Here is a 72089-nt window from a genome sequence, read left to right as displayed (position 1 = left end):
TTAGTCCTACCCATAAAAAGTTACGCGCCTGAGAAAATTTGGCTGATTTTCGAAAAAAGGGGGAAAGACCGTCTAAAAGTTATTGAACCTTAATGAAAATAACACCATCATATTCAGCATATCAGAGAACCCTACTATAGAGGTTTCAAGCTCCTATCTACAAAAATTTGGAGTTTTGCATTTATTGCCAGAAGAAAGATCACGGATGCGTCTTTATTTTTTTTTTTTTCCCAGGGGTGATCGTATCGACCCAGTGGTCCTAGAATATTGTGGGAGGGCTCATTGGAATGGAAATTAAAAGTTTTAGTGCCCTTTTTAAGTGACAAAAAAAATGGAGGGCAACTAGGCCCCCTCCCACGCTCATTTTTTTCCCAAAGTCACCCGATCAAAATTTTGAGATAGCCATTTTGTTCAGCATGATCGGAAATATGATAAATATGTCTTTTAAGTTGACTTAATCCCCCGAAGTCCCCGGAGGGAGGGCTGAAGGTTATGAACTTTACCCAATGTTAACATATAGAACTGGTTATTGGGAAGTATACAGACGTTTTCAGGGGGATTTTTTCTGGTAGTGGGGGGATGGGGGTGGGTCGGGGGATATGTGGGAGGATCTTTCCATGAAGGAAGTTTTCATAGGGGAAGGGACATTGCTATGAAAGGGCGCCGGATTCCCAAGCATATTTAAAAAAAAGATCAGAAATTAAATGAAAAAAAACAAGTTTTTCAACTGAAAGTAAGGAGCAAGATCAAAACTTAAAACAAACAGAAATTATTACGTATATGATTGGGTTCAGCTCCTAGTCAATACCTCTCTCTTTAAGCCAAAGATTTTTTAATACTTTCATAAGAGCTATTTATTCTAATTAACGGCCTTTTTGATTAAGGGGTCATTTTTAAAGAATTGCACCAAAATTCGAACTTCAGCTTAAAGAGCGAGATATTGACTAGGGGGCGAACTCCCTAATATACGTATTAAAAATAAATGAATATAGAAGTTCGTTATGTAAGTTAATTCGTAAGTTACGTGTATTTATTACTAATAAAAACGTTCGGAAATAAAATTAAATAACTTTCGAGAAAGCCATTTAACCAAATAAAAGTAAAATTAATATCCAATTTTTTTTTAATTATTCATGTATGGTGAGCTAAAATCAAAACCTGCATTAATTCAAAAACGTTCAAAAATTAAATAAAAAAACAAGTTTTTTTATTGAAAGTAAGGAACGACGTTAAAACTTAAAACGAACAGAAATTTTTCCGTATATGAAAGGGAATGTCCCCTCCTCAACGCCTCGCTCCTTACGCTAAAGTTTGACTTTGTCACAACTCTATTTTATTCAAATGAAAAACTTTATCTTAAAGAGCAAGGTGTTGAGGAGAGGACAGCCCCTTTCATATACGGAATAATTTCTTTTCGTTTTAAGTTTCAACGTCGTTCCTTATTTTCAGTTTAAAAACTTGTTTTTTTTTTGTATCTCAAAGTTCATGTGTCACTTATATAAAAATAGTTACTAAGCTTGATAAGAGAATACTGGCATATTTGTAGTCCCGATTAGTTTTAAAGAATTTCGAGAAATTGTGACAAATTTAAAGGCGGGAATTCAATAAGCGTCGATGGGCTTCATCAACATTCTCACTAATTCAATTCATCTACAATCTACACCCACACTTCAATAAGTGCAGATCTGAGAATTCTTTATATTGAGATGCCTCATTTTCAGAATTAAGGTATCGCTTTTCCTTATTTTAAGGGTTGCCCAGCTTTTCAACTTGAATATGTGTGTGGAGAATGGCATGTTTCTATGCCCCTGCTATGTGTGGGGTATGTCCCTTCTCCTCACCTATGGTAAAGCTCAAAATCTCACTTCCAATCTTCTGTAAATTATGAAAATTTTGAACATGCTCTATCAATTTGCATGAGAAGTGCTTGCTAAGTCGTTTATTTATTCACTTATCAGTTTAAGCTGCATTCAGCTACAATTCAAGTGGCTTATAAGAAAACTTAGATGGGGATAAATTCTTCATTTCTTTTATTTAATTTTTAGGAAAAATATATTCTGAATGGCCACCACCACCATCTGATCTAGCAAATGCGAGACAAGCAATGAAAAACAACTCAAATAATTCTTTAGAAGCTACCGAAAAGTCATTGCCACAAATACCTCGCTGTTGTACTTTGCCTAGCCGACGAAAGAATATTCTTTTACACCCGGAGCTAGAACTGAAAACTTCTCAAGATTCTACATACGGGTCGTTCTGTGGCATGAAACTACCACCTGACTGTGAGATATACCATGTTGTATTGGAGAAAGACTCAGTTTATGAAGATTTTGGCTTTAGTGTTTCAGACGGACTATATGAGAAAGGTGTGTTCGTGAATAGGATACGAAAGGGTGGTCCCGCCGAAGCCTCTGGAATACTTAAGCCCTTTGACAGAATCTTACAGGTACAAAAATAAATTTATTAGTGTTAGGAACTTCGGTCATGCAAAGGAAAAATCACGTAGGTGGAGAGTCCTTTACAGTGGCGGATCTAGGGGGACCCCTAGCCTAGTCTAAAGTAGTGTAATTTACTTAATTAACTCAAGTTTGCGTTAATTAAACTTGCTCATAACGCAAGTTTATAGGATCAACCTATTTTGCGCCCCCCTAAATTTTTTTTCGGGTCAACCTATTTCGCCCCCCCCCTAAAAAAATCCTGGATCTGCCCCTGGTCCTTAATTGTGGCAAACGTAAATTTGTAGTATTGTACAATACAAATTTGAAATTTGTGGTTTGAAATAGACGTACAGAGGATTCCGCCACTCGCCAGTAAAAATATTTTCTCGCCTTCGAAAAAATATTATTTAATGTTTTAATGAAAGTGCCAGTTTTAACTATTTAAGAAGTTACATTATTACTACTGCTGTATTGTTCACCCCCCCCCCCCTTTTTCATAAAAGAGTATATAATTCTATGTGTAAATTCCTTATTTTAATAATTAAGAGTGCATAGTGCTTTCTTATATATATAGAGTACCCTTCTAGGTATACCTGACGACGACCCATGCTCCTCATCTATCCCACTCCATTCAGAGCTTCACTCTTCGATCCCTCCCATGAAGTTCGCAATTGTGATTTTTTTATAATGGGCTCTTCTTTTCCATTGGAAGAGAAACTTTTTTTTTTTTTTTTTTTTTTTTTTCTTTTTTTTTTAACCCTGGTGTTAGCCTTTCTTTCGCTATTCAGCTAAAAAGTTGGATCGGATAATTTTTTTTGCACAGCTTCTTCGATCTACGGTCACTCGAAAAAGTACCTAAAACTCCATAGATTTTTATTCTAGAAACGCTTGTGCTATTTTGCCAAATTTTGAGTGACGACCATAAGAAAATATTATTTGCCTTAGCTATTTTCAGTGGCGTCAATGAGAGGGGACAGGATAGAGGCCTCCACCTCCATTTAGATTTTTGTTGGCTACACCTTCCCTAGATTTTGAAAATACATTTTTGGGGGGTATTTTCATTAGAAAATACCTTTTTGGGTATTTTCATTGAAAAAATCGGAAAAAACGACAAATTTGCCCCTCCTAGATATTGCAAATGCGAAATGTTCCATACTCCTCATAAACTTTGATTAATTGACGCCACTGGCTATTTTACTTTTTACAACTTTGATGCACCTTTGATTTTTACTTTTACAACCCTCCATTGGTGGGACCAATGCACCAAACCATTGCAACTGAACCCCGTGCAACTGAAACCATCAAATTGACTCTCTTGCATATGAACCTCATGCAAATGAACCCTCGCGATAGTTGGACCATATTCCCCTTCCCCTCCCCTTTCTTTGAAGTAGATGGCTGAAGCTCGTCTTAAAATAACGGTCTGTCAACGTACCTGGGGAAAGTTTATATTCCCCTTGCTAACCTAACAATCTAAATATTACAAATAGAAAGTGAACAAAAAACACCTATATTCTATTTAGTATGTATTTATTTCGGCTATAACGATGCAGAAGATGTTATGTAATACTTTCGTGAAGCTAATAATTGAAACCAACCCTGCTAGACCCAACACGCTCAACCGATTAGCCCCATTTTATTGCACATACAGTAACATTTTCAGCTTTCATAAAGGCTAAAACTTTTATGTTTTTCCAAAATGTGGTATTCCACTTTTTCTGAGTTGGTGAAATTAGGAATTATGTATATTTTCTATTAGAAAATCATTTTTAAAAAACTTAAATATTTAAAGCAATAAGGGCCACAAAATCAAAGTATTTTTTTACCCTGAACACATCTTAGGTATGTTCATACCTGAATGCTATGATTTTTAGATATTTTTCTTTTGGCTATTAATTTTAGTTCGTAGGTTTTTATGTCAGTACTACATTTCTCTCAGTTTCTTTTTTACCTTGGCTCCCACCACTACCAAATAACTGCATAAGAGCATATGCATGTCTCTTTCATTAAGAGTCAAATTCCCGATTTTCCTTGGATTTTATGATATATACCGTTCCATCAGCCTCCAGTTACTCATTTCAAAGGATCAGATTCAATTTTAACTGTCCTTGGCACTTTAGCAAAATTATTTGTACAGCAATTAATCGCTAATAGTAGTACAAAATTCCGAGAAATATTTTTCATCTTTTTGATTTTCCTGCATAATCCTGGCCATGTAACATAATACTTTTTTAAATACGACAACATCTAGCAACCTTGTAATATTTCAGGTGAACAATACACGGACCCACGATTTTGATTGCTGTTTGACAGTTCCTTTGATTGCTTCAGCTGGTGAAAACCTGACACTAGTTGTAATGAGACATCCTAATTCAACCTTCGAAAAATTAAAAGTAAGTGTGTTATTTTTTTAACACAATTGTTTTGTGTTAAAACAATGTTGTTACAACAATGTTGTTTTAACAACAATGTTGTTACAACATTGTCTTGTTGTTAACACAATTGTTTAACAAAACAAGCGATTTACAAAATACACAAAGATAATGATTGCTTAAAAGCAGAATGTTGAAGTTAAATAGTTTAGAATGAAAAGAACACAGATCTTGTATTGGAAGGCTTGTTTGTGGGAGGAGGGGAGAAGAATATACCCAAAAATTAATACGAACGGAATCTACAACGTAATGGTTTTCACGAAGTATATATAAATTAATTTTATTTAAAGAAAATGACTAGAACTTGCTATAGATTTATTTCATGTGACCACATATAAGAAAGAAAGAAAATGAAATAAATGGGTATTCTATTTAATCTAAAAAGGTCAAGAAGAAAAAAAGTATGCTGGACAATTAGTAAAAATTAGTGTATGAACAAAAAAAAAGTATAAATTTGGGACTATTATTCATTTTCATGCTTAATATTATACATTTTTATGTTTAATTCTAACAAGCCCCTTCCCCCTATATAAATAAAAATCAAAATCTTAACAGATTTTTCTAATAATAGCTCTTTTACAATTTTTTGTATTTTTTTCTTATAAAAGGCAATATAAAATAAAGTTTTTAGGTTACCCTAACTGTACGCTCATCTTATGCAGTTTCCAGACTATCCTCATCAAAGGATCTTATTGTAGGGCTGGAGTGCTAGAAGCCTCAAAAAATCTATTTTTAGGCTAAAATTTTTCAAAATTTTGAGAGATCAAGGCAATACGGAGGGGGTATTTATCCTCTAACCAATACTCATCTGCAAGAATACATTTGGACTAAGCCCGCAATACAGATGCTTAGCCGTGGGAACTCCCATCAACGCCATAGATCAACGACATCTATGTTATATACAGAGTTATTGTAGCTGATTTTGCATCTTTGCCCTTAATGAGATAAAGCTTCTGCATTACTTTGAGGTTATTTCCATATTGATTTCTAAATTCTAATTATAGATTTTTAGTTGAGTAGTATTTGAGAGATCTTCTATAATTCATAGTGTATGTTTTTCTCTCTGGGTATTTTCACCAGCGCCATCTTTTTTTTGTATAGATTGGCTCGCCATCTATTGTGCTATGTTTATATAGCACTATCTTTGTTGCCACTTGTGCATATGTTTCTTCTGAATAAGTAAAATCCTGTTGACTGGACGGATCACTTGGGATCAAGCAGAAGAGAGGGGAGAATCTGCCAGAAGTGCCTTATTGGTACCTGCCGGTTAATTAGCCTTAAATTGCAGGGAACAGGTGAGCAGGTCTCGATGCTTCCCTTGCTCCCGGTGATCTCTTGCTCCTGATGTTTCCCTTGCTCCTGGTGTTTTTAGGGGGTTTGAATGCGTTCGACCAATAGGTCAAGGCGTTTTGTGATAGATCTTTCTATAAGCTCCACGATTTTGCACTGTTTTCAAAAATAAGGTGGCATTGGTGCATCAAAAGACCAAGACAGCCCCCCTCTTGGATCTGGCATGAATCTGGTGCATACCCAAACTCCCCTTCCTGTACATTACTGACCATGATTAACCTGACTCTTAATGGCAAAAGCAGCAACAGCAACGCCTACCCGAAAGAAAACAGGAGTCAGACTTAAGTTGCTTTGTGTGTCTTGCCACAAACATGTGCCCTCAAACTCCGTGGAATGTAGCAAATGTAAGGAATGAACTCACGCATTTTGTGCAGGAATTAGACTCACAAAGAGTTATATTCCGGATCCTAAATGGAGTTGTGTTGCGTGTTCCCCGAAAGGTGAACCAGAAGGAGTAACTCCTGCTATGAAGAAGGACGTGCGGAAAACCAGGAGTTTGAAGAAAGCAGCGACGCAACCTACATGCCAATCAATTATATCCACCGCTAATGATGTGGTAATGGACAATTTGAATTCTTAAAACCCGCTTCATCCCACATCCGGCGTAAAAACTCAAACTAAGGTAACTACTTTCTCAAATTGTTCAGCATTTGAAAATGGACGACAAAAGCAGTCCGAAAAATTTGGAACTAGCCCAGCAGTAACGAGGTGCTCTCTCTCCAAGGCGACGCTAGTACCATCTACTGAGCAAAATTGAATCACAGCGCTTGACCTTTACGGATTTGATAGACGGCAGCACACGAAATTAACAAAAGCAAATCAGACGATAAATGTCTTTCCTGTCAGTGATTCAAATTTTGATTCGAGTTTTTCCCGTTTCTGGGAGAAAGAAATACTACGGCCGTCGACCCCGTTCGTGGAAAGCGACAGAAGGGAAACTGAAAACGCTTACCTTGCCCACTCTAACACGTTTGAATGTCTAAGAGCCTCCCCTCTGGCAGCAAGTTCGATGTTGTGGGATGACGCAGGAACAACGCCCTACGAGGTTCTACAGGCCCGTTCTAGGAAACCGGCTTTAGCGGAAGAAAACCGTCTCTTATCGTCCGTCATTCACCACCCACCAAAGTTCGATACTCAACTTGTGGAACCGCCTTTCAAAAACGGTGTCCTGGTCATAGCAAGCTTCAACTGCTCTAGTCTTAATGTTGATACCTCCGTTCGTAACCCAGAAGACTCTCTGGAATTTGCAATGATTAACGCTCTTTCAGGAAGAATTGAGCAGCAGAATCAGACCATTCTCGATCAAAGGGCACTGATTGCGCAGCTTTCTGCTTCCAACACGGTATACAAGCAACAAATACTTGAAATGACGGAAATGCTTCTAAAGAACAATCAATCGCAACTTGAAAACCGATCATCGGTCCAGCCTGAAAAGAAGATTGCGAGTACGATGACTGATCCTCATGAGACTATTAGTGTCCGAAATGTCCTGCGATTAGTCAATCCGACTCCAGGAGCACCAGCAACAGAAGAACCCAGCAACTCAGGTCAAGTTCCACTCAGAAATCCTGACATTGAAGAAGGCACGAGGGGAGCAGAACAAGACAGATCAGTCATTGTACTCAGTCAACCTGTCAAAGCATTCCAAAATACGCAAACTGAGTGCATTTATTTTAAAAAAGGTCACTGCAGATGGGTCAACCAGTGTCGTTTCTCTCATCTCGTTGAGACTCCTCCAGTTTGTGAACATCACTCCGCTCAAGATGGTTGCCAAAACGCCAAGTCAGCAAAATGCAAAAAACTGCATCCTGAAAAATGTAAGAGATTTGCGGACGGGCGTTGCACCAAAGGACAACGATGCAACTTCTTTCACCCAATCAAACCAGCACTAAACCACCAGAAAACGAGAACGGACACGGAACAAACAAGTTAAAAAACCTATATGCACCCGAATCATCACCCATCGACAGTCAACAACTACAATCACTTCCGGACTCGCTTTTTCTACAACAGTGGATTCTCTGGCATAGCAAACACCAACCACCAACCAGAATCATCAAAACCATGGACCTGCTTAAGACCGTCAACCAGAAGAGAGGAGGACCAGGAGAGAGAAGAACGAGTGGTACGAAAAACACAAAACCCAATCACCACCATCCAAATCGTATTTACCAAGAGCAAAGGACTTCCAGAACAAATCAAACCCATACTTACCGACCTACCGTATCTCCCACCACTCTGCTAGAAACACTGGTGTAGAAACAGAAAAACACGCCCTGTTACAACGATTCATACTTAACCTTTACCACCTGAACCCACCACCTCCAAGTCTAACTTCAACTCTACCACAAACAGCAAACGCTCCTTCATACCTACCAAGTGATAATGAACATCAGTCCTGGATGACGTATTACAAGAAAGTCCCTCCGCCGGCACAGACAAGTAACTGTCACGCGGTAAGGACCCAAACCTCTGATCCTGTAAAAATGAAATCAAGATTAAACCGGAATTCAGAATTTCCCTCTATATTACTGTCGAACGTCCGGTCAATAACAAACAAAATCGAGGAACTGGAAATCTTAATGCGAGGTAAACAGATCGATGTGGCCTGTCTTACCGGAACTTGGCTTACAAATAGCAGTATACTCAGCCTCGATGGCAACAATGCATACATATTACCTCGGAAGTCAGCAGACGAAAAAAAAGAAGAAATCAGCCACGGTGGAGGAGTTGGTCTTATCTGCTGAAACGATACGCCCAGCCGAATACTCGATTCTCCAATACCCAAGTCCCCAGAACTCGAAGTGCTATGGGTCTGGGTAAGACTGCGTGTCCTACCAAGGGGATTGTCATCCCTCATCTTTGGAGTCGTGTACTACCCACCCAAAGTCCCATTCAGGAAGACTCTAGTCAACTACCTACAATACTCTGCCGACCACCTCCGGAGTAAATATCCCTTTGCCGGAATTGTGATATGCGGAGACTTCAATGATATTAAGCCTTCCTGGATAGAGTCCAGCCTATCACTGAAACAAGTGGTGAAGTCTCCAACCCGCGGCAGTAACCTACTTGACATGGTCTTCACTAACCTCGAACAGTACTACAAAGAGCCAGAAATCACAGCAACCATAGAAGTGATCACCTAACAGTGACCTGGAGACCGACGCATTCGTCACGGCGAAAGGTAATTAAATAAACAGTAACCTATCGACCGATCAGGGATGAACAAATCCCCGCCTTCAAGGGAAAGCTAACATTGCAGAACTGGACCCCTATTTACAGACTACCGTCTGCTGAAGACATGACAAATGCCTTCTGCGACCAACTTCAGAAAATGTTCGAAGAGAATTTTCCAGAAAAGAAACGGGTAGTAGGAAAGGAAACGAAACCCTGGATCACGCCAGATATAAAAGAGATTATCCTAAGGTGGGATAACTTGTACAACTCTAACAGAGCAGAGTCCAAAGAGTTGCGAAATATAGTGGTGAGAAAGATAAAGTATGCAAGGAAGCAGCACGGCCGCTTGACTGTACAGAAGCTTCTATCTTACGATTATAAAAATTCATAGCACGGTTCAGAACATTCTTGGCCGAAAGCAGAAAAAAGTTGAACTAAGAAACGAAAAAGGGGAGAAACTTACCGCTAACGCGATTAACGACCACTTTGCTACAATCTGTACAAAGTACCCTGGTCTTACATCACTTCCAGACCTTCCAAGCATTACTGAAATCCCTGTCATTGAAGCAGAAACCATCCAGACCGCTTTCTTAAAACTGGACGCATCGAAGGCCTCATTTCCTGGAGAACTGCCGATCAAACTGATCAAAGCATGCAGGAATGAGCTTGCGGTACCGTTTACTGCCGTATTAAACCAATGATTGAGTGAGGGCACCTTCCCGACACGATTCAAAACTGCTGTGGTCATTCCTATACCGAAAAAATCATCCGTCGAATCTGCAAATGACTTAAGAACCATCTCAAAGACATCGATTTTCTCAAAAGTCCTAGAAGAAATTGTCTTCAAATGGCTTTTCGAAGATATTAGTGAAAATCTTGATCCTCGGCAGTACGGCTTTCGTCCAGGTCATAGTACTGTGCATTACCTGATCCGCCTCATCAGAAACATCCTGGAGCATCTGGAGATTGACGGTGCTTATATTGACTGCATCATCGCGGACTTCGTGAAAGCGTTCGACTTACTCGACCACTCAGTTGTTATTGACGAGGCAACTTACCTTGGAGTAAGACAAATTGTCTAGCGAATGGTTGGCAGTTTCCTGACGAACCGCAAACAGAAAGTACAACTTCCCAATCGTGAAACGTCAAACATCAGGGAGCTGAGCTGTGGTGCTGCACAAGGGTCGAAGATAGGTCCTTTAGCCTTCTTTGTTAGGATCAACAAGCTTATGTGCAAAATTATGGAAAGCTAAAGATTCTCTGATGATCTCTCCACCCTCCTCCTCAGACTTCTCTCACAGAACATACAGCTAGACCCAATCCTAACAGTAATGCGAAAAATCGAGGATGAAGCAAACTAAGTGAAACTTACACTCAGTCAGGAAAAAACGGTCCTATTTAGGGTTAATTTCCTTAAATGGCCAGTTCCAGAACCGCCATGTGGTGGGCCGAAGGCTGTGAAAAGGGTGAAGATCCTTGGTGTCCACCTGGATGCTGATCTGAAATGCAATACCCAAGTATCGTCAATCGTCTCGAAGACTGCCTTTCTCCTATGATTTTTTGCCTGCCTTTGCCGCTTTTCGATGAAAACTGAGATCATGGTTGTATGCTACAAATGCTACATTAGACCGCTCACTGAATATTCCTGCCCAGTGTGGCACAGCGCACTGACCATAGATCAAAGCGACAAAATTGAAGGATTGCAGAAAAGGGCCTACGAAATAATACTGGGGGGTAGTTACGTTGACTATGAGATGAGCCTCAAAGTTCTGAAGTTGGAGTCCCTCAAAGAGAAGAGGCACACACTGGTCATGGACTTTGGTCGAAAAATCCTCGACTCACACCGCAATCTACTTCCGGATTTTGAGGCGCGCCAAACTCAGCATTCTACGAGGCTTAGAGAAATAACGAAAAACGCAGCAAAGCTGGAACGACCGCCGATCCACTCATCCGAGCGCTACCTGAAGTCATTTGGTCCATACTTCGTAAAACGCTACAATGGTGACCCAGAAAAATTGTAAATAAATCAAGTTTGAATAATTTAATTTTGTAAGTGTTTTTAAATTGTTTGACTCCCGCTGTTATTTTTGTTGTTAACAAGAATATTAAGAGAAAAATAAAGTGAATTTGAATTATTAAAAAAAATATTTTGAGTGGTGAATATCGTATGCTTGGATGCACAGAGGCAAAAGCACTGAGAGGAAACCTTTGGTGTCTTTGTTCATTTTTAAGAATTATTTTCTTGAGTAATGTCAAATTCGTTATCTATTTAAGAATGTTTCTCTTAAGCAAGAGATTAACTACATGAGACGGTCCCAACTTTGTTTCTATGTCCACAACTTTTTTCTACAAACATCTTTGTGTAACAAAAAGTGTCTTAACAACCAGACAGACTTGGTTTTTGCTAATTGTAATAGTCAATTTCCCTTTTAAGACAAGAATTGCTCAAAATTTGACATTTGCCTCTTTAAAATGGGAATTTGTGGGATTGTTGTGATCTCTTTTTCTATGTTTTTATGTTGAATTTAAAATAATATCATCGCTCTTTGTATCTTTTGAAGCTATTTAAATTTATATTTGTGGAGTGCTTCCCTCTCCCTCTGGAAAAATTTCGGGCTAACAATCCACTCTTTCGTATTTTTGTTTTTAATAATTGCAGTTGTCAATAAAGTAATATATTTACGAAATAAATTTGAGTCTGCTTGTATATTGGTTGTTATCATTACCCATTGATAGTTTCTGTTCCTTTGCTTGTATAATCTTTGGGTGACTTGAATTTCAATCCCATCTTCATTTTGGATTCATTCCTGACTGAAATTTACAGTAAAAGCTCATTTATGGATAAATAAACAACTATTTCTAGATATTCCAAAAGTTAGTCTACAGTAAGGTAAGGCTGTAGTAAGGTTTTGTTTCATCGAATGTTTCTTTTCTTTTTTTCCAAATTTCTCCTTACTGTAGCTGAATAACTTTTGTCTCCTCCCAGATTTGAACCAAGCAGTAGAAATATTGTGATTTGCTGAATATTGAAATTTTGAAGTTCGAAGAATATGAAATTTTGAGTTAGGTGTATTGTGCTTTCTAGCTTTGAACCTGCAAAATGGACGTAACTGTCCCGGGACATCTGAGCATCCATGACCTAAGGCCGACTTCAATGTTTTGTGTTCCATGCGACATTTCATCCAAGCTCTCTTTCTGGTTTAAAATAGGGATTTTATCAATATAATATTTAATCCTAGCGAGTCGAAAAAAAAATGTCAAATAGTGTGCAATATCACTAAACAGCATTTATCAGCCCAAATTCTACTCTCATATGTCTTTTTTTATTAAGTTTTTGATGATAGGCAATCTTAAGGAGGATTAAAGTGCAAGACAAACTTAAATTAAAGCCACTGTTCTTGATTCCTCGTGTTTGTTTTGATTAAATATTTATTTTACTTGGGTATTTTTTAGAAGTGTGCATAATTTCAGGAGACAAATTTTGAGTTACTAGCCGACACCTTACAGGATGAGTGGTGTTTATAAGGAGAACAGTGATAAAGGAAAGTTGGTACTTGTGTACATAATGGTACACACTCGAGAACTGAAGTTAGGCTAATCCTAATGAAATATACCAAAATATAATGAAAATATAATGCTTTAGAAAGAAACAAATTTGCACATTAGGGGGGGGGGGTAAACTATAGCGGATCGACATGCAAAATGTGTTAGCTACAATTATTTTGCATATTATGAAGTAAGAATTGTTTTCTGACTTCACGCTGTCCAAATACTTTACCCCCATCCCCCTACTAATGTGCAAATATATAGCCCAAATTATATAGAATTATATAGTTCCAATGTATTCTGGCACCCGTCACGTTTTTTCCACTGAGCGTGAGCGATTGTCTCTTAATACTGACAGATAAAACCGGTTTGTTTTCGAGTGTGTACCATTATATACACAAGTACTGGAAAGTTTATGTGATACACAAATTTTGGCCAGCTTTCTACAAGGGGCGCCAACATTAGTTAGGACAAGGGTCACAGCAAAGCATATCATTTCATCCAAATTTAGGAGGAAAGATGTTTAAACTTCCAACAATTTCATAAATTTTTCACAGTTAAGGGCGGGTATTAAAGCCAAGTATTTATTGAGTAATAGTCTTGACAAATACAGATTTCTTTTGCTCTATTCATTTTTTGAAATTTTATATTTTGTAGTTTCAATTTACACTTCTTGACGGAAATTAGAACGAAAAGAAAGCAACGCCACACTTCTTGCATTCATAATATTGGATACCTCGATCATGGTAGTGATGCTACCGAATGAGGATTTTCGGGGCTGATACCCCTTTACCTCCTGGAATATGGGAACTTCTATACAAATGCATACTTGTTTGGCTGTTCAACAGCTTAAAAAAAGGAAGTTTGGCACGGGTACAGCGGACCTCATTACTCATACAGGCATTTTTACTGGTGCTTGTATTTCAAGGCCTGTTTTCACCTTTCCTGTTTGTTACTAACACAATTATAATAATTGTTACTTGCGAATCTTGTTAAAACATAAATGTTGACAAGTGAAAAGTTAACACTACAATTCATGGAAATGATTTAGGCTACCCAAAACTTAAAATAGAACATGGTAATTAAAAGAAAAGATTTGATTTATCGTTTAAAGCTTCAGAACAAGCCACAAGATACACTACAAAACACTGTGAGCCACAAAAGTCATCCCCAATTATTTTTTAGGTCAATTTTGTCTTTTTTTTACATTTTGATTTCTTTTTATCCTGCCATCAATATCTATTGACAATATTCACCAACAACGTTTCGTTCGTTAGAGAAATATATTTTTACCAGCTGTTATATCGTTAATAAACGGAGCTTTTGCGCTAACCCAATTATTTATTTTTTTAGGATCGAACTGCTAGTCCAAGGTCACCCTGGATAGATGAAGAAGATTATAATACTGAGCTTCCTCCTTTCCCTCCTACAATTTCAACAACTCTCTAAACTCCTAAGGACAATCTTAGTTGTGAAAGTATTTTAAGCTCCTAACACTGTTTAACGATAACAGCGTCACTCTGGAAATATATCTGAAGTATGTGTGATTACGTAATGAGTTTTAGCTTGAGCCAATGATATTGTTTTGGAATCGTTTTCTGGATATTTTTTTGGAATGTGATTTTTAACATGGGTTAGAATTTGATGTCAGATGTTTTTTAAGTACCTTTTTTCATGTTTTCTTAATGGAAAAAAAAAAAAAATCAGACACCCATGATAATTTTGTTAACCCTCACAGTTATGGTAGTCCATTGTACATTTTTCACATTCTTCGTATAATATTGGTGCTGCTAATCCATGACTGCTAACTCGTGACTTCCCACTGCCTCATAAGAAGCTACGCAATAGAGCCTGCATAATTGGCCTTAATGCAAGCCGCAAAATTACGTATATTTATATAAATATCAAATATACGTATTCTGCTTTTTTGATTAAGAGATATTGAGCTTTTTGACAGAATGAGACAGAACGATTATGTATCAAGCTGGTCCTTTCCAATGGATGTACTTGCAAAGGCGTATTTGATAGGGGAGACCAGTCAAGCCTGAGAAAAAATATTTCCGTGCCTCAACATCAGAATAGTTCAGAGATATTTTCTCATTTAAATCGCTGAGAAATGCTTATCTTGAAAAGTTGTCCATGCTATTCCGTTAACTTTGAAAGACTGACAAAACATGTCGATACTGAGCGGTACGTGTAAACAGAAAATCCTACTGGGGGAGGGGGCTGATGCTGTTGAAGCCAGTTGTCATTAATGGTAATTAATTAATTTGAATTTATCTTCATCCCAAAATAGCTGATAGCGGCAAATTCTAACTTTTATATGCAAACAAAAAACGAAGGTAAAAATTAGTAACCCCCCCCCCGAAAGTCAAAAATTAGTACCCCCCCCCCCCCCAAAAAAAAAAATCCTGGATCCGCCCTTGTTTAATACCATTCCACCTGAAAAACGAATGATACAAAACTTTGGTAATCAATATTTTTTTTACTTATTTTTGTGCATATAATGCTAAAAATTAACCTATTCCCTGGTGTTTTAACAAAAATAAATAACTACAGATAAGTAATCATAAAAATGAAGTATTTTTAAAATAATGAAATATTATTGAAAAAAAATAATAAATAAATGCTTACAATTGTCTTCCTTAACGTTCTAGGAAGGATGAAAAAAATATGGCGAATGGGAATTATGCCGCCTTAATTTCAAAACAGGATTAAATAAGGAATATCGATTTACGAGCCAAATGTCGTGGTGACTTTCGGTGCTCGAGGTGACGAACCAGATAACAAGGATTATACTGGAACCCCTGAAAATTTCAGCAAGTTTGTCAATAGTACGGGTGTCAGTGGCATCGCGATTTTTTCCCTAAACTAAATCCCTCCCACTTAATTCATTAGTGCCTTTGATTTTTGTTCTAGAAATGTTGCCTACGTCACATTTCTCAAATCCAACTTTTTCCCGCGTCCGTCATACCTTGGGAATTCTTATTTCTATAACTTTTCCTTTTTTTGCGTGAGCGTATCTTGTGCTTGTGTTCTAAAGACAATAACCTTGGACTGGATGCATCCAAAAGTATAAGACAGTAAATATTGTGTCCAAATACTTATGTTGATGCATTGAATATAGCAATATTTTGTAATGTAAAAAGTTTGTAATATAATTCGCAGTGTCTAATAGGTGAGCTGAATTTTTCATGTTTTTGATTCTAGAGGATAAAAATGTTAGTATATATTTTTCAAACAATTGTTAGTCCACTTGATAACAAACGAAATAACCATATTAATTCTTTCTTCTTCTCATGTTTATACTTCAAAGAATACAGTTAAAACTTTCGATCACTTTACTTATACTTTTAAGAACAAAGAAAACAACATCTTGAAGAATACCAGCACATAAGGTCCGGAGTGTAATTCGTGTTACACTTCCCCTGTGTGAAGGTATGTCTGTATTGATATTTTTTTATGGGGAGACACCAATATTTTTGAATTGGTTTGTTTTCTCTGATTTAATACAAGTTCTATTTAATTTGTTGGTTGAGTGTGACCCCTCAGTATGGATATGGTAAGTAGTATGGTGCCTCCGTAATATCTTCATCATTATTATCTTTCATTTATTTTTGTTATATTTTATTGTGAATTTAAAGATGTTGAATGGAGAATTTAAAGATTTTATTCATTTATGTTCAGTTCAGCCGTTTGGTTATGGCTGAAAACGAAAGAGTTAAATTTATTTTATTCAGATACATTTGGTTTTTCAATAAGTTCACTTGCTTACCAATAACGAAGGCACGTACATAGGAGGGGAAGGGGAGCTTTAGCCTGCTCCTCCCCTCACAAAATCCTATTCTTTCCTATAATTTTTCAGATTTAAGTTTTATTGCAAATTTTTCCCTCTACAAATGTGGTCATCTCCAATAATTTATCATGTACGTGCCTACACCGATGTATAAGAATTTAACCAATAAAATAGATTTACATTTCTTCCCCATCTAGGTTCTCGTTTCTTCGTTACAGATCTCATTGTCATTTAGAATCTTATTGCGCTTTTATTCTTTGTTTTTATTTGTACTACTCACATACTGTTTAACTGAATTACATTTTGAGTCCGTTGGTGGGCCATCGTCATTCAAAGGCGTCTGATAGTTTGGTACTCACCAGTGACGGATCTTTTATAACAGATTTTCATATTTGATGTGTCATTTAGTTGTAAATTTGATTTTGTACGCTGTTTACTTTGCTGATATACAATTATATTATTACAATGCCTATTTTTGTCTTTCATTTATCGATAGCGCCGAACTAAAAGTTACATTTATTCAGATTTCTAAAAGTCAGTACTATCTTACGGGCACATACGTGATTTTTTTGGTGGGAGGGGGGGGGGGATATATACCGGGTGTATATGAAACCAGAACTTTCGTATAGTAAATACCCCTGGACCAACCATCTATGTACCTCACCTTTTACTTTACCAAATAATTTTTTGTTGGGTTGAACAGTTAATAGATAACAGATTTAATTCTGTAGCACTCTATAACCAATTAACTAAATAGAAAATCTGCCAAGCCGTTTCACTGGGTCTCCTTGTCACAGGGCACCCTTCCACGGTGGTACAAAACTAAAACTAAAAAAAAAAAAAGTATACATTTTGCCAGAAATATCTCTATTTACTTTATATTCCCTTTCTCCCATTTTAACCACTAAGCAATACCTTAGATTCACTCCAACGAAAAATGGCGAATTTACATAGCCTTACACGACAGTACATTCAATAATTAGATAAGGTTTTATTTCCAAATATTTTGACTCTTTGTTTCAGTCACTTTCCAATAACCCTTTTTAACTGATCAAAATTTCAAAAACACCATTACAAACCAAATAATTTATTTTCTTCATTTATACAAATTATTCCAAAACAACATGAATTTGTTGCTCTATTTTACTCCTCTGTCTAATCATTATTTCACCTTAGTTAATACATGTCATTTTTATGAATTGGGTAGATCAGTCATGAATTAGAGGCTGGATGGACACAATAATTTTCAGGCTCAAAGCGGGCGTATTTAAAGCTTTACAGCTCGACATTTTTTTAGATTAATACTCTTTTGAGCGCTTTTTTTACGTTGACTTATTGAAGTTTGACTCAATAGAACTGAACAAGTTTGAAATTATTTCCGTATTAAAACTTGCTTCGATATATAATTTCGTCCAATCTCACTTAATACGCTTATAAATGGCTGCTCTAACATTTTTTTTTGTTTTTGTTTAAAACAGACACTTTTTGAGAGTCTCGTCTTTTTTTTTAGATTAACGCTCACTTTGAGCGTTTTTTTCTTTGCACTGAATTATCGAAATTTCAGCTAAAAGAACTAAATAAGTTTGAGAATGTTTTTTTTTTTATTAAAACTAGTTTCTAGATTTAATCCCGTCCAATCTCACTTTATGTGCTTGTAGTCGGCTGGTCCAACAATTTTTTTTCTAGTCTGTTTTAAAAATTCAAAATATCGGCAAAAAATAATTTTCTTTTTCAGTGAAAAAGCTATCTTATTTTTACACGCATACAATTTTAATACACGGGACGAAAACGTTCATTCAGTCAAGCCCTTGACTCAACTGTTGATGAAAGACCACAGTGATCACTCAAAATTGCAGACAAAAGATTATTTGAGACGGGTGAAGTAAACGCATGTTCACACCTATAAGCAGCGGAAGGAACGCCTTTTTAAAATACTAGATTCTTAGTCGAAGTTTCCTTCTGCAAAATTTCCTTTGTTTAAAAACGGCAATAATACTATAAATAGTTCTGGTCGTCAAAATCTCAACATATAAATTGTTGTTTCCTAAATGTGAGCAATCCCGTCTCTCGAAATGCTGAACGTTACATTTTAAGTTCCAATTCATAACTAGAATGTCTTTCGGCCTTTTCAGTTAAAAATAAATTACTAATCTGATACCACAGATTATGGAGAAAGTTTAATGTGCCTGATGGTTATTTATCTCCTTTTGCCATGTATTATAGAACTGTAAGATTGCAATTTCTAAATCCCAATATTCTTTTTTAATATTTGTTTTCTTTGCGTACTAGGTTATTCAAGCCCGTTGACTGTACATTTCAAGGAGAGCGGTTTTGATTGTCTGGATAATCTCAAGGATGCCTAACGCCCAGGTTTTTAACGGTTTTACTTGGCAACCTTCAAGTGAGGGGAAGGGATGAAAACAAAAGACAAAATAGCAAAAAAAAATCGGAGCGGGGGGGGGGGTCAAACTCTGATGATGTCCTAAAAAAAGATGACTCGTTAAACAAGACCTACGTTAGTTGTATTACCTGAGTAGATAACGGATAATATGTAAAAATTATAGAAGTACCCGAACGGGTGGCAGAGTAACGTCCATCCAGATGGCAAGAATCACCTGGCACATGATGGTTGCGAAACCCATTCTCTTTGTTATCTACTATAAATTGATACACCTGTGAAAAATTACAAATGAAGAAAAAGAAACACCAAAATAATTTTATTATACACAGGTCCCTTCAAGAAAACCCAATGCAAAAAAATCAACAATTCATATAAATAAACCTTTTCTTAATTTCTACACAACTATTAGCAGTTGGTTCAAAGGACATCTCTAACAGCTGTAGAAAATCCAAACAAATCGAGAATATATAACCGAGCACCTAACATGAAATATGAAAAAGAAGCTAGCTATTCCAATTTGTTGCAACAAACAAAAGATAAAACCCCAAAATCTTCTAAAACTTAAACACACTAAAAATCAACCATCCATAAACTAAAAAATATATATCGCAGTCGCCTAACGCATACTTGTAAACAAAAATACTGTCAACATTTTCTCGTGACATAAATCGTGCTCTTTTTTGTTCATCACGAGCATATGAAAATAATTTTACCAAGGCATGGGAGGGGGGATATTAAGGCGTGTATGAGGAAATAGAATTAGTTTGAGGGGAGCTAAGGATTTTCATGAGTCGTTATGAACATTGGTAAGAGCTGATTTGAAACAAATTCCAGAAAAGACACAGTATTTCATCATATGAAAATAGACAAGAGTGACAGATGTTATATTTTAGCAAAACCACAAAAACTGTTTTGATTATAGCATTTTAAACGGATTTCGCAATTACAAGTAGGAGGTCCATTAACTTCAATCCATACGAAGTGAAAACGCAACGACTGCGCTAAATAGCACATCTACATAATTTTGACAGCCAAACCTACTTGAAACAAATTCAAGAGGTATTTTGAAACCTGAATTGACAGTCAATGCCCAAAATTTAATAGCACCCGAAGGAACCATACCAAAAAAGAGAAACAAAACTTGGATCGAGTAAATCTCATACAATGGTAAAATAGAAAAAAAAACCCATATTAAAGATCCCGAATATTACCAACACTATAATAAAAAGCACAGAACGACACTGAATCATTTGTTGTTAAAAATTGTGATTGGTTCTCGAAATTCCTAATAAAGCATAAGAGAAACAGCGAAATTCAGTTTTGGATTTATCTTTCAAAGAGAATGATTTTTAGAACACCACTAACATTTAAGCAATCTTATACACCGTCTGCAGATAGGGAGCATTATCACATTACTATATCAAAAAGACATCTCTCTCAATACCCAAATTAAGCCTGTTGATGCTATATTAATTGCAAAAACATATTGTAGATCCATTATTTGCGGATCAACACAAATGATTTTTGGTTTTATTACTGGAAGAAATTGGCAGAATTGTCAGTCTATTACACACTGCTTAAAAACCATCTAAAAGACTAAATTCCTTGCTCCAGTTCGTATTTTCTTCTTAGGAATTAATAGCTTCAAAGCAAAATAATTGCCTTTAGTTATGAACCTTACGCAACTATTAATAGTACATATGAAGAAGACACATTTGTAAGGACGTTTGTATTTTAATTATTCTTGAATGATATATCTCGTGCTTTGTTTCTTGGACCAGTGGCAACGCTGACGGCAGTGTCAAGAAAAGACAATGATATTAAATATAGTAATAACATTCGGAGGTCTTGTAATATAAGGTCTTTTTAAACAACACAACATATAGTTGGTACATTTAAGGCACAGATGCTTTCTTAACATAATTTCGGTCAAAAGGTCCACATTAAATGCAGTAAATATTTAATAATTTGAAAAATATACATACCGTCTACTCCAGAAAAAGTGGCATAAAAACAAATAAATTGCTTGAATTACTTTATTTAAAAACGACTCAGTCAAGCCAATGAACAAAAACCCAGATGATCTGGAGCATTTGGTGATATGTCGATCACCAAATGCTGATAGATAAATAGACGTATTTTACTATTATTATGTCCTATTAATAGGAAATAAACTTTAGAAAATAAAAATAGATAACAAAACATATCAGATCAGTAGTTTACAAACCAAATAGGACAAAGGGGACCCCGCCCTCAAACCCTGTTCTTATTGATATGTCATGAAAACATTGTAAACGGAGTTTTACATATATATACATATATATATATATATATTTATATATATATATATATATATATATATATATATATATATATATATATATATATATATATATATATATATATATATGTATATTTATATATATATATGTATATTTATATATATATATATATATATATATATATATATATATATATATATATATATATATATATATATATATATATGCCCCTGCTAAAAAGAGAGGAAATGGAAAGGAACCGTGCCCTGGGCACATTAATAAGGCTCATAAAGAATTTGAAACAAGTAGCATCAGAAGCAGTATGGCAGTATCAAAGACCTTAGTATACTGTATACACCAAGTAACATGGTATTGAGCGATCTCCATTCGTCTTTTTTTTAATGGGCGTATATATAGAGGAGGATAAGAGAACAGATAAAAATTGGAATATTGCCAATCATTTATACCCTAGCCTTGGTAAATGCACATCATCTCAAATTTCAACAAGCAATTTTACACCCACAGAAAAGTGGTGTACAGCACCCACAATTTTACCCCCAAGCAATTTACCCATCTAGTAATATAAGGTCTTTGGGCGATACAAATGAAGCTCAAACAGCAAAAACAGCTCTATCATTTTGCTTGGAAACATTGGATAGAATACAGACTAATTTGAGCTTCCGGTCTTTGAGTTTTCCCTAATCTTTTGTGAAGTCGAAGAGGCATCCATAATTTTTACATCTTAGTCTAAGGAGGTTAGGAAGTAAACAAACTAAATAACAATAATATAATAGAGCAAACTAAATAAAACTCCCTGACTAACTAGCACCAAAAAAAAAAAAAAAAAAAAAAAAAAAAAAAAAAAAATCCGGAATGGATATGTTCACTTATCTAACACTAAGTACACACGCATACAAAGCACTCACTCAAACCCTATAAACCCAAATGTAGAAAAATAGTATGTCAATTTCTTTTATAACAGATGGCTCCTTATCTCAGGCACCAAGAGGCCACTGGAAGTTACCTGATTTAAGGGCAATACAACCATAAATGTATCACTTTAGAGCTTCTCAAGTATTCAAACGTCAAAATTTAATCGCGACGAACCTTCTTCTTTTTCTTCAGAGTTTTAGTTTCTTGCCACACATCTGGAAAAACAAAAACAAAAAGAAATTAGACTAGAATAATCCACTAAAGAACTAAAAATAACTATCAATACACCAAGCGCGAAAACAAACACTTAAAAAACCCGTAACACATACAACACATACATCTTAACTACTGGGCCAGTACCGACGACCAATGATGGTTTAACTTCGTCAAACAGGAATTATAAGCACGAATTTGCTTTTCCTCACTTATGATGGGGTCAGCAATGCTGAATTTTCTAACTAGATAAGAGCTGCGGGTCTAAGGGGGAAAACGTACAAGATATTTTGCGAACCGGAAGAAAACTGAACGAATTTTTTATTATTGTATATACATACTTTATTTCTTATGTTAGAATAGTTTTTTAGACCAAGACAAAAGCGATTTGATAATTTTTCCTACTCAGGGCGGCAGTATCAAATCTTGATTTGGGTGCAGTTTTCACTTAGATTCTTAGAAATGTAGTATTAAAAAAAGGAGAAGTATTAAAAAAAAGGAGATGTAGTATTAAAAAAAAGGAGAAGTATTAAAAAAAAAGGAGATGTAGTATTAAAAAAAAGGAGAAATGTAGTATTCCGAAAAAAGAAGAAGAAAAAAACCATCAACTCTCAAACTAGGCCTGTATATATTGGACCAGTCCTATTTCAGCAATAACAGGATTGCTTTTGTGTTTTTTTGCGTGTTTTATTTGTACATTTTGTTTTAACACATTGAATACTACTACTACTAATAACTCACCGCAGCACTATGCCACCTGAGGCCAATACAGCTATGCACACTCCTCTTTCATCCCAATCAGTTCAAAGCCTCCCTCCTCAAACCCTCCCAAGAGATACCCATTTCCCTTAAATCTTTCTTTACGACACCCTCCCACCCCATTCGGGAACGATCTGCTTTTCCTTCGACCCTAGACGGTTGGCTGACAAGCACAATCTTTTACAATCTGTCATCCGCAGAACATGTCCTAGCCATCTCATCCTTTCTCTCATTATACCCCTAAAAAGCGGATTTGGACCACATTTTTCGTAGAGCACACTGTTTGAGATACGGTCAGTCCGTCGGGTACCCAAAACAATCCATGGGCAATTTCTCTCGAAAACATCTAGTAAACCCTCCTCCGTTTGTCGGAGTGCCCACGCTTCAGAACCGTACTTGACCATTGTAATCATTGTAGCTTCCAATATTCTAATCTTGGTTAGCAGACTTATCTTCTTATTCCTATTCATAGCCTTTTTAAGAAGTCCATCACAAGTCACAACGCAGGAGGGAAGCCCCTATAAATCTACCCCCTATAAATCTAACATATTGGACATTAACATCCAGTTTAATAAAATAATTCTACTCTTTTGAAAGATTTGAAAGAGAATAAAAATGAGACTTTCACTGTCAACCGGCGGTATCTCTCAGTACATTAACAAAAACTTGGGAGTTCAGTCAAAATAATATTTTTATGATTTTCAGAATATATCAGGGATATCAGGGTACAAAAACCTTTAATTTAATAGAACAAAAATCCGTTTGCAGCAGCGTTTCCATTGTGCTTAATTCTCCTGACGGTTCTTTGAATTGTTAGCTCCAATTAATTCCACACCTACGATGAAGGCAAGTTTTGTCAGTTTTGTTATTGCCAAACACTGAACGATAACAAATCTAATCAACGCCTTCTATAAGAAACGATAATAAGCTTCAGAATCATTAGAATCCTCCTAACAAAGACAAAATTTATCAAGAGTTGATGTCTTGAGAAGGTTACAGTACGGCAATCTTTTCAATACGTATGTGCGTATTGCAGTACGTATGTAACGAGAGACGCAACGTTTTTTTCAAGATATTATCACGTATATGATTGGATTCGCCCCCTATTCAAAACCTTGCTCTTTACGATAAATATTTTTTGGTACTTTCATAAGAGCTATTTATTCTAATTAACAGCCTTTGTGATTAAGGGGTCATTTTTAAAGAATTGGAACAAAATTCGAACTTTAGCGTAAAGAGCGAGGTATTGACTATGGGGCGAACCCCCTAACGTACATATCAAAAATATATGAATATAGAAGTTCGTAATGTAAGTTAATTCGTAATATCTATTACTAATAAAAACGTTCATAAATAAAATTAAACAACTTTCGAGAAAGCCATTTAACCAAAAAAAAAGTGAAATTAACATGCAAATTTCGTTTTAATTATTCATGTACGGTGAGCCAAAATCAAAACCTGTATTAATTCAAAAACGTTTAGAAATTAAATAAAAAAAACAAGTTTTTTTTTTAATTGAAAGTAAGGAGCGACATTAAAACCTAAAACGGACAAAAATTGTTCCTTATACGAAAGGGGCTATCCCCTCCTCACGCCTCGCTCTTTACGCTAAAGTTAGACTCTTTTTCACAACTCTAGCGTAAAAAACTTTAGCGTAAAGAGTGAGGCGTTGAGGAGGGGACAGCCCCTTTCATATACGGAGCAATTTCTGTTCGTTTTGAGTTTTAATGCCGCTCCTTGTTTCAGTTAAAAAAAACTTTTTTTTTATTAAATGACACTTTCATTGAAACCTCCACACATATAGGACACAAATACGGACCAGCCTTTGACCTTTCCCTTCAAATAAAGTTCGTAGTTTGGCCTTTCTTTCTTCTTTTCCTTCTTCTTTTTTTCATTATTATAGGAAACTAGCGCTTTACTGAAAACATAAAAGCCAGGCATAAAAAAAGAATATTGACTTAGGAGTCAAAAGTGAGTAGGCAGCCTGACAACAACAAACTAATCTATAATGCTTTTCATAGTCTTATACCTGCTGTGATCTCAGTAACTTTCTATATACAAATAGAATTATTTTTGAACTTAAGCATAAAAAATAATATCATTTTAATAGCCGCAACGTCATTGAACAGCATAAAAAATAATGGATTGATTTAAGAGATTAATTAAAAAAAAACTTTACCAATAACATTATTTACGGTGAATTGTGAAGGCCTTTAAATAATAATGCTCTGGAGATGCGAATGCATGTTAAAATTACGAAAAAACACTGCCTGAAATAACTGTTAACGAAGGAAGGAAACCCGTGATGAACAAAAATTAAATGAGCAGTAATATCAAAAAACATACAGCTTTTTGTAATATGAATGAATAATTATATTTTAAGTCGAATAATTCTTATACTTAATATAAAAATTAAGCTCAAAACTAAAACTGATAGACTGCTATTAAAGTAAAAATGAAACTTTAAACTAACAGAAATTAAATAAACAATCAATGCGAACAAACATACAATATATATTAATGTAAATAAATAAATAAATCTTAAAACGAGTGAAACTTAAATTGAATATGCAAATCAAGTTTGAATCGAATAAAAATAACTAAAAACAAGAGTTTGGGTATCGTCTCACTGCAGAAGCCTAAAACCTACTGCGTCACTGGCGCTTTACTGAAAACAATTCTTTGAAATATTTTCACTTTTGTAACTTTAAGAAATAAAAATTAATGAAGATTCTAGGGAATAAATATCAGAATATGTATATTAAATTGACACCTCCCATTTTTTTTCCGTAAACTCATTTGAATTTTTTTTTTCAGTCAAGTACAAATTGTGTTCTTGTTTTTACAAAGCAAAGGGGTTTTGAACCCTACTCACATTAATTTATGCTCGTTTTGAGTTTTAATTTAAAATTTATTTCAATTTTTTTTTGTCTTGGGTTTCATTTATTTATTGATACTGATTTGGGGTAGTTGTATGCTTAATAGATTATATGATAGTCCGGACGCCAGGTGTTGAAAATGTGAACTATACCACGACGGAATGGGGCTGCTACGAGAATTAGCCTACCCTCTACCCCCTAAATCGACCATGCGGATTCAAAAATACCAATGGCACTTGCTTGCGAGGGATGGAACACTCCAAAACTTGAAATTTTATTATATTTTGGTGTTTTATGCAAGAAAATGCATGTTCCACATAGTTTGAGGTGCAGTTTTCCGCTCAAATAGAAATGTCTAGAAGCCATAGAATGTTTTCATAACAAACTAATACGATTAGTTACAAAAAATGGCAGAGTTAAAAAAAAATGACAAAACTACACGAGTCTTGAACAGTCTTGGAAAGTATAAACAAAATCAAATTGAATATTAGATATATAATGATATTAATTGTTGAAAGATCCATCAGTTCCAGATTTTTTTTTTTCACTGTAATTTTTAGTTTCCTTTTCAATACTTCAAAAACTAAAAAATAACAAATTTTTAATATACGAGTAACTCGTTTTCAGTGAAGCACCAATGAGTCAGAAGGCCTTAGATTTTTACAGTTAAAGAAGGGTGCAGTATCCAAATTTTGCTTGTAGTGAAACTATCTTTGTCTTGACCAGTCTTGAAAAGAACTAACCAATTAAACTGAATATTTTATGCATAATGATATTAGTTGCTAAAAACTCATCACTTAAAAATTCTACTGTAATTTTATTATTTATTTTCAGTATTAAGTACAAAAGGAAACATTTGTAATATAATTTGTTTTCAGTAAAGCGCCAATGACGCAGTAGGTTTTAAGCTTCTGCAGTGAGACGATACCCAAACTCTTGTTTGTAGTTATTTTTCTTCGATTCAAGCTTGATTTACATATCTAATTTAAGTTCCATTCGTTTTAATATTAATTTATTCATTTACAAGAATATCTATTGTATGTTTGTTTGCATTGATTGTTTATTTAATTTCTGTTTGTTTTAAGTTTCATTTATACTTTAATAGCAGAATATTTGTTTTCGTTTTAAGCTTGATTTTAATTACTCAATCTAAGCATTAATCGCTTTAAGATCTATTTATTCATTTAAATTATTACTTGTTGTATGTTTTTTCCTATGATTGCTTGTCTAATTTTTGTTCGTTTTGGGTTTCATTTATTCTTTAATAGTAATTTCTGGTCGTTTTGAGTTTGAATTTTAACAGGTATTTTTATATTCTGAGCTTAAGTTTAAAATGGACTTTACTTTTCTTTGAAAAAATTATTTTTCGGAATTTTTTTAAATTAATTTTATTTCGTGTTTGATTGCAAAAAGTTTCAAGTTTTTATGGCATGGGGAGGGGGTGCTTACTGTCCGATTATTCTTGACTTTAAAAACGGATCTAGAACTTTCAATTTAAATCAAATGAGGCTTTTTTCAAAGTCTATACGATTACCTCTTTGATAAAAACCTTATATATGAACAATAGACAGCTTGCATAACTTGTGGACAGCGACTGACAACAATGAATGGATTGAAAAAATAGTTCCAATAAGGGGGTTTAGACCATTTCACTTGCTGACGCAAAGGAATAACGACTGTTTGGAATTGACCTTAATAGGAATTTGTGTGCCAAAGCAATTTTACATCTATCACAGAGTATGTATTTTAACCTTATAATTGGATAATTATAATAGATTTCCTATGAGTTCTTACCATACAAAACCCCTTCCCATAAGTTATAAACCCCCCTTAATAAGTTATGCCCCAGGAAATAACTTACAACGCCTACCCCTGGGCCCTGGTGGGCTGTTTCGACCCCGGAGTTTTTTTGTTATCAGAACTTTGAACTATTTTAACAAAATATGTATCTCAAAATTTTTATCTTATGCATTTAGGGCGTGGAGGAGGGAGAGGGGCTAGTCGCTCTTCAATCTCTTTTGACTCTTAAAAAGTGAACAAGAACTTTCAATTTTCAATCAAATGAGCCCTCTCTAAAGTTTATACGAGCATCCCTTCCATAAGAAATAATATGAAGGATTTGGAGAATCCTTAAATTACAACCCTTGCCCTGAGGGCTTTGGAGGAGTTGTAATCCTCAAAGACCTAATTTCCAGAACTTAAAACTATGTTTAATAAAATGGCTGTCTTAAAATTTTGATTGGATGTGTTTGGGGGAAAGGTGGGCGTGAGAGGGGGGTTAGTTGCTTTCAAATCACTTTCGACTATTACAAAGGGCACTATCCCTCGGAATTTCCAATCAATGAGCCATTTTTGAAGTTTCTACGACACCGCCTTCTATAAAAAACCTTATATGCCCCCAGGGCATAACTTAAAACCCTTGCCCTGAGGGTTGTGGGGGATTGTCCTCCTCAAAAACATATTTTCTATCTGGAAATCAACTACGCTGAACAAAATGGCTATCTCAAAATTTTGATTGAATGTGTTTGGGGGAATGATGGGTGTGGGAGGGGGGGGCTAGTTGCCCTCCAATCACTTTCGACTATTAAAAAGGGCACTAGCCCTTTGAATTTCCAATTAAATGTGCCTGTTTTGAAGTTCTACGACAACGCCTTCTATAAAAACCTTAAATGCCCCCAGGGCATAACTTAAAACTCTTGCCCTGAGGGTTGTGGGGGAGCGTCCTCCACAAAAACATATTTTCTATCGGGAAATCAACTACACTGAACAAAATGGCTATCTCAAAAGTTTTATTGGATGTGTTTTGGGAAATGATGGGCGCGGAGGGGGGGGGGGTAGTTGCCCTCCAATCACTTTCGACTATTAAAAAGGGCACTAGCCCTTTAATTTCCAATCGAAAGAGCCTGTTTTGAAGTTTCTACGACAACGCCTTCTATAATGACCTTATAAGCCCTCAGGGCATAACTTAAAACCCTTGCCCTGAGGGTTGTGGGGGAGTGTCCTCCTCAAAAATATATTTTCAATCTGGAAATCAACTACGCTGAACAAAAATGGGTATCTCAAAAGTTTGATTGGATGTGTTTTGGGAAATGATGGGCGTGGGGGGGGGCTAGTTGCCCTCCAATCACTTTCGACTATTAAAAAGGGCACTATCCCTTTGAATTTCCAATCGAATGAGCATTTTTTGAAGTTTATACGACAACGCCTTCTATAAAAACCTTATATGCCCCCAGGGCATATCTTAAAACCCTTGCCCTGAAGGTTCTGGGGGAGTGTCCTCCTCAAAAATACATTTTATCTGGAAATCAACTATGCTGAACAAAATGGCTATATGAAAATTTTGATTGGATGTGCTTGGGGAAATGATGGGCGTGGGGGGGGGGGGAGAAGGGGCTAGTTACACTCCAATAACTTTCAACTATTAAAAAGGGCACTAGCCCTTTAATTTCCAATCGAATGAGCATGTTTTGAAGCTTCTGGGACAGCACCTTCTATAAAAACCTTATATGCACCCGGGACATGACTGAAAACCCTTTCCCTGAGGGTTGTGGGGGAGTATCCTCCTCAAAAATATATTTTCTATTTGGAAATCAACAATGCTGAACAAAATAGCTATCTCAAAATTTTGGTTGGATGTTTTCGGGGGGATGATGGGCATGGGGGGAGTCTAGTTGCCCTCCAATCATTTTTGACTCTTAAAAAGGGCACTAGCTCTTTAATTTCCAATCGAATGAGCATGTATTGAAGTTTCTGGGACAACGCTTTCTATAAAAACCTTATATGCCCCCAGGGCATAACTTAAAACCCTTGCCCTGAGGGTTGTGGGGGAGTATCCACCTCAAAAATATATTTTCTATCTGGAAATCATTTATGCCGAACAAAATGGCTATCTCAAAATTTTGGTTGGATGTGTTCGGGGGAATGCGGGGCATGGGGGGGAGGGCTAGTTGCCCTCCAACCATTTTCGGCTATTAAAAAGGGCACTAGAATTCTCGATTTCCAATCGAATGATCCCCCTTTGAAGTTTCTACGACAACCCCCTCCATATGAAGTGCCTCTGGGGAAAAAAATAATAAATAATAATAAATAATAAAACATTGGAGCCGTATGGCCTTTACTATAGGCAACGCTACAGCGTTGCCTCTGATTATCTTTTCTTCTCTGTCAGTACTTTTTACTGAAGAATGGAGTATTTTGTTTTAGAGAAATGGAAGCCTTAAGCGAAGGGTTGCAATAGAGCATGCTAAAATCATATTTCGGCTGTCCAATCCCAAATTGGTGCATCTGCCTCAGATACAATCTTTAGAATTTGAAAGTCAGATGAGAACAACAGACGCACTGTGAAGTTGAACAGCCTATCTATGTAATCATAGATGATAAAGTAACTCTGTATATAATTAAATTAAAAAAACAAGTTTTTTTAACTGAAAGTAAGGAGCGACATTAAAACGGAAAATGGCCAGAAATTATTCTGTTCATAAAGGGGAATTTTACCTTCTCACGAGCTCACTCATTACGCTAAAGTTTTTATTGTTTTCAAGGATAAATTTGAGTGAAACAAACAAAATATATAGCAAAGATCGATGTGTTGAGGACAGTCCCTGTCATATACAGACCCCTTTCTTTTCGTTTTAAGTTTTAATGTCGCTCCTTATTTTCAGTTAAAAAAACTTGTTTTTTTATTTAATTTTTGAACGTTTTTGAATTAATGCAGGTTTTGATTTTGGCTCACCGTACATGAATAATTAAAACAAAATTTCATATTATTTGGTTAAATGGCTTTCTCGAAACTTGTTTAATTTTATTTACGAACGTTTTTATTAGTAATAAATATACGTAACTTAGAATTAACTTACGTAACGAACTTCTATATTCATAAATTTTTAACACGTATATTAGGGGGTTCGCCCCCTAGTCAATACCCTGATCTTTAAACTATAGTTTGAATTTTTTTTCCAGTTCTTTAAAAATGACCTCTTAATCACAGTCAGTTGATCAGTTGAAAAACTTGTTTTTTTTTTATTTAATTCCTGATCTTTTTCTTTAATAATGCTGGGAAATCCGGCGCCGCCTTCATAGCACTGTCCCTTCCCCCATGAAAACTTCCTTCATGGAAGGTTCCTTCCATATAGCCCCCGACCCTCTCCTTCCCCCACCTACCAGAAAAAATCTCCTCTGAAAAAGTCTGTATACGTCCCAATAACCAATCCTATATGTTAACATTGAGTAAAGTTCATAACTTTCAGCCCTCCCCCTGGAGACTTTGGGGTATCAAGTCATCCTAAAAGACATTTTTATCATATTTCCGACCATGCTGAACAAAATGGCTATCTCAAAATTTTGATCGGGTGACTTTGGGAAAAAAATGAGCGTGGGAGGGTGCCTAGTTGCCCTCGATTTTTTTGGTCACTTAAAAAGGGCACTAGAACTTTTAATTCCCGTTACAATGAGCACTCTCACGATATTGTAGGACCACTGGGTCAATACGATTACCCCTGGGGAAAAAAAACACAAAAAAACAAAAAAACAAATTAACACACACTCGTGTCATCTGGCAAAAAATACAAAATTCCACATTTTTGTAGATAGGAGCTTAAAACCTCTACAGTAGGGTTCTCTGATACGCTGAATATGATGGTGTGATTTTCATTAAGGTTCTATAACTTTTAGGGGTCTTTCCCCCTTTTTTTGAAAATCAGCCAAATTTTCTCAGGCGCGTAACTTTTGATGGGTAGCTCTAAACTTGATGAAAGTTATATATTTGAAATCAGCATTGAAATCTGATTCTTTTGATATATCTATTGGTATCAAAAACCCGTTTTCTAGAGTTTCGGTTACCATTGAGCCGGGTCGCTCCTTACTTACAGTTCGTTACCACGAACTGTTTGACAATCGATTTAGCGCGAAAAGTTACGTAAGAAGCCATCTTTATCTCAGAATAGAGAAAAGGTGCAGATACTAAAAACGCCTATTGTCTTGAATCTGGTCAAGCTTTAGCAAAATTAATAGCTATAGGTAAGGCCGTACCCAGAAGGGGGGGTCTGATTGGCTATCGATTGACAGGTTGTCTATCGCTAACCTAAGCCACAGGATCCTACACATTTTATCTCATCCCCCACCTATTTCCGTATAAATATGTCTATACTTCCTTGTCAACCTAAGTCTAAAAAAAAATCAGCCGTAACAATAAGGAATGGTGTCTATATATGCTGTTTGAAGACTAAGAAAAATCCCAAAATATTAAATCAGAAATACAGGTGAGACCAGTAGGTATTTGAACTGATATTCCAGGTCCGTTCTCAGAGCTTCGCAAGTCATAAAACGGTAGAGTTGTCTTGTCCGATCAATGAAAAAAAAGAAATTAAATAAAAATGAGAAAAGACAAAGAAAATGTAGTTACTATTAAAATGTACAGTAACAATTACAGGTACTCAGTATTAAAATGGAGGACACTAGCTGCTCGGAACCAAAAGGCAACTGAGCACAATGAATTGTTTTCACTCTGTTTCTTTCCTAATTGCAGTAAACAAGTAAGATACTATAAAGCGATAGCTATCTATCTTCTCTTAATTGGAGCATCTTCATTTAGAACTTTTTCACTGAGATAATCAGTAAAAAGTTTATAATACACCAACAGTAGGTTATACATACGGAGGGAGGCTTAAAAGGCTGAAGCACCCCCACGACAACTCCGTGTCATAGCAGCCTCTTTTAAAACGAGAGAGCTCTTTCTCAGAACGGTTACTTTACTATTAGATATAAAGAAAAAATAAAAGAAAGAGAAAGGAGATGGAGAATTCTTAACTTGCGATTCCAAGTATTATACTAATCGGGCGACTTACTTGCCAGATTTTAACTATCGGGGGAAAATACTCTGACCCCTCTCCCAATAGGTCAGACCTATGAACACCCAGATTTCTTTTTTTATATTTTGGAGACAAATCGAAAAAGAATTTCAGTGCCTTCATTGCGGCGATATAATTGGTACCAGTTCAAAAACGCAATACAACAATAAACCCTTTTTGGTATAGGCGCAAAGCTACAGCTACGAAATCACCACATTTGACACCTGGAAGACTTGCGACACCCCTGGTTTGTCCAGTCAACGCTACTAAAAACTCATTACGACGTTAAGACACCGAAGATAAGCACCAATATTCTGTTTGCTTCTGTTTCATGCTCCTGCTTGACCGAGCTCCGAAAGAACTAGGAAGTTCATTTTTTATAACATCATGCAAGTATAACTTAATAAGTTCAACTAAAATCTGTCCCATATTAAACATTCAGTCGTCTTATTAAACATTCAGTGAATCTGGACCAGGTACTTACCTAGCTCAAAATTACAAATTTTGTTACATAAACCTGCCAAATCAAACTTATACACTTGCCTTTCGAGTCGTCCACTGCCTCAGTTAATTCAGGTTTGTCGCTATTAATAACTTCGCTAGGTCTACTAGGTGCTTTGTCTTCAACCAAAGAAGGAACTGCAGTCGTAGCTTCCTTGGTGACTGGCTCATCTACTTTTCCAGTAACTGCAGGAATTTCTTCAACACGCACGGGCTCTACAAGTGGCTCAGACCTGGCCTCAGTCTTATCCTTTGATGCTTGCTTAGCCTTAGATGATCTACTTGCTTTCTTTGCTTTTGAACGAGGGGCCTGGAAGATTTATTTGGAAACAACGATAAGAAGGATCAACTACACACCAATAGCACCGTCCTTAAAGGCATTAACCTTAACTTTGGTTTCAATCTTTTTTTTTATGAGGGGCTTGGAAGATTCATTTGGAAACAATGATAAGAAAGATCGACTACACGCCAATAGCACCGTTCTTAAAGGCCTTAACCATAACTTTGGTTTCAATCTTTTTTTTTATGAGGGGCCTGGAAGATTCATTTGGAAACGATGATAAGAAGGATCAGCTACGCACCAATAGCACCGTCCTTAAGGGCCTTATGGAGGGGCTTGGCCATAAATTTGGTTTCAATCTTCTTTTTACGAGGGGACTGGCTTTTCCTTACTCTCGTACGGTTTTAACTTACTTTTATACAATATCGTCTAAAAAAGGTCAAGAATTACACATATGCATTACTAATAAATCAGCAAATTTCTAGTTTCTTTTACATTCCTTTGGTCGAAAATTAAAATAAAGTATCACAATCAAGAAAATAGCAAAAATTTATAGCATTCCGGTTACATTTTGTAAAAGTTTTTCTGCAGTGGTTTTTTTCGTAGTCTATAATCCATTTCGGTCAAATCATCTATGATTTAGCCCATAAATGTTTACAACACACTATTAAGACCACGATACAGAATACCATATAAATGAAGAATTAGAAAAAATAATTGTAGCAATAAAAAGCAAAGGACCCCAACTGAGAAGAGAGAAAAGGCCCAAAAAGAGTGGAGCAAAGAATTGCTGAAACCAGTAGTAGATCCCTTGATACGGCAACCCTGGTCTAAACGTCTTAATCAGACACCATCAAACAGTATATCTATTTGATGGTAATTTATATTTCCATTGAACTAGGGGCCACAGTCTAATCCAGCTAAGTCTCTAGATAAGGTTGGTGATATTGTTTCCCTTGAGACCCAGACTGATTGTTTTCACTCGATACCCAATCACCTCTGAAATTTTGCTGTTTCCGCAAATGAAAAAAATGTTATGTATCTTCAGTGATATTGTGGTAAACATGGACTTACTGATATACATCTTCCCTCTAACAAAGGATACCATTGGTGTTGTTTTTACTTCCCTTAACAGTTTCAAACCAGACTATTTTTTCTCTATAATCTCCTCTATTCTTCATTGCAAGTTATATTTTTATAATAATCCCGCCAACCAAGTGTGAACTATTCTTGCCCTTTTTCCCAGAAATAAGGATATAAAGAATAAAGAAATAACGTTCTCACTGAATACGGTCTTAGCAACTGCAAAGTTTAATAATACAAAATAGAAAAGGATGCCAATTTTTTTGCACAACTATGTACGGAAAACCAGAGTTTTCTTTATTTTGCAATTGTAAAGTAGTTCTTAGTGGGCAATAAAAGTAGAAATTAAATAATAATTTGGCATACTGCAAACGGAGAAATCAGCTTCCACGATAAAGTTTTAGCATAAAAAAGATCTTTCACGTTTTTAACCACCCCCCCCCCCTTCCAGGAACAAAGGCTCCAATAGTATCCTATAGCTCAGATCCGCGTAAACCTATACAAATTGGGGTCCAGCGTTCACTGTAACAAACCTCCAAAGAAAAAGAGGACTGAAAAAGATTACATGAAGACCTTTTTGTTTTGCACATTGTTTTTTCTTCTATGCATCAAACAACCTCTCACAAGTGAAAGATAATCTTTTATTTTGAAAATAAAACTTAAATTAAAACTTTCTTCAGCTTGTATTACATTAGAGCAAGCCAATTGGTAGAGCTAGTCTTTAGCAAAATATCCCAACAACGATATACCGAGTGTCAAATGCTGGGACTGTTCCAGTTTTGTGAGTTTCCACTATACCACTAGTCCCATTTAAATCCTCATCTCCAGAAGACAGCTGCAAACATCCCCTCAGAGCAGCGTCAGAGCGTCCTGTAATGAGCTCATCAGACCAAAACCACGACTACACACACAATGTTATACAGTGACATTCGAGAGTGCCACCCCTCAAGGATATTAAACCTATTCAACAGTACAGCAAAAACTTAATTTTCAGGAATGGATTATTCTTCCTCAGTTTTGTTTATTTTGATATGCTTTTTGCGGCTATTTAACCCCCTCTTTGCTATGATATTTAATTGTTGGTTACTACGACCTCCCGTCGTAGTAAAATATGTGTAGATTAAAATGAATACATATTCAGAAATAAGAGATCAGAGATGCCTTGTGCAGGACGTCGACTGTTGATAGGAGTAAATCACAAGGCGTTGAAACCATGGAGTGAGCAACACGGGCCTAGGCTTGTAAAAAGCCTAAATTCAACGGGAGGTCCCCGGGTACTTCTTGCTATCTGGTTGTCAGCCAGATCAAATGCTTTGTATAGGCTTGCTGTCAGTCCCTGCTCTGCCTCGGTGGAACCCAGAGGTATGTTGTAGGTGATTTCAAATAAATGATCATAATAGGTTACAATCATTTTGCAATTTTTTTAATTTTGTATTTTATTAAAAAGCCAATGAATCCGAAATTTTCATTTCTCCCATATCTTCATCACTATTCATTGAAAATAAAAGATAATAATTTTGCAGAGGCTAAAGTAAGAAAAGTCAGATTCCAACAAATGGACAATTTTGTTAATAAATGTAAACATTGCTAAAATTTGTTCTGAAAACTTTTAAAGACAGAGGAGGGGGGATGTTAGTCAATATTTTGCCCCAGACTTAAGAGAGGCCAGAACCGCCACTTGCGAGACTGTTTGCTTTTCGTGAGGCCCAAATTTTTTCAATTATTTATATGACTGGAAAATTAGAAATTGAGCTTTATGACATTGCACGACGACTAATGCATTGACATTTTAGATGATTAATTTAGATATTCTGAACTGGATTTGTTACGAGTTTTGGAAAGATATCCCCAGAGATAAGAAACATGGAATTAGTAAATAAAGCATTTATGGTACTTTCCCATTATGTGGAACCCCTATAAAAAGGCAAGTTTAGTTAATGCTAATGAAATAAAACAAAATAGGATGAGTTTAAAAACAAATTTGAGCTATATATTTGCACGATTAGGGGGGTGGGGGGTAAAACATTTGCATATATTAAATACGTAACCTAACCTAGGTACCCTTTTCTCCCCCTAAACCCCAAAAAACAACAGTTTAAACATTGTAAATTCAATGAGAAACTACGCTCTTCGATCAATTTAGATACCAATTACCCGCTTTACGAGTCTCCATCACTGCATTCATTCGACTGTCTATAGCCGAGGTGTCCACATAATGGGAAAGTACCGCATTTATTTGTTTAGGTAGGAGGGATGGATTAGACGGGCAGAGAGCAGCACTCGTCATGAATAAACAAATTTCTTAGTTTGTTTATGCTGGGAAAGTGTAAACGAATGTTTGACTTAAAAAGTGCTTGAGAAGGCTTGAGAAAATAGTCACTGGGGTAAATTTTATAATATACAGCTGCAAGTAGATGAGATCTCCGGCAGAAATGTGGTACTTGAACGCCCAGGTACACAAAGAGATAGAAGGAATCATAACTTCAATCAAACAATCTAGATTCTGCCCGGGCGCAAGAGGCCAGAACCAACACTGATGCAGAGCAAAATAAGACAAGAGATGTCAAAATCCTGCCTTATAACTTACCAACACTTATATTACAACTTTCCAAAAAGTGATCGAAGAAGTTGCCTAAAAATAATATCAAGCGAAAAGAAATGAGTGCGTCTATATGCTACAGAAATATACGCGCAACCAAGATTAGAATATTAGAAGCTACACTGATAGCAGTGGTCAAGTATGGTTCTGAAGCGAGGACGGTCCGAAAAACAGAGGAGGATTTGCTAGATGTTTATGACCTTCGAGACCTAGATTTCGAGACTTTATCTCGAACAGTAAGCTGTACAAAAAATGTGGTTCAATCTCGCTTTCTAGGGCTATAATGAGAGAAAGGTTGAGATGACGATGACACGTTCTGTGGATGAAGGATGATAGATTGCCAAAGATAGTTCTCGTCGGACAACAGTCTAGGGCTAAACAGAAAGCAGCTTGTCTTAGAATGGGGTGGGAGAATATCGCAAGGAAAGATTTAATGAAATTGGGAACTTCTTGGGAGGATGTAAAAAGGTTACAATAGATTTGGATCCAGCAGGAGAGTGCGTGGCTGTGTTGCCCTCAAGCGGCTTTGTGCTACAGTGAGTTTAGTAGTAGTAGAAGTATGGGTGGAAACTCACACGGGTACTAGTGAAAAAACACATCAGCAACATCTAGCTTTACCTAGCAAAAGTCAATACTTTGAAATTTGTGACTGATTTATGGAGGAAAAGACAAAGAAAATGGTAATAGACTGCTACAACTTAAAAAATTAAATTTCAGAAAATTTAAACTGTAGAATCTGTAGAAAGAAAATACTTTTGATAAAAAAAAAGAGAAATTGAAGTTTATAATTGAGTTAAGGGGGAATAGTCACCAAGGGTAGGAAGGAAGTATTTAAGGAGGAAGAGAGGGCAAGATGGCCTGATGTGTGGAAGTATGGATGGGAGTACGGGTCATGTGATGCATGAGTGTGTAGAATTGAGTGAGTTGAGAAATCAAGTGCATGGAAAGTGTAGGTTCGATGAGAGATGGCTGGTGAATGTAATGAGGGATGAATGTTTTGCAAGCGTTGAAAATGTAGGACGATTTCTCAGTTTGGCAATGGAACACAAAAGTAGATTTTTGTGATTTGTGCTTTTCTTTTTTATGTTATGTAATGTTGTTTGGTTAATGTTTGTTTATGGAATGTTAATCATTTGGAAGCGAATTTTCTTCTTTGATTATGTATTGCTACGGCCCTAGGGCTTTTAGTGCAATACAATTTTCTACTTACTATAGCAACCAATATTTTAATGAGAAGGAAAGAAAAGTAGACAAGCATATTACCGAGCAGGCTTTAGACTTGGTAGAGGAACAAAGGGCTGTGTATAAGAAAACAGTGAGTGACACACAGAGGCGTCCCGAGGGGGGGGGGGAAGCGCCGCTCCTCCAGCTTTTTTGGCATTTGGTAAAATTTTCGCTGAAGGTGAAAATTTCGGCCGAAATTTTGGAAAATCAGCCGAAATTTAGCAAAATTCTTGATTTCTGCAGAAAATTCGGCATAAATCAGGTAGCGATTCGGTACTATTTATGAAGATCGAAATTAAGACCGAAATGAAGACCGAAATTTTCGCCGAAGGCGAAAATTTCGGCAGAAATTTTGCAAGATCGGCCGAAATATAGCAAAATTCTTTATTTCTGCAGAAAATTCGGCATAAATCAGGTAGAGATTCGGTACAATTTATGAAGATCGTCCCCAGAATAAAATGAGCCTGAGGACGCCCCTGGTGACAGATCTGACAAAAATAAGAAATAAGAGGAGAAGAGAAGGCACTAAATTATGAACTAAACAAATATGGAATTGAGGCTGGGACAAAATTGCAGAGGATCTGGAAGACCAAGCCAGACAGGAGAAGAGCACGACATTGTGTTGACATCCTAATATATTGAGAGGAAGCAGTGAGACCAAACTAGTCCCAGTTAATGATAGGAAGGCGATGGGGCTAGATGCGTTATAAAGTTGTAGATTTTACAGGATAGCGTAAGACAACTTCTGACAATTCAAAAGCAAATAAATTAATGAATTTCAAATAGTAGTTAATAATTCAAATTTGATTAATGTTCAATTTGTCACACCCCTTTAGTCTATGAATGATATGTAGAGCAGGGTAAGATAGGTACAGAGATGAGATAGATAATATACATAGACAAGAACAAGCTTATAGGATATAAACTATATTATTTTATAGAATAGAATATAAACTCCTCGTCCAGGCCAATGAATCCAAGGCTTAACTCTTTACCCCCCCCCCCCCAAAGAAGTTCCAATTTCTTTAAAAACCTTCTTTATGACCTTTTTCCACCCCATATGGAGACGACAACTGCTTTTCCCAGTCCTTTTTTGATACTATACAGAGGTAGTTCTACATTTATGCGTTAGTATGTGAATCCAAAACGCATGGAATAGGACGTTATCGGCCCTTATTACGCGTTTCAATTACAAATAGAATAATTTAAAGCTATAGTGGAGTTTTGATTTAAATGTTGGAAGTAAAACATTAAAACAATTAAATGATTCCTGGAGCTTATCTCCCTCCTCCCTACTAACTTCTATGACTAAACTAAAACCGATTTGCGTATCTAGCTACAGCACGAATATCGATTATAAAATGCATTTATTCTTATTTTCTTTTTCATACTTTTCAATGAAAAAAATTTCTTGTTTTCAATGATTTCTTATTTCCCAGTGATTCCATTTCTGTTCTATTTGCAGATGTAGAGGGTGTTTTCATAGCCATTTTTGAAAAATTTAAAACAAAAAAATATTATCTTACTTGGTGATAAGGTTTTCCTTTTACTAATTATTGATGAAAAGATAATCGTTTTGTATTACCTCTTCTCACCCCATATGGAGACGACAACTGCTTTTCGCCAAATGTGATGGGAAGAAGTCATAAGAAGGGATTGAAAGGAGCTTGGAACATGATGGGAGGGCTAAATAGTGAAATTTATAATAGATAGGCTGGAGGAGGAGTGTACGCAGTGTGATGGCCTCAGACAGCTTGGAGCTGATTTGGGTTGTTAATAGTAATAGCAGTGGTAGTACTAAATTTTTAACAAAATCCTTTACAAACTAGAATCCATCCATGGGGGCACCAGTGACATATAATTCGTTTTACAGGAGCAAAAGATGACAACTGCTTTTCGCTTAGCTTTAGATAGATATGAGAAAAGTACAATCTTGGGCAATCCAATATCTCCTTCATACAGGCAATCGAATACGTCAAAACTGTATGCGTCCATTACTTTTCTGAAAGGCAAGGGGGAGGGGGTGTCCGAGGAAGTTTAAGTGAGAATCTCCCATACCGTATTCACAGGTATGCGCATAATAATAAATATTACCTCTTCGTCATCATTTGGCTTCGTTATATTTTCATCTTTAAGAGGTTCTTCATCAACCTGTTTAACAGGTTCGACAATAGGATCAGAAACAACTTCTTTTGGTTGATGTACAGGCGTGCTTTCTACACTTGACATATCTGAAAGTTATTACATTTTCATGAAGGTTTAAATCATAACATTTTTACGTAGATACCCATTTTAGGAGGGGAGGGGCCACAGTCAACCACAAGAAAGCTCTTTGGGACTGATCATCTACAAAAAAGAAACTATAGAGCCAATGAATGTCTAAACTTGTGCAGTTATTCTGATTGTATTAATTCCTTTATCCTCTGGAGGGTTAAAAACATGGGACGTCTATTTCACAATAGGATCCGAATTGGCAGCTAATTAAAACCAGCATTCGCAATGAATATATTGGCTTTACAATTACACAAGTCAAAAGCTTAACAACAACGTTCTAGATTTTCTAAAAAAAGAAAAAAAGAAGCAGAAAAAAAGGAAAGAGGGTTATGTAGTACCTTTATTTTTCGTAGAGGACTCTTCACAATGCATATCTTATTCAGACATTTATAATGATTGGATAAAATTATGAGGGCTGCTGAATTAATTAGCATATATCATTGAATTAGCTCTGTACCTGCAAAGATCATAAAGACACAAAAAATATCCAAGCTTGGGCAAGTGCAAGGACAAGGCTGAAGCTTAGCAGTTTTAGATTTTTTGGTAGTTGTTTTGAAAGAATTCAGTTTAGAGGGAAGAATAGGACATAGGACAGTAAGAGTAGGCTATTTTTCCTTTTTGGTTACTGAATTGCAGGCGTAGGTGCTTATTTCAGAAATCTTTCTTCGTTTAATGAGAAAAGAAAGGAGTAACTAACTTTCCATTTTTAGAAAAGCTAAATATCAGCACGCTGTATTAAACAGTAAAAAAACTGCGATGGAGCGAATTAGAATGAAGGATATCGTGGAACGGGGGAGGGGCATAAATAAAATACCCGGCAGGGACCAGATTTTTTCGGAATATCATACCGATTACGAAGCCCTGACTCTATATCACAAAATTAAATTAAGATCTTCCACACCACAAATTTTGAAACGATCGTAAGTGATGATTTGCAGGACTCATTTGCATTACTACTCGTCTCATTTATCAGTATTAGAACCAAAAATAGCTTATCTCACTTAGCCCACAGAAGATTATAAATCCAAGGATAGATCTACATAACAAGTCTCCATCGTCAAGACCTTAAGAATTAATGATGAATTGAAAGTGTAGGAATTCATCTTACCAATATTACAAAACATGTGGCCAGGAGTGCTATTGCCCAAAAAAATTTGGAGGAGGCATAGTTTTACTGACTGCTATATATCATTATGTTATGTTATTCATAATGACAAAAGACAAGAGAAGGCAAAATTTAAAAGTCCAATAACGATAAACATAATTTTACAAAGGCGCTGATTCTAATTTAAGTTCATATAAAATGTTTAAGTGACTGATTGATGAAAATGAAGCACAGATAAATGTGATTAGAAAACTAGTGAAAGCGAGAATAGCACTAGCTAAAGAAAAAGGCACGGAACAAACAACAGCGAGAATCGCATTAAATTGTAACAAAATTTTGAGAATCTATGGTTTGAAACTGGATAAGACGTATTTGTTATCTATAACGCATTAAGAAGTTAAATGAGATGATATATGAATCTAAACTGCTAAAGCAAAAGGCGTGGAGAAAACTTTCTGAGGTAAAGATGAACAAAAATGAACAATGAAATATACGGTTGGAAAACAAGGAACAGCAATGAATGGCCACAAAAACAATCTAAATAGGTCAGGACTTTAAGAAAGAATTCGTTTTCACAGGGTATCAGGTATCGAACCTGGGTGACGTCATGACACCAAGAAAAGGCCCAAATTATCTGCAGTTAGAAGACAACCGACAATGAGAACCCATATATATATATATATATATATATATATATATATATATATATATATATATATATATATATATATATATATATATATATATATATATATATACCCTTTCCAGTTTTGCTGATATATAATGTCTGGACATCCTGCTCAACATCAAGCATATTGCTCGCATAATCACAACTTAACGTTCCTTTTTTTCATGAAATCTAGAATTTATTAGCAGTTTCTTCACTTCTTTTTATTCAAGTAGTGCTAAGGTTAGGAGCCTCTAATGGATTATTCAATTATATCAAACAAGCCTGATACACACAACAAGTATTTCTTCGTGTGCACACTCTAGAGTGCTTTCTACGATAATCAAATACGCACCATAAATGTTCAGAGCGGTTACAATCACGCGCTTAGTTTTGTGAACCATTTTACCTCAAGGAACTTGACACTACCCCACTTTTAAACTTGTCGATTCCGTTGTTTTGAAGTTATAAATGGTATCATCTTAGTACCAGAAAGATTATTTAGTGAGAGGGATATTTTTTCAGTAGGAGGAAATCCACGAACTCCACAGAAAATACACATTTTAAGTCATAACACATAAGAAGTCATAAGAACAAGTTGGAGATTCAATATCATGTTTATAGCCAAGTGGAATTGTATAGATAATAAAGACAACCTACCAATGCAACGTGTCGGAGGGAAGTGAACAATTTAAGTGTATGCATTATCTGTTTTATGGCTGGAATCGACTGCCAATTTAATGTTGTTAGGTGATGATGTGGTAAACAGGTTAATGTAACCTGTTTGGCTGCTAAATCCAATTCGACTTGGGTTTGTTTTGATGGAAAATGGCATTTTAACAATAACAGAAGTTTTCAGCGAAAATAATAGAGCATGTCGACCCCTTTATCTTCATCTAATTGGTCCTTAAACTTGACATATTTATTTTCTGTGGTTAAAGTATCCTTTTCAACGTTATATCCATCATCAAACTGATGATCCCTGATGCTAGACTAGTTGCGGTTCTCCAAAAAGTTGGTTCTAACCAAGAGTTGCTGGTGAATGCTGAACTTTTTACGGAGCCACTGATTGTTTCAGGCTAGCAATGCCGTTTTAATTATTAAACGCGATAAAAGTAGCAGTAAATACTCTGTCAGTATTTTGATCAATCTTACAACGTTATTTATATTATTCACCCTTTTACCTAATTTAGAAATTGAGTCGTTAAAATCCTGTAATTAACGACTGAAAACGGTGTTTCGGTAGGTCGAGATTTCAGTGGTTGCCAAATTAGTGTTTTTATCTACTTTCAATCATCCTCTGGTCTTAATACTCTTATGCTTCTCACTGATTGAATTTGAAGATTGACAACGCGTCCCACTACGGTTTTACTGTGTCACCGACCATATTGAGAGGAGTCTCCCTCCCCCTCCCATACATGATCCCTCTTTATCTAGTTCATGTATTTCATGCAGTTTGGCAATAAAAACATTTTTTAATATTCATTTATGTTGAGTTTCGGTTTCACTGAAATAAATTCAAAACCGCTAATGACCATTATAAAATTCAGTAGTTACCAAACCTCAAATCTATTAAACGGTTTTATTTCTAATCTCCTCTGAACGCTGATGAAGCTTACAAAACGTAGTTCCATTTCCCAAAATTTGTATTCTGCATTATTTATCTTCTTAGCAGAGAATATACACTCAACCCGAGAAAGCGCGGGGTTTAGTAGCAGAAAAGAAAATTCCTTTCTACATCTCTTGACATTACAACCTGACAAACTATGTACTGAAAAGTATGCAACAAGAAGACCAAGTACAGGAGAACTCTAAATTGGTATTTCATTAAACGGTTTAAACGGCGGACTAGAAGAAGAGGGTGCGTCACTATGTTGGCCCCAAGTGGCTTGTGTTGCGATGATTTGCCAGCATTCGCAATAACAATCTATAGAATATCTGTCAAACAATTAAGACATTTTTCAGGAACCTCTAATTAGTTGATCAGTTTCTTTGCAATAAATAAATAGTGACGAGAAACATAGATATAGTTAATTCAGCAAGATGTAATAGTTTAAGCTATATTAATCTTAATGGGCTACACACCAGAAGAGGACAGAGTGCATAATGAAACATGAAAAAATACAATATTCTATTATCTTTAATTGAAAAATAATTTCTACTGATCTTGCTCATTTCCAACTTCCCTTTTGAGAACATTATTTTTCAATTTAAACCGCAAAAATAATTATCACGTGCTTAAAACACGTGACAAAGGGGTTCAGATCAATTTTTTTCAAATAAACAAAAACCTTTAATAAAACAACAATACCAAAACTATTATTACTCAAAAATATAGCAAAACATAGATGAGCCCAAATTACCGGGAGAGGTGCCAACCATAATTAATTCTCATCAGTTAATGATTGTATATCGGGATACAATTAAAGAAGGCTTAAAGCGTTTGTGATTAGTCAGATATCCTCTCAAACTTCAGAAAGCTATAAATAAGCACTGTCGAAAAGTATTGACATTATTATTTTCAAGTCAAGATATATTAGCATGATGTGACATTTAGAAGAATAGAAAGAGATGAGACAAGAATAATGCCAACAACTATTGCTTGCTCAATGTCTGGTTTGAGTTAGGACTAGTGTTTAAAAGAATATCTTCATTAGTATTGGGGCATATGGGACTGACCCTTCGGGGAAAAGGGATTACGGATATAAAATCGGGAAAGGGTGACTTTTTAGGTCAAAATTTCTCAGTTGGACAGGGGAAGACAGGAGAACTGGTTTTCATGAATCTCAGGGGGGAGGGGGGCACCACACCCAGTTCAGGTATATTTATTAGTTAGGTTGTAACAAACCGGTATTTGCTTATTTTCCCTTGGAAACTTTTTGAGAGAAAGATGATGTAACCACTTTTATATCATTCCTCTGGGCACAATTACAGATAGTGTGTTTTTTTAGGTGGGGGTGGGAGACCACACAACTCCACGAGTCCTAATCCTTAGGGAAAGTTCAATTTTAGTGTTGCAGCCCCCACAATCAGCCAAAATTACAAGTCAGGCACTCTTAATTTTTCTTAATTATCTATACATTGTATATTGAACATAAATCGTATATTCAACACACAGATTCAAATGAACAAATTATATTGATAACACAATTAAATAGAAAAACAAACGTGGCGCAGCATTTATAAAGCCCGATTCAGACTCATATTCAAACGTCATTGTAATGTTGTAACAAATCACAAATGGAAAAAGTTTATTTTAAATAGAGGAAAAAAAGCCAATTTAAAAAAAAAACCTTACATAACAGCATTTATAATGACATATTTGGATTTTACTCCTAAACAACAACTGACAACTCACTGCAGTACCAATCCACTAGAGGCCCACGTAGCTACGCATGCTCCTCCTCCATCCCAATCTATTCAAAGCCTCCCTCTTTACATCCTCCCAAGAAGTTCAAATTTTCCGTAAATTCTTCCGTACGACCTCCTCCCACACCATTTGGTGACGACCTGCTTTTCGTGTGGCCCTAGATAGTTGGCCAAAAAGGACAATCTTAACTAATCGGTCATCCTTCATTTGCAGAATGTACCCTAGACGTCTCAACCTTTCTCTCATTATAGCCCTAGAAAGCAAGATAGAACCATATTTTTTTGTACAGCCTACTGTTTGAAATGCGGTCAATCAGACGGGTACAACAAAAAAACCGTGGACAATTCCTCTGAAAAACATCTTACGAATCCTCCTCGTTTTACTCCTAAAACTACAGTCTACTCCTTCTACTCTAAAACTACATCAAAATTCATGTAACAACTGAGCTTTGCAAAATAAAAAGCCGACTAGTTTTATCAATATGATTGTCCTTAACTCATTAGTATGTTTATAAACATTTAATAGACAAACACTCACAATGAAATAGACTTCTATGTAGTAAATTATTGATAAAATTTTCTAGTGAAACTGGATTGGCCTATTATTTTTGCTGGATTATAATATGAGATTTGGCCACAGAAATGAGACCCTTATATTATGTAATAAATTAAAAAAAAAAGAAAGAAAGAAAGAGAGAGAGAGAATAAATTAAATCAAACCTGTCACTTCAGGTGTTCCTGTTTTCCTCCTTAGCTTTTTTTCTGAACGAGTTGGAACTTGAATCCAGGTCCCTAAATAATAATAATGAAGATTATAACTTCCCAGTATTCACAACCACAGCATTATTGGCAAGAAGGTTGTAAAGGCCTCAAGAGGGAATACTTATAAAACAAAGTGTGCGTGTATGTAAGATAGAGAGCCAAAAAAGGAGGGAGAGAGGGGGAAACAATAGTAAAAGAGAAAGGAAAGAGAGTCAGTATAATAATAAATTAAAAAATACAAAGGAATTTTTGTTGCAGTAATTTGATGAATACAGAAATGTACAAAGGAGAATGTGCCTTTGGGCATCTGCTCCCCAGAAGTCCCAACATTTAAACAATTTTTTTTTTACTTCTTTTATTTCCCACTTAATTTGCCATTTTTGCGCCTTTGCAAATAACAGACTCTCGTCTGAGGATGATACACTAGCCCATGCATTTGTCATATCCCTCTACTTGCTACTGTTGGGAGCTCTAGCCTTCTGCCTTTGCAAATAATCATCTTGGGTCTTTGGCCCTTGCATAGAGTGATCGGGTCTCTCGTCCTTTCTTTCCACCCCCTATCTCAACTTACTTTGCTTAGCAGATTGGGATACTGGCTCTTGCATGACATAACCACGACGGCAATCCATGCTGGTTTTTTTTTTTACTATTTTTTGAAGCATGGGGAGGGGACTTACAATACATGTCCATAGGTTTCAAAGCTAGTCAGCAAAATTTTCACGTTTCAAACTGACTAGTTATGCTTATTTTTCAGTATACACAAAACAAACACATTTGATTTTAAAGATATAATAGGCATGGTTCCAAAATTACTCTGTATGAATTTTCATATTTCTGGCTTGATTAGTTAAGAATTTTTTTTGGCAAAACACATATATATCAATTAATTGTTTGTTTATTTATGTTAGCACTGGAAAATGGATAAACTAATGTTCCTACCATTAGTAGAATCCTCATTTTCTGCTGAGGCAACAGTTTCCTGCTTTCCTTTCTTCAGTTTTGATTCTACAGCCTTCTTTGGCTCTGTTCTAACTTCCAGAGGTTTATCAGCTGGTTTATGTTTTGATGCAGCATATCCATTAGCAATCTGTCCATTCTGAGTGGATTTCTAAAATTTGAAAATCATTCTTTCTAGATTGAACAAAATATTATAATTGCTAAAAATTATATTGTATTTTAGGTATTTAAGTGGGGTGAAGGATCATACACAGGTGTTGATCGACTTGGTGCTGAAGCGAGTTGTTAGCAGTAATAGAATTTTTGAGAACACAAGGATACAAGCAAGGTTGGCACTTAAGTGGTGGACACTGTGGACAGGTTTAGAATTTTTCAAGCTAAAAAGAATTACTGAATTTAATCAAACAGGCATATTTTATGTCAACTTTTGACCTATGAGATTTCTAAACCTAAGCTGATATTAAAGTTTTTTTTTATTTTATTTCTTTTACACTGACTTATATAGGTCTGAGAGTTTGACAAAAAAAAAACTCAATATTTTTACTGCACAATTTCTAGTGCTTTAACGTCATTGAAATAAGGCCTGTGAAGATAGATGCATAAATCTAGATGATATCAAAAAAGAAAATGATCAAAAATGGTTTTTTTAAGGCCAAAAAAGAATACTGAAAAAACACACAAAGCAAATATTTCGAGAGGACAATCGCCTCTCTTCTTCAGCGCAAATAAAATAGTATATTCAAGGAAAATCCCGAAAAAAAAACACGCGGAAAGTCAATGTAAAAAAAAAAAAAAAAAAAAAAAAAAACAATGAAAAAAAAAAAGGATAAATAAAATTCAATAAAAGCCAGAAATTATAAGAATTAAAGCCAAATACCTAACAACCATAAAGTGAGTCATTCGCCAATATCCGCGATTTGCACACAATCCAAAAAATTATAACTCCCATCAACGGATACTAGAAAAAACTGAGAAATAAAAGAAAAAAATTTCATTCACTCAAAGCAAAACGAACGAATTAAATAAGTTGGAGAACTATGTCATCTGAATATATTATTTTGTTGGCGCTGAAGAAGAGAGGCGGTTGTCCTCTCAAAATACTCGCTTTGTGTGTTTTTTCAGTATTCTCTTTTGGCCTTAAGAACCCCATTTTTGATCATTTTCTTTCCTTTTTTTATGGCAGGCCAATGAGGTTTAATAAATTAAAATCTAAATGCATTAGTACTTTATTAAGTTTAGTAAAGACTTGAAGGAGATTGGCTAACTATTGATCTTATAAAGAGTACTGGGATATTTAATTCTGTGAAACCAGACTGGCTTTAAAACTTCAGTTAATATGAACTCTTATTTTGTTAAGGAATTCATTTAAAAAAATGTGTATTTGTTTTCCAAAGAATGATCATGGACAAAAACAACAACACGTAAAATAACAGAAAATTTGCCAAAGATAGTTAAATTTGTTTAAACCTTAAGAATATTTCGGCTCTATATCCTCAGTAATCTATATATATAAATGAAATATAACTAACAATACAATGGGATGTTTGAAACTAAAATTGAAAATTTTAAACAGTCCCAAGTTTGTTATTTTTATGACGGAAATTCAGTATGGTCTTTGTTGTCATCAATTTAAAAAAGTTTTTCCACAAAACAATTTTATCAAAGAACAGTAAAGAGCTCCATTAAGCCAAGAATGAGCAAAAATAAAGTCAAATAATCTTACAAGCGTAAAACTACCACAAATCACCATCAATAAATAAATGAAACTCAAAACGAACAGAAATTACAATAAATATCCAAGTCAAAAACAAAACAAGCAAAAATTAACAAAAGTAGGGCTGATATCCCCCATGCCTTCTCAGGACCAGAACACAATTTGCACTTTACTGAAAAAAAAACAAAAAACAAATGACCGTGGATTGTCAGTTTAATTGACATATACTAATATTTATACCTCAAAAGTTTTGATATTTTTTTTTATTTATAAAATTAAGAAAAGTGAAAACATTTCAAACGTTTTTTTTTTTCAGTAAAGCGCAAATTGTGTTCTGGTTCTGAGAAGGCATGGGGATTATCAGCCCTACTTATGTTAATTTATGCTCGTTTTGAGTATGACTTGGCTATTTATTACGTTCCCTTACGCAGTAACAATAGTTGTAGCAGTGCTAGAAGCAGTATGGGCGCAGCACCTTTGGTTTCTTTAGCGTCCCCTTTAACACTCACTGGAAATTGCAAATGATTACATACCAGTAGCCAAGTCAGAGGCATATGCGACGCTTTGGCTAAACAAGCTGTGTGGGCACAGCGAGTCTCGATGTTGTTCCATGCAGTTTCTATATATCCCAAACTTATTGCCTGAATATCCTTAGTTTTAATAGGCAGTAGTAGTCGTTGTAGAACTAATTGTATTAGCCTAAACTTTAGTGGCCGTAGCAGTAATAGAGGTAGTAAATATTATTAGCAGTAGTATGAGTAGAAGCAGAAGCATTAGGATGCAAGTATTTTCTTTTGGTTAGTTAAACATTGCTCACAACAAGCCCTGCTAGTTTCAACTTCACATACCCAACTGCTCCTAAGATATTGCTGTTACACCTTTTGACAACCTGCATACAGAGGGCATGCTCTGATTCAGTTCATTCCCCCCCCCCCCAAATAAAAAAATTTCACCTTCATGCCCTTAGGCATAGCTGTAATAGTAGTCACAGTAGTAGTATTGATATTACTAGTAATAGTATTGAATAGCGATAGTGAGACTAGCAGCAGTAGTATTAACTTATGGCCTTTTGGTCAGTTGAACATCCCTTTCAGCAAGTCATGGAAGTTTCAACTTAATACAATTAGCTGTTGCTATGACATAGCTGATATGTCATTTTGGTAACAAGTATGTTTATATGATTCTTGAAATTTTCATCTCAATGCACATAGCCCTACAAGTAGTTGCAATAGAAGTAAGTAGTAGCAAATTTAGCAGTAACAGTAGTATTAGCAGTAGTTTGCACATATTGCCTTTTGGTGACATGATCTTTCCCTTTAAGTATTATCTCAAAGTTTCATTTTAATACCCAAATCAACTCTTGAGATACGCTATTTTGACAATGTGCATTAGCATCTTTTGATTTATTTCAAATTTCCCCTTAATACTTTAAATGGAGTAGTGTGGTGGTAGTAGTTGTAGTAGGCTAGTATTGATAGCATGCAAATAATGCCTTTTTTATAATCTCCCTTAAAATTTCCTGAATTTTCCAATTTAATATACTCAGTTATTCCTGTGTTGTACCCTATTGACAATCTGTATACACATAACGTGTTTTGATTTAGTTCAACATTCCCCTCAACATTCTCTGAACGACTCACATGAATACCATTTATCTCCTTGGAAAGTATAGTTCAAACATGCTTTCCTTTCTCAATAACATATACTATGTGCAAACAATGAACAAATTGCCTAAATTACAGCCCTTGTCCTGAGGACTGTGGGGAGGTTGACATCCCCAATACTGGACCTTTCAACAATGCTGAACAAAAGAGCCCTCTTAAAATTTCGATTGGATGTTTTGGGAATGATCGGCATTGGTGGGAGGGGGTCTGAGTCCCTCCATTCACTTTTGACTCTTAAAAGTTGAATCTTAATTATGTTTAAAATGTTTTAACTTTTTTAACTTTAATAAATAAAAAATTATTAAAACTTTAAGGAATAAATATCAGTATATGTATAGGCTACTAAACTGACAATCCATAGTCCTTTTCTTTTAGTAAAGTGCAAATTATGTTCTATTCTTGAGAAGGTATGGAGGTTTTCAGAGAAGGTATGGGGGTTTTCAAAGACATAATTTCCAGACCTTTCAACTACACTGAACAAAATGGCTATCACAAAATTTTGATTTGTTGTGTTTCAGGAATTGATGGGCGGGGCGGGGTCTTATTGCCCTCCAATCACTTTGACCAACTAAAAGAGCACTAGCCCTTTCAATTTCCAATCAAATGAGCCTTTTTCGAAGTTTCTAAAACGAGAAATGGCCATCTCAAAATTTCTATCAGATGGATTTCAGGAAAATAGAAGGTTGGGGGGGGGGGGGTATCCAACCTTTGAACACTCTCAATCTTAAAAAGGTCACTAGAACTTCTGATTACCAATCCAATGAGCCCCCTTGAAAGTTTATACAATAACCCTTTCTATATAAACCTTGTATGCCCCCAGGGCATGACATTGCTCTTAACTTAGGCATTGTTATTGTGCTGTCTATGATTTAAAGATCATGAATGTGGGCTGTTTGTTGTTTTTGTTGCCCCAGAGATGATTAAATTAAACCAAGGCTCCTACAATACTGGGAGAGGGCCATTCAAACAAAAATTAAAGTTTAAGTGACCAAACGAGTTGGAGGGCAACTAGCCCCCTCCCATGCTCCTTTCCCCCCAAAGGCATCAAAATGAAGTTTTCAGATAGTCATTTGATTATTCATATTTGAAAAGTCCAATAAATATGCCTCTTGGAATGGCATGACCCCATATCCCCTAGTAAAGGGGCAGTAAGTTTTGTAATTTGTCCATTGCTCACATATAGTATTTGTTAATGGAAAACATACAGACATTTTTAGTTTAGGGGAGGGGGAGGGAGAGGGATTTCCTGGGAGAGATCTCATCTGCAAAAGATCATCTAAAAGTTTTCAGTTTCTTCTTTATTTTGATGTAAAAGCTTCTCAAATAATGCAATACTAATACTTATAAATAAACTTTGAAAATTACGATTAAATACTCAAAAAATGGAAAAAAACTAGGTTACTAATTGCATTATTCATTTTTCTTCAGTCCTCTAGATTATGGATTCTCACATCTAAAAAAGAAGGACCTTAGAATTTTTTGTAATCATAGTGTCTAGTTCAAAAGGGACCATGCATAAAACTATTGCAAAGATCTTCTGAAACTTATTTAGTATGCAGAACAAAAAAGGAACAAAATTAACATCTATGCATGTAGGCTCCTCAGTACTATAGCCTCTAACTAATATCAGCTGAAGTCAGTTCTAAGTGCTTGTGTTTAACAAAATGGCTGCCCTCTTTAATACAGGTGTATGCCTATATCAGGGCAAACCATCCGTTTCTGATTGTGGTTCAGAAGTTTTTATTAATTGTGTGTGTTTAATACATAGATAAATGGTAATCTTGGGGAAGCATTTCCCTTCTAGATTAACAATGATGACAAAAGCAGCAGTTTTTGTATTTTTAACCTAGCTTAACCTTTTTTATCATTGCTATGAAAGTAGGTATTTTCAAAGACCACACTGTCTTTCTACAACATACAAATAACAGTTCAATAGGAATCAATCCTTTTATTTGATGGTGAAAACAATGACAAAATCTCTGGATATTTTGGTCACATACACAGTGGCCATCTTCAGCAAATAAACAGGTAAACTGAATCAGCAGGTTAAGTTTATCTGCTGAGGATTGTCACTGTTTATGTGACCAAAATATCCTGGGATTTTGTCATTGCTTCCATTGTCCAATAAAAGGATTTATTCATCCATATTGAACTGCTAAATAGCTGTGAAAGTGCTTTAAAATGTTACTTTGCTAACTAAGTAAATAAAGGTAAGATATATTTTAAACAAAAAATCACTGGGTAAACAAAATCACTAATCCTCAAAACGTTCCATGGCCTGTAAAAGGGTGTCAAATCTCACTTGTGATCATTCTTTTTTCAGTGTGTCTAGCATTAAGAAATATTACTTTCACCATTATAAAAAAAAAAAAAATTGGTAATAAGATTGATAAAATCTTTGCAACAGTATACGTAGTCTCTTCTGAACTAAGCACTTTGAATACAAAAAATCTTAGACCCTACTTTTTTTAGATTTGAGAAACCATAATCTAGAGGCCTGAAGAAAAATGACTTATACAACTAGTAACCTACTTCTTTTTCCATCTTTTGAGTATTTATTTGCAATTTTCAAAGTTTATGTATAAATATTAGTATTGCATTATTTGAGAAACTTTTACAACAAAATAAAGAAGAAATTGAAAAGTTTTTGGTGGTCTCTAGCAGTTGACTGTGTATGTGCCCGAGAATAGAAATTACACACTAAGTTAGTTTTTGTGCATTAAAGACAATAAAAGTGCTATCAGAATTGAGAAATGATCAACAATGTATTTTTATACCTGGCAATGTGTATCACCTTCTGTTCACTGAAATTTTAATACTTTGATTAAGTTAATCAAGTTCAGTTCTTCATAAAAAAAAAAACCCTAATTCAACAGATAAGGAAACATGTTAGGAACCTTGCCTTGTAGATGCTGGGGGAGTATGACAGTCCCAAGTCTGTTAAATGAGGGGGGTTGGGCTGTGGACTTGCAACCTGGAACTGGACCTTGAGGGCATGCCCTTGTGGGGACACATTAGTGCAACTGAAACCCCAAATTAAGCCATGGATCAAACCCCCTTTTGATGACAACTGCCACATTCCCAAGGACAAGATTTACAAATGCAAAACACACCTTAGATTTGGTTTCTGGAATGCATGCACAATGTCTCAAGATTCCAAGACTGAGCAAGCACTAAGAGCTATGCATGTAAACCACCTCAAGCTTCTGGCACTGTCAGAGGTTCAATGGCTAGGTTCTGGATCAAATAAACTAGACAGAAATGTGACTATTATCCACAGTGGATCCAATCAGAAACATGAATTCAGAGTTGCCCTTATGATGACCAATCAAGCTCTACTACAGTGGATGTGATTAATACCAATAATCCTGAAAGTTTGCTTCATGGTGCATGTAAAACTGACAGTAGTAGTATGTTATACATGTCCCAATGACACCTCAGACGAATCAAAAGACGTATTCTATAGACCACTTGACACCACAGCCAAAGACATGCCACAGGACAACATAAAATGTTTTCTAGGAGAGCTCAATGCAAAAGTAGGGAACAGCCAATTGTTCTCTCCACATGTCTTTGGTAAGAATGGCCTGGACCAGCAAATCGAAAATGGGGATTTACTTATTGACTTTGCTCTCTCCAACAACCTTGTAATAGGAGGGACTGTATTTGCCAACTCGGATGTACAAAAATGCTCATGGATATCCACCAATGGCTGTACCCAAAATCAGATAAAAAAAAAAATGCGTTTCTAAACAATCTGGCTAGTGAGAAAAAATTACCATTTGTAACCAATTCAGAAATGGTAATTATTATTTTCATTAGTTTTAACAGCAAAATGTTAATATGAAAACACATTCATATATTTTTTTTTAAACTAGAGATCTCTCAAAAATGATGTCGGTTTTGCAGTGAATTCATTTTCAAGGGGATTCAGGCTCTTTTAAAGATTCCTGCAAATTCGTTTTCAAAATGAAATGTTACTGAACAAAATAACAATTACCATTCCTGAATCTGCTATTGACAGCGATTTTTTCTCACTAGCCCGTTTTTTTTTTAAACACATTTAGAACCCTTTAAGGACTCAAAATGTAATTTCACTCTGAAACAATAATTGGGTTATGAAAGAGCAAAAAACACATCAAGTGATGTATTAATTTTCATCCTACCTAAATTATGCTGTCATTAACAAATTTACTCAAATAAAGTATATTAAGCCTCATAACTTCAGAAACTCCTGAATTATTAGCTTTTAAAAACAAAATTCTAGAATTGCCTTTTCAAAAGCTAGTCAAAGAAAATCAGCCTAAAAATAAAATCCCGAAAAACTTTTTTTTCAAGGTTGACACAGATTAGCTAGCCTACAGAACTGTATTGAAGGCTATGCAATTGGTAAAATTCTAGTTTAGCTACTTTTGGCTATCTTGGAAAGGGGTTTGACTATGAAAATGAAACTTCTAGGGATGGATCTACAGACTAAATTATGGCCTGGGAAGGTATTTTGAAGTACCTACCTCTACTTCCCCTTCTACATAATGCAGATTACTCAATCCAGGGCCAAAAGCATACTCTGGGAATGTATTGCCAAGCTTCCATGTTAACCCTCTTCTGATTTCTAAGTCTTAGAAATTTGCCTAATTGAAATGTCTTTTGACAAAACAACACTTTACCTTAATTTTCAGTGATCAGTTACTTTTTCTCTGTTTTATTTCTGAAAATGCAATTCCTGTTTTTTAGTTTAATTTGAGCCATATCAATGTTTTTTTTTCTCTCTAAATGTAGAAAATGTATTTGCAGATCTTTTAAACCTTATAAATTAGGATTGAGCAAAGTTGTGAAGCTGAGAACAGCTTGCTTGTTCTTTATCTAAGTAGAAAATATGTTTTGCAAGGTTTCACTTTTGAAGTACAAATTTTTTTAAAGGTCATCAAAGGTCACTGCCCTCTAGAGGAAGGAGTGGAGGTATGTACTTTAAAATACAGTAAATTTGTAGTTGGCTATATAATTTATCTAGGATAAAAGTGAAAACGTCACTTGATGCCTTTTTTTTCTCTTTCATAATTCAATAATCACTTCTGGGGCTAATTGCATCTTGAGCCCTTAAAGGGACCCCAAAGGTATTTCATTTTTATAACCACACAAAGAAGTTATCAACATTAGTAAAGGTATTGAAAAGTGGTCAATAATTTATAAATAAGTTGCTGGGATAAGTATTCTAAATATACTTATTTATAACAATTCAAACCTTGTTTATTAGGTAGCTCAAATATAAACCGTTTTCCTACTGTTTCAATTTAACTGTGTGTTTTTTTAATGCTGTCAACAAAAATAGTGTTGAATTTTGCCATTTGAAACTTTGCTGTTAACAATTCAGGGTACATTTCAATTCAGGGTATATATTTGCACATTAAGGGGTGAGGGGGTGGGGGGTAAAGTTCATGGTAAATTTGCAGTGGGCCATATAATTTAGCTAGAATGAAACTGAAAACATCATTTGATGCTTTTTTATACTTACTTTGAAAATGGGATAGAGATTTATTAATACTAATATTTGGGTCAGTAAGATTATACAAATGGATAATTTTACAGTTTCTTGTCCAAGGAGGCAAATGTAAAAGATACTTAGCAAATCTGAAGAAAATTGATCGTAGGTGCTTTTTAGCTGTAACTGTAAAGAATTTCCAGAAGGGAGCAATGTAAAGCAGATGTGGAAGGCCTGTGGCGTTGTAGATGGATGCTAGAAGGTAATGGTTGAAGTGTAATTTACTTTTTACAATTCCAATTTAAGAAATGCTAATTTTATGCTCAATATCAGAAATCAGCAAATGACGTGTTTGGCCAATAAATGCGCCAATTGGAAGGCCCAGGTATGTAATATGGTCTGCGGGTTTGATAAGAGAACCCTCCAGATTTAGGATAGAAGTAGAGGGATTTCGCCAATTGAAAAGGACAACTTTGATTCTCTCAGGATTAAAAGACAGTCCAATTTTTGAATATTCATCTTTGAGGATTTTGAAATTCTGCTCAAGGTGCTGGATTGTACTGCTGAGATTCAAGATGTCATCAGCATAACAAATAAAAGACATATCAATCCAAGGATGTATGAAGTAAGACACTTTGCCTGAGCATCCCAGACACTATTATTGAACAGGGTTGGGGAAGTCATAGCTCCCTGTCTATTCCCTTTCTTAACAAGGATGGGATACTAAGGAATCATAGGCATATTTGAGGGATTTGAACAGCTAGGCCTCACACAAGAATTAATGCAATTGTATTGGGATTGATGAAGTACAGGGGTAAACAGGATGAGAGTTTTAAATGTACTCTAAAATTCCTACATAAATTCCTGGGAACACAGACAACTGATGGGTTTACACCTTGCTTTGCCATATGAAGAGGCATGGACAAATGAGCTTGGCCTCACACAAGAATTAATGCAATTGTATTGGGATTGATGAAGAGCCAACTACAGGGGTAAACAGGATGGGAGTTTTAAATGTACTCAGAAATTCCTACATAAATTCCTGGGAACACAGACAACTGATGGGTTTACACCTCGCTTTGCCATATGAAGAGGCATGGACAAATGAGTTAAGGAATTGAATGCTCATTTAACATCATGTCTGGCAAGGACGAGACTGTCCCCCAAAGATTCAGCATTGGCAAGGGCAGCAAAAACTGCTGTAAGAGCTTGAGAACAGCCAAGATTAGCCAGAAAACCAAACTGATATGGGGGGAAATAGCATTTCAGTCTTAGCTCATCAACAAAAAGGAGCTTGAAAAGTTTACAGAGTTTAGTAGAGATGGTGATGAGATAGAAAGAGGAACATTGCAACTCAGATTTTCCTTTTTGGGGAATTCAAGTCAGATCCCCAATGCAGAACAAGGAAGGAACAATACCTGTATCAAATATCAGTTGCATGAGAAGGCTGAGATGATTCACCAGTAAACAACTTCTATTAATGATGTGTAGAGTGCTCACCTTGTCTATCCCACAAGATGCTTTCTTTTTGAGTTGGGATATGGCTTTTATGACAGCATCACAAGTAACAACAAAATCAAGGTCAGGGGATTCAACAATGAAGTTATAAAGCTTGTTGCAAAATTGTGACTCTAAAACAGTAGTAAGGAAAGTAAGGAATATTACAGTTCAAAAACTTCATTTGAAAAATGGGACATCCATTTGGACAGAGGAATGTCATTTGGGTCTGGCAAATTGGAGGAGACAGTACAAGGTAATACCTTCCACAGTAGATCAGGTGAATTTTGGACTTTCTTGGAATAAAGTGTCTGCATTTTACATTGATGAAGGGCAAGTTCCTTAGCAAAACATTTGTTTGATACTTTTCTCAATTCATTGGCTATCACAAGGTTCAGACAGTGCTATATTTCCTAACCACCCAGGAACTTGGGCGCCAATACAGATATTTCTAAGAAAAACTGCCTTTTTTTCAGTGCACAAAAGGCACATGGCAGATTTCTGCAGAATGGATATAAAGAGTTAATCTAACTTTATTAATGTCTTAATGGAAAACTTTTGCAGAAAATCAAATAAAACCTGGATCTTGTTAAGGATGCTATCAGAAGTTTCAATGTACTGAGATGTATTATATTTTTTTTCAATTACAACAAGTACACCATTTATGCCAGTGAACAGTATGAGTCTGTAACACTGGAATCTGAGAAGCTTCTCATTTAAAACTAGAAGCAATAGGAAGGTGGCCTGAAACTTGAAATTTAGGAAATACCTCAGCACAAAGTATATGAAGATTGTTACACAATGTCCTCAAGGTCAAATGTGCCAGAGGAAGAATGTATGTAAATAAACCAAGCAGATTGCTGTTGAACTTTAAAATCATCACCAAATATTCTGTATAGTACAGAAGCATGGATAGAGGCTGAAGGCAAACAGCAATTAAAATCACCTATAATGAAACACAGGATCTTCAGTTTAAGAACATCACAGAGACAAGAACTAAGTTTACTAACTGCTAATGCAAAATCTCTCTCCAAATCTTCATCTTTGTAATCTGTGGGAAAATAAAAATTTATAACTATGCACTTATCTACTCAAACAGCTAAAAGATTATCACTAGAAAAGAAAGCACAAACTAAGATTTGATAATATTTAAGTAGCAATACCACCAGAAGCTCTGCCTTTAGAAGCACCATGCTGGAACTGAGAAAATTAAGTTGGCACTAATGTCAAGTAAACCAAGGTTGTGTTTAGTCAGTAAATGTTCCTGTAAACCCAGAATATCATGATTATGAAGCATATTCTCAAGAATAGGTAGTTTGTTAATAAGACTACCATTATTGTTCCAAAATAGAAAGTGAATATCCATTTAACTGCTTAGCTGCCTGTTTATTGGTTTGAGCATTACCAGGGCATTTGATACTGTAACATGTGTGACCAGACACTTTACATATAATGCAGAATACATTCTAAGTACATGGATCATCCTGGTGGAAGATTGCTCTGTAATTCACATATAATACATTCAGGGCCTCTTTAAGGGCTCAAGATGTATTTAGCCCCAGGAGCAATTATTGAGTTATGAAAGAGCACAAAAAAGGCATTAAATGACATTTTCACTTTAATCCCAGTTAAATTATACAGCCAACAACAAATACTTTCCCAGGACATACTTTAGACTGTAGATCTATCCCTGAAAGTTTCATTTTCCTGACCTAACCCCTTTCCAAGATAAATGAAAAGTAGCTAAACTAGAATTTTACCAAATATTTGCCCAGTAGGAACTATTGGTATAAGTTTGGGACCAGTACTAGTCATAAGGAGACATGTTAAGAAAACAATTCTTATTTTATAATATGCATAATAATCCTAGTTAACATATTTTCCAGTGAGAGCACCTTTATCATCACTATTTTCACTGTTCTACAATTATTTTTAGCAAAATTGTGAAAAATAAACATATTTGATTGCCTTTTTCCATTTTCAGTTATTCTATACAGGGAAGTTAAACACCATCACTGCCATCTACCAAAATAATATAAATAGGCTAAAATTAGGTTACAAGATATAAATAGGCTTAGGTTAGATTAGCTAGATTAGGTTAGATTAGCTACAAACACCCTCTTAGGTGTTTGTTTTAAAATGACTTTCAAGACTTTGAGAAAAGACAAAATATTGAAAAATGTGATTGTAAAACTGGAAAAACAAGGAAAATAGTGAGGATAAAGGTGCCCTTGGATAACATGTTAACTAGCCCACTATAGTTTTGCACATTATGAAATAAGAATTGTTTTCTTAACATGTCTCCTTATGACCAGTACTGGTCTCAAGTTTATACCAAACTATTTTATTAGTAAACATTTAAATTAACAGATTATTCAGATAGCTAAAAAACAAACTTACCTCAACAGTCAGAATTGCATCCTGAATCCAAATTTAAAATTCATGTGTTGGAAATGAACTTTACCCCCAACCATGTATAGACCATTTCACAGTAACCTATATATTTGCACATTAGGGGATGATAGGGGGGGGGTGGTTGTAAAGTTCAAACTAACCTCTACAGTTGGAATTGCATCCTGAATCCAAGAATATTCATTTGGGTAAAATTCTACTTTTAGCTACTTTTGGCTATCTTGGAAAAGGGGCGGGAAATGATACTTTCAGGGATGGTTTTACAGGTTAAATAATACTCCAGGAACAAGTTCATTCCCCCTCTTCTTCTCCCTTTAGAGGGTCCTGAAATTTGCCTACATGACATTTAAGCAGAAGATCTATTTTTCAAGGTTTCATTTTTATAACACAGATCTTTAAAGGCCATCAAAGGTCAGGACTCTCTAGAGGGAGAAGGGGTGGAGGTAGTTAGGCTACTTTAAAATATCTTCCAGGATATACTTTAGCCTGTAGACCCATCCCTGAAAAATTCTACTTTAGCCACTTTTGGCTATCTTGGAAAAAGCTAAGTTAAGAAAATGAAACTTTCAGGGATGGGTCTAGAGGATAAAGTATGTCCAGGGAATGTATTTTGAAGTACTTACCTACACTCCTTCTCCCTCTAGTGGGTCTTGATATTTGCCTACATGACAGGTCTAACCTACTAGAATTTTTAAAAACAATATTTTACCGTAATTTTCAGTTATCGGTTTCTTTTCCTCTGGGTTTGGTTCTGAGAATACAATTCATTTTATTTGAGTAGAATTTAAAGCCATATTAGGCTAATGTTTTTTTTTCAAAATTTAAGAAATGTAGGCTATTTCCATATCTTTAAAACTTTGTATAAATTGAGATTGAGCAAAGTTGAAAACAATTTTGGGTAAATTTTTACCAAATCATATTATTGACTTATGAATAAAGTGAATATACCACTTGAAGCCTTTTTTCATGCTCTTTCCAAATATAATAATCATTTTTGTTGGCAATGAATTTTACCCCCACCCCTATATACCAATTCAGTGTATATATTTGCAAATTTGGGGGGTGGGGGTAAAGTTTAAACTTACCTCCCATTTACATCAGAAATAAAATTTGCCCTCCCCCCTAATGTGCAAGGTATATAGGGTTGGTGGTAAAATTTATTTCCAACAAAAATGATTATTATATTTGGAAGGAGCATAAAAGAAGGCATCATGTGGTATATTCACTTTATTTTTTTAGTCAATAATATGATTTGGTAAAAATTTACCCAATTTTGTTGTACTTCATTTGAGCAGAAGATCTATTTTGCTAGGTTTCACTATTAGGTAAAATTCTACTTTAGTTACTTTTGGCTATCTTGGAAAGGGGTTTTTAATTAAATTAATTTAATTGGAAAGGGGTTGGGTTAGAAAAATTAAACTTTCAGGGATGGATCTACATGCTAAGGTATGTCCCGGGAAGGTACTTTGAAGTACCTACCTCCACTCCTCCCCCCCCTCTATATAATGGTAAATTACTGCACATTACTAGTTGTTTTAGCTCACATTTCATCCTATATTACTATCATAATTATAAATCACTGCTTACATTACATAACTTCAGCTTTTAACCTTGTTCATTAAAATATATTCCAAAATCCTATTTTCGTTTAACAGTCATTGCTTTAACTTATTTACTATCTAGCTGACATTGCTTCTGGAACCCGTTTGTGATGTCCCAAATTCGCTTATCATAACCCCTTTAACACCAGCATGCAAGAGCCATGTGATAGAAGACGACTCTGTGTTGATATGCCAATTAAGCTTTATTGACTAGGGAAAAAATCTTACAAGAGATGGATCAGTAAATAAATACAACTTGTTTTTAAAGGACAAATTATGTTATAAGAAGATGTTTTTATTTTTATAGGTCCATGCTCTCATGAAGCTTTTTAAATATTTCTGAAGCACTAATTGATAGAGTACTACAAACATCGGAATTGACTTTAGAAGACAAGTTATGTCATGGGAAGATGTTTTTGAAATCCCCCCTCCCCAAAACTTGAAAATTTCTAAAATTCTACTTAAGAATCTTTTTAAATATTTCTAAAGCACTAATTGATAGAGCATTACAAATCTCAGAATCAACTTTAGAGAACAAATTATGTTATGGGAAAGTGTTTTTGAAATCACCCTTCCCCCCAAACTCAAAATTTTCAAAAATTCTACTTTAGAAGCTTTTTAAATATTTCTAAAGTGCTAAGACATAGAGCGCTACAAACATCAGAATCGACTTTAGAGGACAATTTATGTTATGGGAAGATGTTCTTAAATACCCCTTCCCCCCAAACTCAAAATTTTCCAAAATTCTACTCTAGAAGCTTTTTAAATATTTCCAAAACACTAACAGATAGCATGCTAAAAACATCAGAATTGACTTTAGAGGCCAAATTAATTGTACAATAACTCCCCCTTCCCCCCAAACTCAAATTTTTTTTGAAATCCCCCTTTGCCCCAAACTCAAAATTTTCCAAAATTCTACTTTAGAAGCTTTTTTAAATATTTCTAAAGTGCTAAGACATAGAGTGCTATAAACATCAGAATCAACTTTAGAAGACAAGTTATGTAATGTGACGATGTTTTTGAAACCCTCCTTCCCCCCAAACTCAAAATTTTCCAAAATTCTACTTTAGAAGCTTTTTAAATATTTGTAAAGCGCTAAGACATAGAGCGCTACAAACATCAGAATTGACTTTAGAGGGCAATTTATGTCATGGGAAGATGTTTCTGAAATTCCCCTTTGCCCCAAACTCAAAATCTTCCAAAATTCTACTTTAGAGGCTTTTTTAAAAATTTCTAAAGCGCCAAGACATAGAGCGTTACAAATACCAGAATCGGCTTAAGAGGACAAGTTATGTCACAGGAAGATGTTTTTGAAATCCCCCTTCCCCCCAAACTGAAAATTTTCAAAAATTCTACTTTAAAAGCTTTTAAAATATTTCTAAAGCACTAATAGATAGAGTGCTAAAAGCATCAGAATCAAATTCAGAGGACCCATTATATCACAGGAAGAGCTTTTTAAAATCCCCCTTCCCCCCAAACTCAAAATTTTCTAAAATTCTACTTTAGAAGCTTTTTAAATATGTCTAAAGGACTAATTGATAGAGGGCTAAAAATCTTAGAATTTACTTTAAAATACAAGTGACTTCATTGGAAGATTTTTTTGAAATCCCCCCTCCCCAAAACTCAAAAATGTCAAAATTATACTTAAGTAGCAGCTTGACAGTATCTAAAGCACTAATAGATAGCACACTACAGATATCAGAATCAACTTCAGAGGACAAATTATGTTATGGGAAGATGTTTTTTAACCCCCTTCCCCCCAAACTCAAAATTTTACTTTAGAAGCTTTTTTAAATATCTCTAAAGTGCTAAGACATAGAGCACTACAAACATCAGACATACAAACATAGAATTTTGGAACATTTTGAGTTTGGGGGGAAGGGGGATTTCAAGAACATCTTGCCATAACATAATTTGTCCTCTGAAGTTGATTCTGATATTTGTAGCACTCTTATCTATTAGTGCTTTAGAAATATTTAAAAAACTTCTTGAGAAGAATTTTAGAAATTTTTGAGTTTTGGGGAGGGGGGATTTCAAAAACATCTTCCCATGACATAACTTGCCTTCTAAAGTCAATTCTGATGTTTGTAGTGCTTCAGGAATATTTAAAAAACTTCATGAGCGAATAGACCTATAAAAATAAAAACATCTTCTCATAACATAATTGGTCCTCTAAAAACAATTTGGATTTTTTTACTGGTCTATCTCTTGTCAAATCCTTTCCCTAATCAATAATGTTTAAATATCTTATCAACACACAGTTGTCTTCTACCTCATGGGACCTGCATGCTAGTGTTAAAGGGGTTATGAAAAGAAAAGATGGGATATCACAAATGGGTTCCATAAGCAATGTCAGCTAGATAGTAAATAAGTTAAAGCAATGACTGTTAAACGAAAATAGGATTTTGGAATATATTTTAATGAACAAGGTTAAAAGCTGAAGTTATGTAATGTAAGCAGTGATTTATAATTATGATAGTAATATAGGATGAAATGTGAGCTAAAACAACTAGTAATGTGCAGTAATTTACCATTATATAGAGGGCAGAGTGGAGGTAGGTTCTTCAAAATACCTTCCCGGGACATACCTTAGCATGTAGATCCATCCCTGAAAGTTTCATTTTCCTAAGTAAACCCCTTTCCAAGATAGCCAAAAGCAACTAAAGTAGAATTTTACCCACTTTTGTAACACACACAATTTTAAAGGTCATCATAGGTCAGGATCCTCTAGAGGAAGAAGGAATGGAGGTAGGTAGGTCTAGCCTACTTCAAAATTCCTTCCTGAACATAATTTAGCCTGTAGATCCATCCCTGAAAGTTTCATTTTCCTAACCTAACCCCTTTCCTAGAAAGCCAAAAGCAGCTAAAGTAGTGGCCAAGATCAGTGAATGGCAAATCAAATGGGCTTATGTTAGCCTAGCGTTTTTTTCTAGCCTAGGCCTATCTGATTTCTGCTTTGTAATAAACATAAGAATTTTGATGATTTATCATTTAAAGTCAAACTGTGCTCACCTTGTTGTTTGACCTCACAATTTTCACCTTGTCTGCTTTCCTCTTATTGCTGGCTGTCTTCTTCTCATCCAAGAGCTGATAGTTGATTGGAGGTTCTGATACCCTTTTAAAACCATAAGAAAAAATTAAAGTTGCAGCTGCCGCAACTCCTACCACAGGTGCCAAAATATACCACTCTGTTCCCATATTAATATCCATTTTATTTAGAGAAATTAGGCTTCTAGTCTAGATAATTTAAGAAATTGCGGTTGTCAACATAAAAGAGCGTGTTTAATTTAATGATTGTGCTGGACGGAAACCGCAGCTACGTTTTTAGTTGGCATTGCAATATTGGTAGATAATTGACAATAAATGGGCATCTCAAAATTTCTATCACATGTATTTTGGAAAAATACGAGGTGTGTGGGGGGGGGAGTTGGGTATTTACCCTCTTATCACTTTGAACCTTAAAAAGGGCACTAAAGCTTCTGATTACCAATCCAACGTGCCCCCTCCGAAGTTTATAGGATCGCCCTTTCCATATATACCTTACATGCCCTTAGGGCATAACTTACCTTGCCCTGAGGGCTGTGGGGGGGGAGTGGTTTTCATCCTCAAAGACATAATTTCTCGTCCTTTCAATTACGTTGAACGAATGGCTATCTCAAAATTTTGATAGGATGTGTTGTGGGCGAGGGAGGAGGGTTATTTGCCCTCCAATCACTCTCGACTATTAAAAGGGCACTGGCACTTTCAATTTCCAATCGAATGACCTGTTTTCAAATTTTCTACGACAACAGATGGTCATCTCGAAATTTCTATTAGATGTATTTTTGGAAAACACGAGGTGTGGGGGGGTATCCGCCTTCCGATCACTCTGAGTTTTAAAAAGGGCTCAAGAACTTCTTATTACGAATCCAATGACCTCTCTTCGAAGTTTATACGATCAAGCTTTCTATGTATACCTTATATGCTCCCCAGGAATAACTCACACTTTTTGCCCTGAGGGCTGTGGGGGATTTGCTATCAATAAAGACATAATTTCCGGACCTTTTACTTACGTTGAACAAAATGGCTATCCCAAAATTTTTACTGGATATGTTTGGGGAAATGGTGAGCGTGGAATGGATGTTAGAGCCCTCCAATCACTTTCGACAATTAATAAGGGCACTGGCTCTTTTAATTTACAATCGGACGGGCTGTTTTTGAAGTTTCTAGACGACAATAAATGACCATCTCAAAATTAAAATCAGATGCATTTCGGGAAAACACGAAGTGTAGAAGGAATCGACTTTCCGATCACTCTGAATCTTAAAAAGAGAACTAGAACTTCTGATTACCAAACCAATGAGCTCCCTCTGAAGTTTATACAATCACCTTTCTGTATATACCTTATTTGCCCCCAGGGCATAACTTATAACCCTTGCCCTCAGGGCTTTGGGGGGAGAGGGCGTTTGTCATCCTCAAAGACATAATTTCCAGACCTTTAAATTTCGTTGAATAAATTTGCTATCTCAAAATTTTTATTGGGTGTGTTTGGGGAAATGGTGAGCGTGGGGAGGGGTTAGTTGCCCTCCAAACACTTTCGACTTTTAAAAAATGACATTGGCACTTTCAATTCCCAATCGAATGAGCTGTTTTTGAAGTTTCTCTGACAACAAATGGTCATGTCAAAATTTCTATCAGATGCATTTCAGGAAAAAACGAAGTTTGGGGGTTGGGGGTATCCACCCTCTGATCACTCTGAATCTTAAAGAAGGCACTAGAACTTATGATTACCAATCCAATGAGCACCCTCTAAAGTTTATACGATCACCCTTTCTATATATGCCTTATATGCCCCTAGGGCACAAATTACAACCCTCGCCCTGAGGGCTGTGGGCGTTGTCATCCTCAAAGACATAATTTCCGGAACTTCAATTACGTTGAAAAAAATCGCTATCTAAAAAGTTTTATTGGATGTGTTTGGAGAAACGGTGGGCGTAGGGGGGATTAGTTGCCCTCATATCACTTTTTACTGTTAAAAAGGGCATTAGCCCTTTCACTTTCCAGTCGAATGAGGTCTTTTCAAAGATTCTACGGCAACATATGGCCATCTCAAAAGTTCTATCTGATATGTTTCGGAAAAATATGAGGTTTGGGGGGTGTATCCACCCTCTGATCATTCTAAATCTCGAAAAGGGCACTAGAACATCTGATTACCAATCCAATGAGCCCCCTCTGAACTTGATACGATCACCCTTTGTATATATACCTTATATGCCCCATAGTACAGTCAATATAAGGTTTGACCGCAAACAAATTGCAACAGAAATGATTTTTACACCATCTTGTAGAGAAACAAAAACTGTAAAACATATAAAAAGTTGAGAAGCCTAATAGGGTGAAAAATTTGCGTTTGTTAGCATTTTGTGTTTTATTTTTCGTTTTTAAGACTAAATTTTCGATTTTCTCAAGGCGTAGAGTTTACTTCATGGGAAACACATTTCTGATGTAGTTTTATGTGCTGAACTCAAATATTACATCAGATTTAAGATACGGTGAACCAAAAGTGTTTCACATTCATCACCATTCACGAAGTTCGCGATTCTATTATAACATAGTCGTTTGACCACATTTCTTGAGTAGTTTTATGCGATGAAGTCGAATATCATATCAGATCAAGGATATGTTCAACCGACAGTGTTTCACATTCATCACCAAAAGGTTTCTTTAAAATAATCAATCATCTCTTAATGTATTAACTGACTAATATCACAGGTAACAAAAATTACATTGGTAAAAGGCAGGCAACTTTTCAAATGACTTGCGACATTAATCACTGGCAGTGTAGTTTGAAATTTCGTCATCGAGATCGTCAATGAGATCTTCTGATTTGGGAGAATTATCACATTCTGCTCCCTGACAAGTTTTGCATGCGAGAGTGCAAGACATACCGTTTCTGACACAAGTGCACCGAGCAGAGGTGCAGTTTGAACGGCAGGAACACTTAACAATCTTAAGAAGTTGGGGAGGTGCTGGGGGTAGGTCCGTCATCACAGGGTATAATGTGCCATTTCGGTCCTTCCAGCCCCACTCTTGAGGGTCCAATTCTAGATTACGGTCGTCATTCCAGGCGTGTACCTGAAAGTAAACTCTATAGCTGTGAAATGCTGCAGAGTTGGATGTGGGAGGTAGCTGCTCTGGGTGAACAAAAGCCGTTGCTGTGACGAGCTTTCTTTCGAAGAGCTGCTTTCGAAGCTCGTTCAGATTTCCCCCTTCTTTCCACCATATATTATAAGAAGTGCGTCTTCTCCGGCTTCCTTAACTTCGATTTTTGTTGCTGCCTTCTTCATAAATACCTTGGCAGATGCTCGAAAACTTTCGTCTTCTATCACTTTTTTCAGGGTAAGACCTTTTCCGATGTTGTGGACAAGTGATGTAGAATCACACCCAAGGAATGCATGGGCAAAGAGGATCAGACCACATACTTCTTGGCCTAATATTTTTTTTATTTCATGAACATCCCAGCACGTTCGCTATTTATTTTTCTTTGGCTCTGGGGCGAAGTACACCTTGTTAGTGGAGACATCACAGTGGTAGCAGAGAAGGACCAGAAGATCCGTATCTCCTCCAATAACGGCAGTTACCTTTTGTTTAGCTGATTCGATAGCAGCTTTTACAATAGGCCCGTCTGCATCACTGGGGGCTTGACTACAAAATAGCCTTTTTGCCGGAGATGAACTGCAAGCACACTAATGAATCTTGACTTGTTTTTCTTGTTCCCGAGAAATTCTTCTTTCTTAACTTTCAGACGCTTGTCATTCGTGAAGAAAACCTCGCGACCAATCGTTCGATTACGATACGAATGGGCCATGTCTTTGATGGAAGGTCCACTATCATACCCATCGAAAACAACAGTTGCGCCAGGGTACTTCCGCGAAATATACAGAGAGTAGCTCTGTATGATCCTCGCATACGTGTCATTTTTATCCATGGGACTCGGTGCAATAGAGATACGCCGTCAAGTACGTAGTGTGTCCCGTCGTTCAACACACACGGAATTTCTTCGAGTTTGCATGCAAGTGCAATGGCCTTGGCGAATTCGGCCTTGTTCGGCACTCTCGGCATAAAATAGCTGTCAAACAGAGCAGCGGGACACGAACAAAGTTCATACCGGAAGCACTCTGATTCAGGAAGTCTTGTCCTTTTGGCTAACGCAATGAAGTGTTGGAATAGCAAAGCTGGATCCAGTCGCTTGCAATCTCCTCCAGCTGTTTTCTTTGTTGTTATCTGGACTGCCTGTTCCTTTCTTCAGAAGACAAAATCCTTTGCCACTTTTCCAGTCATAGCATCAAGGATTTTAAGCCCGACAGCCTTCGCACAGTCAATGTTTGCAGATTCATATGCAGTCAAACCGGTAGCAATGCTTCTAAGCTGGGTATCCCCTCCGAATGGTGAGCCATTTTCAAAGTACGTAACCATCGCCTGCGTATCCTTGAAGTCTCGTTCTTGTCTGGGGCCTGCGTTCTCCTTGTGCTGCTCGCTTGTCCCATAGAGAATTTGCGTCAGATCTTCCATTAGGAGGTTAACAGCAGAGCAGGTTGGGCGTGCTAAAACCCACAGCGACCTCTGGGTTTCGGTCATGCCCGTACCCCTAGTCAGTCCGCGTCAGAGTCAGAGTTGCTATGCCACTTACTGAAGGGGGTCGGTCCCTCTTTGGCCCCAAACTAGTGGGATTTCCGCGGTTACTCCAATGGTTCCTTTATACTAACGTGATCGGGTGGTCTATGGCCACATTTAAAGCCAAAGTTTACCGATAAGATTGTCTAATTAACCCTTTAGTCTCGGCCTCAGCTGAAAAGTAAAATAGGTACATAGAAAAATTCTTCCTATATTCACAGTTACACGTATAAAAATAACTGAACTGAAAAAGGACAAATTCTCCCCACCCGCTAACCTCAGCACGCGGTGGGGGTTACTAGGGGTGGTAAATGAATCTTTCCAGCCAATCCCAGGGCTCCTAATATACTGGCCAATCTCCCTAACTGCGCACTTTTTCCCTCGTGGTGAATTAAATACGTACGCAGTTAAGAGGACCCAAAATGGCGTAAAAAAATAATAGGAAAATTAACATTTATTGCTTAAAGAAGGAAAATAATAAAGGGGCCCAAAGAAATGAATCTGGGAGGGACATTTATCTGACAAAACTGGGACCAAGGGTTCCAACACCGACCTTAGCGAAATACGCTACGAAATTTTCCGCTAGATGGCCGTATATGCTGTTAAAACTTAATGACGACAATCTTAGAATGTACGGAACTTTCCAAAAATATAGTATTCAGTCGATAGGGCGACGTTATTCCTGACTTCATTCGCCCCAAAGGACGAAAAAAGGGAAATATGGCCCCGAAATACAAATTTCTTGTTTGGTGATGAATGTGAAACACTAACGGTGGGAAATAACTTGAATCTGATGTGATATTCGAATTCAGCACACAAAACTAGTTCAGAAACATGTCTCCCATGAAGTAAATGCTAAGCTCTAGGATAACGGAAAATTTCCGCTAAAAACAACAAAAAACAAACGGAAAACGCTAAAAAACAGTTATTTTGCACCCCGCTGGGTTTCTCAACTTTTGATATGTTGTACAGTTTTTTTTCTCTACAAGATGGTGTAAAAATCATTTCTGTTGCAATTTGTTTGCGGTCGAGTCCTATTTGACGCTAGATTGACTGTACCACCAGGACATAACTTACAACCCTTGCCCTGAGGGCTCTGGGGGGGGGGGGTTGTCATCGTCATTGACATAATTTTCGGACCTTTTAATTACGTTGAACAAAATTGTTATCTCAAAATTTTGATTCAATGTCTTTGGGAAAATGGTGGGCGTGGGAGGGGGGGGGGGTAATTGCCCTTTAATCACTTTCGACTAATAAAAAGGGCACTAGGCCTTTCAATTTTCATTTGAATGAGCCTTTTCTGAAGTTTCTACGACATTAAATAGCCATCTCCAAATTTTTTCAGATGCATTTCGGGAAAATACGAGGTGTGGGGGAGGGGAACCACCCTCCCATCACTCTGAATCTCAAAAAGCGCAATAAAACTTCTAGTTAAAAACCCAATGGACGCTTTCCGAAGCCCACTCGACCATCTTTTTTACATAGTCCTTAAGCGCCCCGTGGACATAATTTGTAACCCTTGCCCTGAGGGCTGTGAGGGGGTTCTCAACTTTAAATTATATTTCCTACTACGTTGAACAAAATGGCTATCTCAAAATTTTGATTGGATACGTTTGGGGAAATGGTGGGCATACAAGGGGGCGGGGTTAGTTGCCTTTCAATCCCTTTTGACTATTAAAAAGGGCGCTAGCCCTTTCAATTTCCAATTGAATGAGCCCTTTTTGAATTTTCTGCGACAACTCCTTCGATACGAAGTGCCCTGGTAAAAAAAATACATTATGCTCACACCGCTCTTTCCTTAGGCAGCACATTGCGTTGCCTATGATGTGGATAACCTGTATTCGTTAAGACAGACTAAAGTAATTTATAACCAATGTCGTTTTTCCTACTGCGCCAAAGAATTATGACTAACGGCCAAAATTTGAGCGATTTTGAGCTTTATTTTTTTTCTGATTATTTGTTGATGAAAAAAAACTTGACCTTGCTTTTACATTTTTTTAAGTATTTCGGACAAAAATTCAATCAAGTTATTTGAATTCTTCAGTTCATTGTTTCTTTTGGTTCCCATAGTCTTCAAAGACGGGGTTTCATATATAGCCTAGTATTTGTTATTGGGAAATATTTGCATATTTTAAGCGGTGGAATTTCTGAAGGGGGGGGATTTCAACGGGAAAATTTTCCATGGAAAGAAAGATTC

The 72089-nt window shown here is 36.0% G+C and overlaps 2 protein-coding genes across 2 annotated transcripts in view; one reads left to right on the top strand and one right to left on the bottom strand.

Annotated features, from left to right (window-relative positions):
- Positions 1-15323, top strand: part of Grip (Glutamate receptor interacting protein) — a 144368-nt gene extending 129045 nt beyond the window's left edge. The window contains exons 11-13 of the mRNA XM_089096409.1: positions 2046-2446; positions 4709-4831; positions 14297-15323. Coding sequence (XP_088952535.1) covers positions 2046-2446; positions 4709-4831; positions 14297-14392 — 620 coding nt within the window. The 3' untranslated portion in view covers positions 14393-15323. The remainder of the gene's footprint in view (positions 1-2045; positions 2447-4708; positions 4832-14296) is intronic.
- Positions 15324-21655: 6332 nt separating this feature from the next.
- On the bottom strand, positions 21656-65484 carry LOC148946728 (uncharacterized). The gene is made up of 6 exons (XM_089097099.1): positions 65252-65484; positions 47855-48023; positions 46874-46945; positions 40833-40969; positions 33595-33862; positions 21656-22570 (listed from the first exon to the last, which is right to left on the bottom strand). The coding sequence occupies exons 1-6, from the start codon at positions 65447-65449 to the stop codon at positions 22515-22517; spliced, it is 900 nt and encodes a 299-aa protein (XP_088953225.1). The 5' UTR covers positions 65450-65484; the 3' UTR covers positions 21656-22514.
- Between the last annotated feature and the right edge of the window lie 6605 nt (positions 65485-72089).

Source organism: Artemia sp. Qi Xiang Cuo, chromosome 11 (assembly GCF_049724085.1).
Source record: "Artemia sp. Qi Xiang Cuo chromosome 11, ASM4972408v1, whole genome shotgun sequence".
Lineage (NCBI taxonomy): Eukaryota > Metazoa > Arthropoda > Branchiopoda > Anostraca > Artemiidae > Artemia > Artemia sp. Qi Xiang Cuo.
The sequence above is the reverse complement of the archived record's forward strand: the minus strand, read 5'-3'. Positions and strand labels throughout refer to the sequence as shown.

What these genes read in the sequence shown, in the direction of transcription:
- LOC148946728 (XM_089097099.1), bottom strand. Translation starts at nt 65,449, where the DNA reads ATGGATATTAATATGGGAACAGAGTGGTATATTTTGGCACCTGTGGTA. An exon ending in TTGTGAGGTCAAACAACAAG is followed by an intron (nt 48,024 to 65,251) that starts GTGAGCACAGTT and finishes TTCAAATTTTAG; the next exon opens with AAATCCACTCAGAATGGACA. An exon ending in AGGAACACCTGAAGTGACAG is followed by an intron (nt 40,970 to 46,873) that starts GTTTGATTTAAT and finishes AATAACTTTCAG; the next exon opens with ATATGTCAAGTGTAGAAAGC.